The sequence below is a fragment of the Megascapheus bottae genome, chromosome 20 (genome assembly GCF_031878675.1).
Source record: "Megascapheus bottae isolate mThoBot1 chromosome 20, mThoBot2.hap1, whole genome shotgun sequence".
Classification (NCBI taxonomy): domain Eukaryota; kingdom Metazoa; phylum Chordata; class Mammalia; order Rodentia; family Geomyidae; genus Megascapheus; species Megascapheus bottae.
Window position 1 is genome coordinate 10,395,303 of NC_143528.1, and position 72,089 is coordinate 10,467,391.

General features: G+C 37.5%; 2 protein-coding genes across 5 annotated transcripts in view; one reads left to right on the plus strand and one right to left on the minus strand.

Moving 5' to 3' along the window:
• Positions 1-23,908, minus strand: part of Wrn (WRN RecQ like helicase) — a 106,899-nt gene extending 82,991 nt beyond the window's left edge. The window contains exons 1-9 of the mRNA XM_090353947.1: positions 23,746-23,908; positions 21,741-21,920; positions 18,927-19,045; positions 11,231-11,345; positions 10,541-10,653; positions 5,438-5,583; positions 4,738-4,886; positions 3,650-3,799; positions 1,421-1,490 (exon numbers count right to left, since the gene is read on the minus strand). Of these exons, the coding sequence (XP_090210073.1) occupies positions 1,421-1,490; positions 3,650-3,799; positions 4,738-4,886; positions 5,438-5,583; positions 10,541-10,653; positions 11,231-11,329 (727 nt within the window). The 5' untranslated portion in view covers positions 11,330-11,345; positions 18,927-19,045; positions 21,741-21,920; positions 23,746-23,908. The remainder of the gene's footprint in view (positions 1-1,420; positions 1,491-3,649; positions 3,800-4,737; positions 4,887-5,437; positions 5,584-10,540; positions 10,654-11,230; positions 11,346-18,926; positions 19,046-21,740; positions 21,921-23,745) is intronic.
• A 4,189-nt stretch (positions 23,909-28,097) lies between these two features.
• Purg (purine rich element binding protein G) lies at positions 28,098-58,589 on the plus strand. Of its 4 annotated transcripts, XR_016539025.1 has the most exons (5): positions 28,098-28,189; positions 28,507-29,382; positions 49,127-49,190; positions 57,364-57,435; positions 57,701-57,783. XR_016539025.1 is itself a non-coding variant. In XM_090353950.1 (4 exons), the coding sequence occupies exons 2-3, from the start codon at positions 28,513-28,515 to the stop codon at positions 49,145-49,147; spliced, it is 891 nt and encodes a 296-aa protein (XP_090210076.1). In that variant the 5' UTR covers positions 28,098-28,189; positions 28,507-28,512; the 3' UTR covers positions 49,148-49,190; positions 57,701-57,786. The 4 variants fall into 4 exon arrangements, 3 of the variants coding, with proteins under 3 accessions (XP_090210076.1, XP_090210074.1, XP_090210075.1); XM_090353950.1 differs by lacking the exon at positions 57,364-57,435 and having other exon boundaries at positions 57,701-57,786; XM_090353949.1 differs by lacking the exons at positions 49,127-49,190; positions 57,364-57,435 and having other exon boundaries at positions 28,101-28,189; positions 57,701-58,589.
• Positions 58,590-72,089: the final 13,500 nt, after the last annotated feature.

The following is a 72,089-nucleotide window of genomic DNA, read 5'->3' on the forward strand; positions in this document are numbered from 1 at the left end:
TCTCACAAACTCCTTACACAGTCTACATATTTGCTATCTTAGAAATTTCTCTCCTTAACTATACCTAAGCTTGACTATATGCATCCTGCTACCCAAACAACTGTTCTTTCTCATCGCTGCTTTTCATCCTTCTTGGGAACAATACAGGAATTAGCTTGATGCATTGTTATCTCAAATTCTATTGACTGTACAACTGTATTAAGTGTATTTTGAAGCTACCTGCTTCTCTCTAAGCTCAATACAAACAACTGATTCAAGTTCCTATAACCTATCAGTTGGTTTACTGTCAAAGCCTCCCAAAATGTCTTCCCACAGTGACATTTGTCCTGTTTCAATCCATTTTCCAAATTATAACTCAAAGACTTTGGTTTTGTTCTCAATAGAATGCATTTCATGTTTGTGATTAATACCTACAACAGCTTTATTCGTTAGGAGGAAAAGTAAACTCCTAAACACAGACAACCTTCTTTCCTTCTTTGCTTCTCCTCCTACATCACTGACTCCATCATACTAAATGGCTCACTGTGCTGAACAGTTTCAGTAGCATGATTTCTCTTACCTTTGAAACGGCACCTGCTATTTCTAGTACTATAACACTTCCCTTTCCAGTTCAGCTAGATAATGCCTGTTCTTATATCAGATCTTGCTTTAAGAACCTCAGGGAAATATTCTCCACTGCCAACAAGATGTACCAGTGCATTTCAGATTAAAGATTAGGGATGTTCAACATGCATTAACAACTCTTTTCATATTTCAGCATAGCGGTTTAGAATATTTTGTCCCAGAGACAGTGAATCTGATGAAGATATACTGTATGCATATATACATGTCAAAGGTAACCCTCCCTTATATAATTTATTGATGCCAATAAAAGGAATTAAAAAACTGTCCCATTAAGTGTACATACTATTCGATAATATGGATTTTAACCTATTACGTGTTTTCCAAACATAGAAAAACAGATATATCCCAGGTATCACAACTGGGATTCTACCACTGATCTAAGAAACACCCAGTTCATACTCAACCACTCTACTAAATCACAAAATCACAAATCTATCAAGGCATCTGACAAGCTCACTGAAGCTGACAAAGAAAAATAGTAAACAGTATTAGGTGATTTAAATCAGAAGAGTACAAAGCATCGTATACATTTTGACACATTAAATATATACCATTTATTACAAGGATGTATAATCTAGGGATGTATAAGCCTGGGACAAAGTAGATTGATTCACTCTAAGTCTACAAAACAAAAGGAATAAATTCTACTTCTACTGTGAACCATTATGGATTTCAATTTAAAGTCAACATTCTTCAAGCATTCAAGAAATCCTAGTGATATATACTATACATAAGCAAATATCAACTTTGGAGCTAAAATCCAAATTTACAGTTTTATGTTTAGATCATAACATACCTTTATTTCTAGCAAGTGACTGCATGGTACCACCCAGGATTTCTAATTTTTTATAAATGATGAGACCAGCCTATTAAAAAAAGAACAGAAAAAAAAGAACAGAAAAAAAAGAATATACTAGAATAAAAATTAAAACTATACAAGCCACTTGTAGAAGAATATAAAAAGAATAATCCAGGGCCAAGATTGTAACCTAGTGGTAGAGTGATGACCTAGCATGCACAAAGCCCTGGGTTTGATTCCTCAGTACCACATACACAGAAAAAGGCAGAAGTGGAACTGTGGTTCAAGAGGCAGAAGAATAGCCTTGAGCCAAAAGTGTCCAAGTTCAAGCTCCAAGACTGTCATAAAAAAGAAGAAGAAGGGGCCGGGAGTTTGGCCTAGTGGTTAAAGTGCTTGCCTAGCATGCATGAAGACCCAGGTTCGATTCCTCGGTACCACATACATAGAAAAAAAGCCGGAAGTGGTGCTGAGGCTCAAGTGGTAGAGCTCTAGCCTTGAGAAAATCCAAGGACAGTGCTCAGGCCCTGAGCTCAAGCCCAGGACTGGCAAAAAAAAAAAAAAAGAAGAAGCATCATCATCATCATCATCATCATCATCATCATCATCCCCAAGGCACCCAAACAATTGAGTTCAACATACATATTACGTTACACAAAGACCATGTCTTCATTTAATCACTATTTCAGTTGTGAGAATGGAAGATTAAGCTATTTCAGACTTAAAATAAAAGTTGATGTACTTAGCATACTATTAAGTATCCAAACCAAGTAGCTTTTAAATGGAATTTTACTAAAATCAAACCTAGTGAGAGAAATTTGCTCGCATATATATATACATATATACATATATAAACTTCCTTCCATTTCATTAAATGCACTAAGAATGTCAGCTAGTGTCTGAACAATCATTTTTAGTATTGTTAAAAGGCGTTATTACATTACACTGTTCCTTCATGAACACAAATCCTATATAGAACTGTGCTAGCCTCAAAAAGGGCTATTACTTGTTTTTTCAAAAAAAGAAAAAGAAAAGAAAACTATTACTATCTTTCCCTGGTACAAAGCATAGATGTCGATACTCCAAAACAAGATGCTAAGTAGGAAATAAAAAGACACTCAAGAAATAGTATGGGAAAGTACCAATGGCTCATGATTGTCATCCTACCTACTCAGGAGGTTAAGATCTGAGGATCTTAGTTCAGTTCAAAACCGCCTGGGCAAGAAAGTCCCTGATAGTCTTACTCAATAAACCACCAGAAAAAAACAGAAGCAGATTTGTGGCTCAGATAGTAGGATACTAAAAAAAAAAAAAAAAAAAAAAAAAGTTCAAAGACAGCAACCAGGCCGTAAGTTCAAGCCCTGAGAATACTATGTATACACGCACAAGCGCACACATGTACATAACACACACACACACAAACACACATGAATCATGAAAAAGGAAACTCATTGTAGAACAAAATATATTTCTTCAATTTAGTCGTGCACATACACAAGTACTATTTAAAAAGGACAAGCCCCAGCCTGTTATGATAGCACATGCCTATATTCACAGCACTATAAAGGATGAGTTTAAGGTCAGACTAAGCTATACAGAGACACTCTCTCAAACATCTAAAAATTACAAGATTAAATTTAAAATACTTTTAAATTGGGCACTATTTGGCTACCTGACAATGAAATACCACCAAGTTCATTTGTACTTGCTAATTAACATCAAGAACTATTTCACTGGGGACAAAAACATGAGAAGGGGTATCAATGTTTGTGAAGTAATGCACCTTCTATCTGGCGAATATAATGTAACCCTTCTATTAATTACAATAAAAAAAAAAAGAAGGGGCTAGGAGTTAGGCCTAGTGGTAGAGTGCTTGCCTAGCATGCACGAAGGCCCGGGTTCAAGTCCTCAGTACGACATACATAGAAAAAAGCTGGAAGTGGTGCTTTGGCTCAAGTGGTAGAGCTCTAGCCTCGAGAAAAAGTCCAACAACAGTGCTCAGGCCCAGATTTCAAGCGCCACAACTGGCAAAAAAAAAGAAAAGAAAAAAAAAAGAAAAAGGAAAAACAACAACAACAAAAAAAGAACTACTTCACTTCATATCTTCCTAAGCATTTGTAATATAAAACCAATACAATGAGTTAATGCTACTATCATAAAAAAAACTTTTAAGTAATTATGAGTTTAAAAAATAAGCGACAACAAAAAGATATTTTACATAATACATACATAAGCATCAGTAGCTGCATAAAGCTTCTGGTCTTCAGAGAGGGGAAAGTTACTCCAGTTGCTACAGCGAATAGATTTGTCTTTCAGAAGCTGTTTACCTAAGAGGTATTTAACCAGGCCATTAAGGCTCCAGGTCTCTGAACATTTCAGCTGTAAATAATGAAAAAGCAACACAACAAACAATATTTCCATTATTAGATTTTTTTAATGCTATCAAAGGACAATGCCAAAAACAAAACTTGAAATCTACTAAAATACAACACAGAGATGGTCCTGAATAATCTACTGTCATTAAAAACTTCATTTGTAGTCTACATTGTAAGATTTAAGTCTGAAATTTCACTCATATAGAGATTAAAACATCTAGGCTTTCACAGTATAATTCATGGAAAAGGTAAATGGGTTAGCATGCTCTCTATTTCCCAGACAAATGAATACCTGACTAAATATGAAAACTTAATGACTTCAGTAGTCACACGTTTGTGTGAAATTTTAAAAGATTAAATGAATGGCCAAACTTCCACTAAGAGCAATATATCACAACAGCATTATTTTCTTCCTTCAAGAGTATTTAATATAATGAATTGAAAAGGTCAAATATACTTATATTGCAAATATATGAAATAAAACAGTATCAATAATCAATGGGACAGGAGCAAAAGGATTGGCTTAGAAAAATTATACATAAAGACAATGAATTAGAACTGAAGGTTTTCATTATGGAACATTCACTGTAAACAAGTATAGTGACACAAAAACAGAAAGGTATTTGCTTAAAGCTGTATTTTTTTTGGGGGGAGGGGAGGCCTAGTCCTGGGGCTTGAACTCAGGGACTGTGCACTATCCTTGAGCTTATCTCAAGGCTAGAGTTTTACCAGTTGAGCCAAAGTACCACTTCCGGCTTTTCTGTGTATGTGGTACAGAGGAATCGAACCCAGGGCTTCATGCATGCTAGGAAAGCATTTTCCACTAGGCCACGCTCCCAAGACCTTAAAGCTATTTTCTTAAAAAATAAAAGGAAATGTTTGAAACACTTAGTAAAACAAAATTACCATGTTTATGAAAATAATGCATGCATTACTTCTTACCTTTTCATTGGCAACATCTTTCAACTCCACGAAACTCGTCAACTTGACATCAAAGTCATTCAGAAGTTTCCACTGATCTCCTTCAATTCCTACCCCTGCCTTTTTAATTGCTTTATTTTCAAGTAATCGTTTTAATCCCTGGGGGAATCCTGTTAATATTAAATTATCATTTACAAAATTTCTGCTAAATATAATATATATTCTCAATAGCTCTATCAGTGGGTTTCTTTTTTTTGTTGAGACAGGGTCTCTCCAGACTGTCCAAGTGGCTTAGAACTGCAGCCTCAGGAGGATCCTGAGTGCTACAGATTATGGAAATGTGCCACTAGCCTAGCTCTACTTATATATACCATGTATATTTTTTAAGTTGTATTTATATTACACTTCAATTTAGAATCATATTGTCCGTAATATTTCTTTTCCATCCTAAGGCAAAAAGTTCAGACAAATAAAAACAACAGAAACAAAAAATTAATTTGAATGGCATCTCTGCTAGTAACAGCAGGATACTCACCATTTTGAACCTTGAATTTAAATTTTCTCTTTTCTGTAACAGGCTTCATAGTATTATTGTGAAAATTAAATAAAATGGAATGTGAATGAATCAGAGAATATAAATAGTTAAGAAGAACATCATTTTTCAGAGAAAATGCTTATATACTACAATTATCAGTCATATAAAAATGAAAGAGACACCCACCTGACATAGAAGAAATGTGAAATAAGTAACATTTGTTCTCAGATACACATAACTGAATTAGTGCAACTTTGTTTATTTTCCCTTTTCTGTTCATGGGTGGCCATTCCATGTCAAATCCTACCACTTCCCCATCAGACAGATTCGTGCTAAAGGAAGAAAAATAGTGTAAAGTAACTGCATTAAAGTTTACACTTTTTAAAAAAAAAAAAGGCAAAAAAAATTTAAACTTCTGAATAACATCAGTTGAAAACTAAAGCATAAATCAAAGACTGGTAAAAGGTATCTGTGACACACATACTTTTATATGTATACCCAGAAAGTATTAAAAGTTTCTGGAAAATCATTAAAACAAGAAGAAATAATCCAGCACAAAAATGCAAAAAAAACAGAATGAGCAATTCTGAAAAAAGAATTCAAATGGTAATAAATCCAAATAAATATGTATAGATACTAATTCTCCCTATACAATTCACCCTGACTAGCAACAGATCAGTTAGCACCTGCCTAGCATATCTAAGGCTTAGGCTCAAAACCAGTACTGCCAAAAGTAAAAGCAAATAAATGAGTAAATAACGCTAAATATATTCAATAATTTTAAAGTAACATAACCAGAATGACAATCAAAATGGAAGTCTTTTAAAAATGTGGAACTTCTAGAAATAAAAAATACCTACAAATATTCAAAGGAAAAATAAACAGCAAATATGACACAACAGAAAGTGTGAACTTGGCCAGATGCAGTGGCTCTCGCCTGTAATCCTAGCTACTCAGGAGGCCGAGATCTGAGGATCAAAGGTTCAAAGCCAGTCCCGTCACAAAAGGACCTAAGAATCTTATCTCCAATTAACCTCTAGAAAATGGGAAGTGGGGCTTAGCTCAAGGGTAGGGCAGTAGCCTTAAGCTGAAAAGCTCAGGAACAGCACCAAGGCCAAGTTCAAGCCTCATAACACACAGAAAGAAAAGAAAGAAAGAAGGAGAGAGAGGGAGGGAGGGAGGGAGGGAGGGAGGGAGGAGGAGGAGGAAGGGAGAGGGAGAGGGAGAGGGGGAGAGGGAGAGGGAGAGAGGGAGAGGGAGAGAGGGAGAAAGAGAGAACTTGACATAGCAAAAGAGACTACTGCCAAGAAGCCAAGGGCTATCTACAAATGCAATACCCATCAATATCCTGTCATTCTTTAAGGAAATAGAAGAAGAAATCCAAAATTTCATATGGAATAATAACAGACCCCATATAGGAAAAACAATCCTTAGCAGAAAGAACAGCACAGGAGGAATTTCAATACCAAATCTTGGACTCTATTACAGAGCTATAGTAACTAAAACAGCTTGGTACTGTCACAAGAACAGGCCTGAGGATCAATGGAATAGAACTGAAGACGCAGAAATCAACCCACAGACCTATGGCCACCTAATCTTTGATAAGGGAGCCAAAGAAATAGAATGGAAGAAAGACAGACTCTTCAACAAGTGGGTGCTGGCAGAATTGGTTAAGCACCTGCAGACAACTAAAGTTGGATCTATGTCACCCTGCACCAGGATTAATTCCAAATAGACCAAAAACCTCGAGGTAAAAGCAGATACCCTAAAAACTTTACAAGGAGGAATAGGAGATACACTAGGTCTCCATGGCACAGGTCGAAAATTTCTAAATAAAGACCCAGAAACACAACGAATTAAAGTTTGGACAAATGGGACTGCAATAAACTGCAGAGCTTCTGTATGGCAAAGGATATAGCTAGCAAGTTAAATAGAAAGCCTCCAGAGTGGGAGATTTTCATTAACCATACAACAGACAAAGGCCTCAAATCTAAAATATACCTACAGCTAAAAAAAAACTGAATCTCCCCAAAACAAATCTTCAAAGAAACAACCATTCCATTAAAAGATGGGCCAAAAACTTAAACTTCTCTGAAGAAATAAAAATGGCCTATAGACACATGAAGAAATGCTCCACATCTCTGGCCATCAAAGAAATGCAAATCAAAACAACTTTGAGATTGGTGGGAATGTAAACTAGTTCAACCACTATGGAAAGCAGTATGGTAGTTCCCCCAAAAGACTAAACATAGAATTCCCCAATTACCCAGCAATTCCTCTACTTGGCATTTATCCAATGGTCCAGAAACAAGGACATACTAAAGCCACTAGCACAACAATGTTCATTGCAACACTATTTACCATAGCAAAGATATGGACCAACCCAGATGCCCCTCAGTAGATGACTGGATCAACAAATGTTGTACTTATACACAATGGAATTCTATGCTGCCTTCAGAAAGAATGACATCGCTACATTCCTAAGACTTGGAAAAAAGCATATTAAGTGAAGAAAGCCAGACCCAAATGAACATAGGCTCAATGGTTTCCCTCATTTGTAACAATTAGTACAAACCTAGGACTCTCCTAGCAGAGGATTACAATAGCTCAACCCTGGCCATATAAAATGAGGCCAAATTAACAGACCTCTAGGACATGGAAACAAGAGCTTAATTGGGAGTACTGTTGTTCTTAATGTACTGTTTGCTTGTTTGTTTTTCTTGTCTTGTGCTGCCCTTTGGTTAATTTCACATTGTTACAGTATCTGACTTTGTTATCTGGTATATACATATATATATATATATATATATATACATATGTTTATTTATTTGAAAGAAGAAGGGAAAAAAGTTTAGGGGAGGAGTGGAGGGAGGGAAATAGGGACAAAAACATGAGAAAGGGTATCAATGTGTGAGAAATAATGCATCTTCTATCTGGTTAATATAACTGTAACCCCTCTATACATTAAAATAAAATAAATTTAAAAAAAAGTAATAAAACTCTCCCCACTTTCCTCTGGGAAAAAAAAAAAAAGAGACATAGGGCCGGGAGTTTGCCCTAGTGGTATTTTGCTTGCCTAGCATGCATGAACACCAGGTTCAATTCCTCACTACCACATACATAGAAAAGCCAGAAGTGGTGCTGTGGCTCAAGTGGTAGAGCTACAGCCTTGAGGAAAGCCCTCAGGCCCTGAGTTCACTCCAGTAGACTGGCAAAAAAGAAAGAAAGAAAGAAAGAAAGAAAGAAAGAAAGAAAGAAAGAAAGAAAGAAAGAAAGAAAGAAAGAAAGAAAGAAAGAAAGAAAGAAAGAAAGAAAGAAAGAAAGAAAGAAAGGAAGGAAGGAAGGAAGGAAGGAAGGAAGGAAGGAAGGAAGGAAGGAAGGAAGGAAGGAAGGAAGGAAGGAAGGAAGGAAAGAGAGAAAGAAAGAAAGAAAGAAAAGAAAGAAAGAAAGAAAGAAAGAAAGAAAGAAAGAAAGAAAGAAAGAAAGAAAGAGGGGCAGGGAGTTTGACCTTGTGGTAGAATGCTTGCCTAGCATGCACGAAGACCTGGGTTCAATTCCCTCGGTACCACATACATAGAAAAAAGCTGGAAGTGGTGCTGAGGCTCAAGTGGTAGAGCTCTAGCCTTGAGAAAGTCCAAGGACAGTGCTCAGGCCCTGAGCTCAAGCCCAGGATTGGCAAAAAAAAAAAAAAAAAAAGGTACAAAGCTGGCGTTCTACCACTTGAGCCACAGTGATATTTCTGGTTTTCTGGTGTTAGAGGTAAGAGTATCATGGACTTTTGTGCCCAGGCTGGCTTTGAAACTCGATCTCCAGATCTCAGCCTCCTAAGTAGCTAGGATTACAGGTTTGAGCCACAGGTGACCATAGCGTAAAAACTTTTAAATAGATCAGGATGGATTCAAAACAAAACAAAACAGCCTTTTATAAAAGATACTGAATTCATCAAAACTACAATTCTTCAAATCAAGCTTATTGTCTCCATATATCACATACTAGACCAATGTCAAGGGCAACATGGGGAAATTAATACCATCATAGACATTATATGAAGTAGGCAAATAGAAAAGCAATACACAAAGGAGGCAGAGAGGAAATATGGCACCATCTCTGGGTTGATTTCACCAAAACTATTTTCCAACACTGTCCTGGAGCTACAGTTGAAAGCAACTGCCTCTTCTCTCCTTCTATCCCTACCCCTCTCTTCCCTTCCTCCTTCTCCCATTCCCTCTAACTTTCCTACCCTTCTCTCTTTCTCCTCTGCCTCCTTTTTATCTCTTTCTTTTATTCCTCTCACTCTCTCTTGCCATTCCCTCTGCCTCTCTAGATCTCTCCTCTCTGCTCAGTTCCAGGAACAAACATCAAGAACTATCCCAGCCCTAAAAGTAGGCCAGAGGTCTTACCTTTGTAGTTAAGACCGCCCCTCAAATCATGCACCTCCCCTCAAATCATCCACCATCCATCATCTGAGGACATGACTAGATAATCACTCTCCATCTCCCAGTTCTAGAAAGTATCCTCCTATCCTAAATTATTATGTTCATCCTATCAGTGTTATCATATCACCTACAGCTCAAAAGAGTACCTAAGCCCTGAGAACACTGCTTGATTGCTTGGCCAATTTGTTTTCCCTCAAATACCTGGGGGTTTTGTTTGTTTGTGTGTTTTGTTTTGGGTCAGATGTCCTAAGCTTCTGCATTCGAGGCTAGCCAGCCCTCTATCACTTTGAGCCATAGCATCACTTTAGGTTTTCTGATGGTTAACTGGAGACCAGAGTCTCACCCCTAGCTGACTTCAGAACCTCAGATCTTAGCCTTCTAGGTAACCAGGATTGTAGGCGTGAGCCATGGACCCCCATCCTCAAATTCCTTTTTGAGGGTTTGGTTTATATACATATTTGCTTCTGCTTATGTAAATCTTACTCTGTTAAAACTGCTTTGTGTTATGCTCTCGAATTCTTTGGTGAGACCAAGAATCTGCCATACAGCTCAGCTGACAGATTTGACCTTTTCTGTTTTTTATTACATCGTATGTATTAAAAAGTAAAATAATTATCTAAAGCAATAGAAAAGTTTATCAATGAAAAGAAGTACATTACAAATTTAATTCACTTTTTTAATTTAAAAAACAGAACTTAGTGATATTCTGTATGTACAAATAATTTTCTCTAGGAATGCACTCAACTGTAAAGTTAGTATCATACAAATAGTACTCAATATTCATGCAAATTCTAGAAGATAATATCTTTGAAGGGCTCAAATTCAGCAAAATTGAGAAGGTAAAATGTCTTACCTAATATTTTCTGATAGAAAAGAGCAATCACTAGCTTCATAACTATAAACAATCGATCCAGTGAATTCTAAGAAGGGGAGATCATCTTCAAAAACACTCTTCTGAATATATGCCTTGAGTTAAGTAAAATTTAGAATTGTAAAATGCATATGAAATAATAAATGTTCACTGAAATTAAAGACCAATGAAGCATATAATTAATACTTTTAAGTTTTATCAGTTAATGCTTTATAAACTAACGGTCACTTTAACAATAAAGCTACCCAATTATAGAATTAGTATTCCCAATCATTCTATTTTCCAATTTCTAATCCTACTTTTATGAAAGTATTTATTTAGATTTTTTTTCTGAAAAGGATACTACTAATCTAGACATAATAATGTGGCTTTATTATGCTGATGTCTGATTACCAAATCTTAAGTCTGTACAGGACTTAAACTCAACCAAAAGCTTCCTAATATTAATATTTAAGTTATTAACTAGAATTAGTAAAGTTGACCATGAAAATTAGATATAAAGAGAGAACATACAGTAAGAATTCTCATTTTGTAAACTGATACTTAGTTCTATTAACTTATTCAATAACTGAATCCTGGTACATATAATAACCTGAAGTTTACAAGTAAGGGATGACTCATTACACAAGGAAATTTAAACTTCCCAGTTGAAAGAATAATCGATAAATATACCTTTCTTTCTTCTGCAGCACAGCTTTTATTCTGCATAGACATCATCCATTCAGGAAATCTGCGCTGCGGTGGAGTTGTTTCCAATTTTTTGTCATTCATCTCTAAAATGTCTTAGCTGTAAAATAGTAGTAACAAAAATATAATAATGGCCTGAGAAGTAAACACAACAAATATATGAAAGGAAACTCAAAGTCAGCCATTTCAATGATTGAAAAATCAAACACACATTTTTAAAGTAAGCAATGACATGTAGGCTTAAGTAGATCTGAAATCTCAAAGAAAAAAGGAAAAAGGTCTCAAAGAAACAGATACAATACTCTAGATTTGTTAATTATACAATAAGTATATCTTCCTTTTAAAATTATTTGGCCATTAGAACTGAGTTCTAAGGTTCCAGAAATTAAAATTTCTATCACTTCATGGCTTTGACCCTTTCATAGAATAACTTGAATATCATTTAAAAAGTGAGTCCTTGGCACCTGCTTAGCTATGTTCATCTCTGCACTATTCACAATAGCCAGGCAATGGAAACAATCCAGATGCCCTACTGCAGATGGATGGATACAGAAAATGTGATATATATATATATATATATATATATATACACACACACACACACACACACAATGGAATTCTACATAGCCAACAGACAAGATAAAATAATGGCATTTGCAGGGAAGTGGATGAATCTACAGCGAATCATGTTGTGTGAGACAAGTCAAGACCAAAGGAACAAAAGGCGCATGCTATCCTTAATATGTGGCTATTAGATCCAAACAGTACAAGAGCAAGAATTCAATAGTTGCATACCCAATGCTATGGACATGGTACTGGAAATATAAACACAACTACATAGACATAAAAACATATGACTATAGACATAATGTTTTACTACATAGAATAGGTATCCATGACATACAAACCCTCAGCCTAATTTTGATTACGTTCTAAAATCTAAGTGCCAGTGATTGTATATAGAGATTCCCTTCTTGAATATTTGTTTGTTAAACACATCATTTGAAATATGATGTAAAAATTAATGTTAATAAATTCTTTAATAAAAAAAGAGAGTCCTAGGGTATATGAGTATTATTTTTTCAACATCCTTAATTTTCAATATCTAAGCAAAAGTCAGAAAAACTGTTACTTATTCACGAGTCTACACAAAGATCCAGTTAGACAGCTTTTCTATATTAAAAATTTTTTATTGTGATCTTGGTTTAATATGTGAACAAGTTTACTTAAAAGTAACCTTAAAAATGTTTTCTTTTTAATCTATAGTGGAAATACAATCCAATTTAAATTTTCTGTAATCTAAACCAAATTTCAAGTATGGACAGTGAGAAAATGATAACATTTTATTAATGGCAAAATAGGTCTACACTTTGATGGGATTTACACTAACGTACCTCAATTTTAGTTCCCTTTATCTCCAATGTTTAATAAGGGAACAGAGATTTAATAATATAGAAAATTCACGCTGAAAGATACTATAAAATCATCCTAGCAACTATTAAGATTTAGATTACATTTTACTAGAGAAAAAAATGCCAGAGTCCGGTGGCTGGCTAAACAATAAAATTAGCAGAACAGAATTCAACTACATAAATTGTTTACTGTAAGCCTACAGTGTGGATTAATTTAAAGCTAAAAATGTTGGAGTTGGGACCACATAAACTATGCAAATATGAGATCACAAAATAGGAACCCAAAATCTAAACAACTTGCTTTAACCAATGACTTTGTACATATCACTCATAAATTAGTTATTGCAAAGCCATATTGCTTACTAACGTATAAGAATGGGACATTTTTGGACTGTGTTTCTCAGTTTGAGGGGGGGAAAGAAAGCTCCATCTGCATTTGCTTGTCTATATTTTTTGAATAATTAACAAAGCTTGTTGTTGGGTTAGATCTGTGATTCAGAAAATGAGAACTAATAATTCAGCTGTTTCTTCACCACATGCAATAATGTAGTAAGATAAAAACTTGTAAATATATGTATACTTTATAAAATAAGGCATTTTACAAATGTCTGTGGTTATATTCTTATTTGTCACCAATTCAAAGCCTGATATAAGCAAAAAGTTGATCCCAAATTGTGTGTGTATATATGCATACATATGTATATAGATGTATATATGTATAATATATATATATATCATCTGTTCTTAATCGCAAAATATGTTTTGTAAGCTGGGTGCAGGTAGCCTCTAATACTAGCTATTCAGGAGATCTCAGGATTGCAGTTTAAAGCAACCCTGGGCATGAAAGTCCATAATAACACACTGATCTACAATTAACTACTCAGAAAAAGCCAGAAGAGGCCAAGTGGTAGAGCATTAGCCTTGAATACAAAGGGACAGCATCCAGGCCCTGAGTTCAAATCCCAAGACTGGCAAAAAAAATTATATTATACATATACATATGTATGTGTGTATATATATATGTATGTGTGTGTGTGTATATATAGATATATATAGATATATATATATATAGATATAGAGAGAGAGAGAGAGAGAGAGAGAGGGAGACTAGAAAACAAGTTTGTGGTGTATCAAGAAAAGATTATAAGCAAAATGCAATTTTTTAAAAAACACTAAGCTCATTTTAATCTAAATCTTAAGATATAAACACACTCTTTTGAAAACAAAATTTGTAATGCACCTATTATCTGGCAAATGTAACTGTAACCCCTCTATATATTACAATAAAAACTTTAAAAACCAAAATTTGATCTGGATGCTTCCAGGCAAAACATTTCAAAGTTATTTGTTTACAGAACTAAATTTGATCAAGTTTACTTAGACTTAGGGTAGATAACAACATATAGAAAATTTAAGTCTTAGAATTATCGACAATAGGGAAATCCTCTAACCACATGACAAGCATTTTTCTTCCTGGACAGACAAAAACTATTTGTAGAAAAGATCGTAGTCATAGTACAAAGGATTTTTTTTTTTTTTACAAGTCCTGGGGATTGAACTCAGGGCCAGGGCACTGTCCTTGGGCTTTCTCAAGGCTGTCACTCTAACACTTGAGCCACAGTACCACTTCTGGCTTTCCTTATATATGTGGAACTGAGGAATCAAATCCAGGTCTTCACGCTTGCAAGACAAGCCATCTAATACTAGGCCAAACTCCCTGTCCCCAAAGGAATTTTTATTTTCACATTTAATTATATTTTGAATACAAACAACTTTGACACATCTTTTTCTAAAATCACATTATCATTTTATAAGGTTTTCCATTCATTGTACCTTAAGGGAATCTGTATCACATACTCCCTCTCACTTGAAATAGCATGCTTTGATTTGCTTTGATTTGAGCTTTTCTGAATTTATCCCGGTTATCATTCACTTACTGCATATCACTTTCCAACTTCCATCTAGATTTTTGGGGCTGTCTAGGATTTTTAGTGTTGCTTTTCATTTTTCCGTGATTTTTTTTTTGTAAATTATGAATAGTCCAACTTGAACATTTGCCTTTCTGTAAGGACATTCATCTCATTCATAGGACAAAAATAAGTTTTTCTTTCACTCTTCTTTGGCTAGTATGCATTTTACTTTCTTTGCTTCCTTTTTTCCTAACTTGATGAAATTACCAGCCATTCCATTACTGGCCTTTATTTACATTCAAGACTTTATACTATACTTGTTATGAAAACTTAATATTTTCAAATTTCATCACAACTAGGCTTAACTGCACAAGAGGAAGCAAATAGTCAGAGCTTCTGCCTCATAAGACTTTTTTCAAAACTTCTTTTCTACTACTAACCAGTATTCCAGCAACTCCAACTGTGTGTGTGCATGTGTATGCGTGTATGTATGTATGTGTGTGTGTGTGTGTCTTTGTGTCTGTGTCTGTGCTGATACTGGAAAATCAACTCAAGATCTCCCATTCATTTTATTCCCCACAGGCCTCCCCCCCCCCCCCCCCCCGCGACCCTGTATCTGCCCCCCCAACCTGGGACTTGAACTCAGGGATTGGGCATTGTCCTTGGGCTTTCTCAAGGCTAGAGCTCTACCACTTGAGCCACAGCACCTCATCCAGCGTTTTCTATGTATGTGGTACCAAGGCATTAAACCCGTGTCTTCATATATGCTAGACAAGCACTATACCAAGTAGGCCAAACTCCTAGCCCCTGGATTATGCTTTGAAAAGATTTTTACGCAATTCTATTGGAAAGCAATGAGATGGTAGGACAGTTGTTTGTTGAAGCCATTTCTAGTTTATGCCAGTAGATATAACATCAGTAAAACTTCAAATTTAGATCAGAACAAATTTTTTAAAAGATTGCCAATTAGCTTTTGAATGACCTAAAACCTGACAGAAAAGAGACTCATCTCAAAATCTAAGTGCCAGTGATTGTACATAGAGATTCCCGTCTTGAATACTTGTTTGTTAAATACATCATTTAAAATACGATATAAAAGTCAATGTTAATCAATTCTTTAATTAAAGAAAGTACATTTTCCACTTAGAATAGTCCTCTAGAGAATGGACATACTGACTACTAGTGGTCCACTAGACTACTAGAGTTTCAATAAATTAACTCAGAGACTTCTTTATTCTTAGTTACTACAATAACTGCCATGCATAATTGCTTAAGGGTTAAACTGAGCCAAGTAGCCCAATCTCTATTTAATATACTGAAAAAACACCATTAAGCTCACAAACAGGCAAAATTTCAAGTTCAGAATATAATTATTATTAAATAACTAACCATCTAACTCAAATGCAGTTAGCTTAATATGGACAAATTTTTACTAATTACCTACAATAGCTTAATTTTATCTTGTTACAAATAAAGGCCACTGTGATGAAATTCACTATTTTGTAGGGATTAATTTCTTAATAATACATGAATCTTTACAACTACTCAGAAACTTACTAATAAAATGTCTATAGGGGCCAGAAGTGTGACCTAGTAGTAGAGTACTTGCCCAGCATGTATGAAGCCGTGGGTTCAATTCCTCAGTGCCACATATACACAAAAAGCCGGCAGTGGTGCTGTGGCTCAAGTGTAGACCACTAGCCTTGAGAAAGATCAAGGACAGTGCTCAGATCCCAAGTTCAAGCCCTAGGACTGGCAAATAAATAAATAAATAAATAAGTCATCCTGTAGTAATCCCAATATTCATACCAGACTTTCAAGCTGCAACTTTATTCATTTATGCAAATTTTTAAAATATACTGTTTTTTTACAATGATTCTCTGAGGAAGAAATGTGAATCATCTTCACTGTGCAAAAAGGTAAACTAATGACAAAATCAAGCTGACATTGCAAAAGTTAGTAGGTAGTTTTATTAAAAACTATTGTAAAAAGAAACTGTAAAAACAAAAATCTAGAGTAAGAAAGAAACTTTTATGAGTTTTCTTCTTTTGTTTTCTTTTTGTCCTTACTTAGAAGTAAGTCAGAGACAGGGTGGTTATACTAGTGGCTCACACCTGTAATCCTGCTATTGAGGAAACTGAGATCTGAAGACTACAATTTGAAATCAGTGAGACTCTTATTTCTAGTTAACCACCACAAAGATGAATTACAGTTGTAGCTCAAGTGGTGTAGCTCTAGCCTTCAACAAAAAAAGCTAAACAACAGTGCTCAGGCCTTAAGTTGAAGCCTCGGGACTCACACACACACACACACACACACACACAAAGTCATCAATGATAAGGCAGTACGTGCTTTCCACACCATGTTAAGAATAAAAGCCAACTCAAAGATTATTTCATTTAGGAGGTATACTTTAAATTGACTGCTAACCATTTTAACCCTTAGACTATGATATTACATGTTTGCTTAAAACTTTTTGTCTAGTAAATATGAAATTGAATTCTGTCTAGTAGAAAAATTATCTAAAAGAATATTATCTTGGGGGAGGGAAATGGGAACCATGACATGAGAAGGGGTATCAATGTTTGCAAAATAATGCACCTTCTATCTGGTGAATATAATGTAACCCTTTTATTAATTATAATAAAAAATATATGAAAAAAGAATATTATCTTAATTGTCTGACAAGAGTATTATATCTGGGGAAAAGAGCATGGCCTAGTGGTACAGTGCCTGCCTAGCATGCATGAAGCCCCGGGTTCCATTCCTTGGCACCACATACACAGAAAAAGGCAGAAATGGTAATGTGGCTCAAGTGGTAGAGCACTAGCCTTGAGAAAGCCCATGGACTGTGCCCAGGCCCTGAGTTCAAGTCCCAGGACTGGCCAAAAAAAAAAAAGAATAGTATATCTAACTTTGCCAGTTCATTCAAGATCTATTTCTCCATCATCTATATAATCTATTTCTCAATGAATCAACTTGATTATGGCTACTGGTTCCCTCATTAAGGAAATTAATATACTCTATATTTACATAAGGATCTTTCTTTAAATGTTTTAAACAATTATGTCCTGACATTTGATCACTCAGTATAGTTAGGTCACTTAGAAGTGACTTGGACAAGTCCTTTTGCTTTTTCTAAATTTTCATATTCTCACATGAAAACAAGATTATATGACTCTCATGTTACCTGCCTTATATAATACCATTTATTATATATGAAAATAATAATAATAATAAACATATAAAAAATTTAACTGTAATTATATCTGAATTGGAGGGGAAAAAAAAAACTTGAGGGGCCAGGAGTATGGCCTATGGTAGAATGCTTGCCTAGCATGCATAAGCCCTGGGTTCAATTCCTCAGTACCACATACACAGAAAAAGCTGGCAGTGGTGCTAAGGTTTACTGCTAGCCTTGAGAAAGCTCAAGGACAGTGCCTAGATCCTGATTTCAAGGCTCAGGACTGGAAAAAAATAAAATAAATTTGAGATAGGGTTTCACTGGCCTTGAACTCACAATCCTATTTCTGCCTCCCTAGTGCTGAGATGACATGTGTGTTATCACTATATCTTGCATGAGGGGAGTAGGGCAGGAAGAAGAGGAGGAGGAAGATAATAAGGCTTTACTGCTATTAGACATCATTCTCTATAGTATACTAGGATCTCAATGAGTGGGATTATAAATGTGTATACACAAGGGTCCCAGAGATAGCAAATTAGAAGCTCCTCCTTGAACCACCATGAATCAAATCAGACTAACAAAGGAGAAAAACAGAAAGACAGCATTATAAGGCAATAGGTAGCAGAACTAAAAAGCATGAAACTGAAAGACAACCCAGAGAAAAGTAGCAAACAATCCGCAATTCCAACCCCACTCTAGAATATTGGAGAACAACTCAGAAGCCAGAACCACATATAAACCCGACAAGTGCAAGCAGCTCTGGTGATAATAGGCAGTTCTCACTCAAGGACTCCAGGACCAGGGAAGAAATTCAGTGCATTCCTTCACATATCTCAGGGCACTATACTATCAGATAGCATGAAAAGGGCCTACTATTTCAGAATAAGCTATTCCTAGGACTGGAAGAAGAACCACAAGCCTGAAAGTGTTAGAATACCAGTTACAGAGTCTGGGTCAGAAGCAGCCACAGAAGGCAGTCATGGAGAGAGGAAAGGCAGTACAGTGGGTGATCTGTTAAGAAGCTGAAGCAGGAGGGAGTTTACTCAAGCTGGGAAGAAGGTGGGAGAGAGGATGTCAGTGGCCAGGCCTCTGTGGTAAGGATCAAATCTTCTTGCCTAGACAGAGACCTCTCTGAATCCAAGGCTGAACACTGCCCTACCTCTACTGCAGCTTACCTGGCTGCCCCCTGTGGTTTGCTGCTGGCCAGGGTTGAGAGCTCTGATTCCAGGATTGATTAATCTCTCAATTTTACAGCTTTCTGCTTCTCAGAAGGTGGTTTATTGCTGGGCAGGAACTGAAAACAGTGAGACCAGAAGGCAAAGTGCTAGGTTTCCTTAGGACTCTTCTAGTTCAGGACTCAGTTTGACTTACCCATTCTGATAAACTCAGTTTAAATGTTTGCCAGTTCTGGTTGGGAGAGGGTATCTGGAACAAGTGGGATCCTGTTCTAACAATAGGGTGCAAATATCACTGAGGCCATGTGCAAGGAGGAAAATCTGTACAGTGAACTAGTCAAGCCCTCAGCCTATACACAGCACAGATCTGAACAGTACTGTTACAACACTTAGCTTTCTCCTCCTGAGTGATTCATAGGATTCTGGGCACTCAAAAAAAGGCTAATCACCCCAACTCATCATGGGGGATTTGTGTAAATTACAACCAAGAAACATAAGAAATATTAAAAGCGGGGCCAGGAGTTTGGCCTAGTGGTAGAGTGCTTGCCTAGCATGCACGAAGACCAGGTTCGATTCCTTGGTACCCCACGTACATAGCAAAAAGCCGGAAGTGGTGCTGAGGCTCAAGTGGTAGAGTGCTAGCCTTGAGAAAGTCCAAGGACAGTGCTCAGGCCCTGAGCTCAAGCCCAGGACTGGCAAAAAAAAAAAAAAGAAATATTAAAAGGTAATGTAATATAACTCCACCAAAAGTTCATAATACTTCAAAAACTCAACTCCAGGATCTCCAAACCACTAAAATCACAAAGAATTCAAAAGTCTCATCCTCCAAAAGTTCGTAATACTTCAAAAACTCAACTCCAGGATCTCCAAACCACTAAAATTCAAAAGAATTCAAAAGTCTCATTTTCAAAATAATCAACAGCCTACAAGAGGATTTAAAGGAAGATGAAGTAGAGCTGTAAACTCTACTTGAAGAAGGAATTCTGCAACTTAGATTACATATTGAAAAAAAAAGTTCTAGGGGACAAAAATGGAAATCTTAGAAATGAAAATTTCATAAATTATACAAAAAGCTCAATGGAAAGCATAGGTAATAGACTAGAAGGGAAGAAAATCAAGATTGAGAAGTTATTACATTAATAAAATATAGCAACAAGGAAAAATAATAACCAAGCACAAGCACAAATTCAAAACCTTGAGACATGATTAAGAAACCAACCATATAAATTTATGATATAAAAAGGGAACTAAAATACAGACCAAAGGCATAGAAGACCTATTCAATGAAATTCTAGCAGAAAGCTGTCAAGTCTCTTTCACTATACATCAACTATATTTAAGAGTTCTCTAACAACAATCTAAATGGTAATAACTGTGTACTCATCCAAGTTTGCTAAACACTTCTGTGTTCAGATCTGCAATGTTAACAAGTTTCATATCATCTAACATAGATAGCTTACAAACCCAAAGCAGCTGAACTGCTTCAGCAATTCAGTTTTGTAATTAATTCCCTAATTTTGGTTTGTATTCCATCAAAACAACTATGTTATATTACAGGGAGGTAACTTCCAATGGAAAGCTCTTTCAAAGTTCCTGTACCAGTAACTTGCACAATAATCCTAGCTACTCAGAAGGCTAAGATCTGAGTTCTGTGGTTCAAAGTCAGGCCAGGAAGGCAAGTCTGTGAGATTCATCTCCAATTAGCCACCAGAAAACCAGAAATGGCATTGTGGCTCAACATGGCAGAGAGCTAGCCTTGAGCACAAAAGCTCAGGGACAGCACCCAGGCCATGAGTTCAAGTCCTACAACCAAGCCTCCCTCTCCCCCCCAAAAAACCTCTTTTAAATGTAATCAACCATTTGATGAGTCTAAAAAAGCACAGTTTTGTATTAATAAGGCTAGTTGAAATAAAGCATAAATCAATAAATCAGATAAATAAAATAGAATACCATAACAATGCTATAAACAAGGGAAAAAAATAAAAGCCTCTTTCTCTCTTGTCATGGGGTGAAGCTGCAACCAGGAATACGACTTGACCTGAACTGAATTCATGCCACAGAGAAGTGCTTTATAACTGAACTTCACAATGCAACTGAATAATGCATTATTTTTAATAAATTTCTTCTGACCTTCAAGTAGCTACAGCCAGTCAGCTAAACACAGCATTATCAACAGAGCAACTGCAGAGGAGGTTTTAAAAAATGTCAATTAAAAACTTACCTAGACTATCTACTTTTCCTTTTACTTTATTATTGTTTTTTACATAGGATCTGAGATGAAATTCTGTGTAACTCATTAAGTGGGTGCTGATATTGCCTAACCAGCATCCAGTCTACACTGGCCCTGGAAGGACCAGCCCAGAAATCCATGCAGACACAGTCACATAGATAGAGCAAAAAGAGTTTGTCAGCTGACTGGTTGGCTCTCACAGGAAAAAGAGTAACAGCCTGCCCTTTGTGCAGGGGAGGTGATTTTATAGGTCCAAGAAAGATAAAGGGGCAAGCAGGGTGTACTCTGGGGCTAGTTCATATGAGGATTGTGGAGTATTTGAGGTAGTACTGAGGTAGAATTAAAAGCAGGGAATTTTATTATGGTGGGGCTGAGATTTATTGTCACAGCTGCAGGCTAGTGATAATATGCAGCTTCAGGAAACAAAGTGGAGAAATGACTAGTGCAAAACAGCCAGCAGCAGTTAGGCCTGGCCAGACAAACTGGTTTTGGTAGAAGGGATAGGGCTTGAAATGGAGGACATCAAGCTAGAATGGAGAAGGACCTGAAACATTCCCCTCTTTGTTATTTAATAGGTATATTACCAAGTCAGAAGTATGGGCAGCAGCTGCTCCTTCTAAAACTATTTCCTGATGAAAAAGGGCACCAGTCAGTATGCTGTTTCTCCGAGTTGTTGTTTGGCCAGGTACCCTCTGAGAAACATTTGGTCGATGGTCCGCTTGGTAAAAATCCTCATCCTCCCCGTGGGAATGTCTGGCAAGTACCTGAGGCAAGGCAAGGCAACGCAAAATTAGCAGAAGAACAAAAATTTGCTACTAGCTGGCCCAGAGAAGCATGCGCCAACAAATAGGCCATCCTATGAATAGGCCCCACCCTCCTTTGTCCTGATGGTATTTTTCTGCAAGTTCTCTAGGCTGTTTTATTTCAGATCGGATGAAACAACTGTTATGCGTCAGATTAAAACAGCACAAGTCTCTTACCTCCTCACCCTGATGGTGTACTAGGAGTAAATAATCAATAGAAGTACAGTTGTCCAGAATGGCTTGCCAATACTCCTCTTGTTCTTGGTTTAACAGTACTATGGTGAAGGATGTATAGTTAATACTTTTTGCCACCACACATGCCAAACATGACACTTCTATAGGCTCTGATTGTCAATCCCCATATCCTGATCAGAGAAGCAGCAAGGGTTTTATATTCTGCCTCAGATAGCAACTGTACCTATCAGTGTAGGTTTCCTCCATCACTAGATTTCTTGTCTCTCAGGTATAATGAGGCTCAAAACTTTCCTTATGGCGTAATACAATGGCCAGGCAACTTCAACAGCAATGAGCACTATGGGACAAATTGGCACTAATGTAATTAAAGGAATACTTTTCACAAGTGAAGAACTAGCCAAACGTGAGCTGGTGACTCATGCCTGTAATCCTAGCTACCCAGGAGGCTGAGATCTGAGAATCGCAATTTAAAGCCAGCCCTGGCACTAGTCTCTTATCTCCAATTAACCACCAGAAAACTGCAAACAACACTATAGCTCAAGTGATAGCCCTGAGCTGAAGAGCTCAGGGACAGTGCCCAACCCCTATCCCTCCCCCCACAAAAAATGGCCAGTCAGTAGGGTGAGATGTGTCCTTCTCCATATAAAATAGGTTCATAAGTAATACAAGTAAAATTACCCTTTCTCAATTGCTTACACTTGTGAATGCAATTCCGAATTTGAGCACAGGTGTTATTTTCCAGGATTATGGCCTGAGAGGTATATAATTTTAATGCACCCAGGACTTTTTATGAGGGTGTTCCACATTTATAAGAATTGGTGTAAGCAATAGGTTTAGTAATCTGATTAGTGGAGAAAAATAGTTATGTTTTTTATGTCTAAAGTGGGTCTGCACACCAGGAGTAACCAAGACCCAAGTACCTATCCATATTCAAGTTTTTTTTGTTGTTTTTGTCAGTTGTGAGGCTTGCACTCTGGGCCTGGACAATGTCTCTGAGCTCTTCAGCTCAAGGCTACCACCCTCCCCTTTGAGCCATAGAACCACTTCCAATTTTCTACTGGTTAATTAGAGATAAGAGTCTCATGGACTTTAGTGCCTGGGCTGGCTTTGAACCTCGATCCTAAGATCTCAGCCTCCTGAGTAGCTAGGATTACAGGTGTGAGCCACTACGCCTGGCTCTGAATTCTTCAAGTTTTAAATTCGTCCTGTTTTAAACAAAATTCAAAGTTGTTATGTATTCGGGCTATTATAATGTATGTGGTCCTGTAAGGATTCTGGGGAAGATCCCTCAAAATGCATTATGTAAGAGGAAGCAAGCAAGGAATCATAATGCAATATAATAAAAATATTGGGGGTAGATGTGATAATATGGCCAGGGAAAAGAAGGGCAGATTTATGGTCATTGTAGGAAACTCCCTTGTAGGAAACACAAGAAAAGATAGGAGTGCAAAATGTATGATATACCAGGATCAGCAATGTCCAATGAGATGGAAGCCAGTCCGAAGGGCTATTGCTCTCAAAGCCATACCCAGGAAAAGCAGGTTATAACAACAACAACAAAACAAAACAAAACTAAGACAGTGACAATCACCAAGATATTACTTATCCAGGACTGGGTCCTCCCTCTGTGACTTGTGGAAGGCTCGGATCCGAGCTTTTTTAACTTTAGAGACGGTGGTCCAGTTGGCTCTGGGGTACATGAAAGTTGATCAGATAAGATGATGTGGAGAAGATGAATCCAGTGAGAACTGCCTTGAACCTGCACAGCCATGGGAGTAGAGACGTTATGCTCGAGTTCAGGAAGCCTTGTCCCAAAAGACCAACAGAGACCATCACCAACGTAAAAGCAAGGGAGTCTTTATTGCAAGCTCAAGCTTGGGTCTCCCACGTACACGGCCACAACCGGTGATGCTGAGAGGCCTCAAGCTCAGGGTAACAACATCTTTTATACATTCTTTTTGGGGAGATGGGCTGAGCACACATCATAGTACCTTGTAACAAATCATCACACACCACGGGAAAATTCATAAAACAACTCTACAGTATGATTGACATGCTATCAAGTGGGAAAGGATCAGAAACAAATTACTGGTGAGGTTTGAGGGTTGACATACTTTGAGCTGGTTGGGTGACGCCACTAGGGTGACACAAGGGGTCACGGGTTAAACTCCAGGGTTTCTGGTCTAGACAGTGATTACCAGATTCCAGGAGGGGCTGTTCTGGTATTACAGATATTAACAACATCCTAGTCACCATCTGTGGTTCCTAGAGTTGCTTTGCAATAGGCTTTTCCTGGTATTAGGGAGAAAGTGGTTGAAGGGTCACAGCACAACATAGGGCCTCAGCAATAAGGGAGTGAAGCAGGTTACAGAAGCAGAATTAGCAGTTAGTGACTACAAAATGGTGGTTATAATTTTTAGCCTCAGAGTTACTAGATGAGGTCCTTCCCACTTGGCAGAAAACTTGGTGGAACCTGGTGCCTAAAGCAAATAAGTTTTGGAACTGTATACCAGGTCCTCAATATTAATGGAGGGCGCAGGGAATGATGAGAAGGGCATATATTGTTCAATATATTGGTCAATATATTTCCAAATATAGATACACAGGTGCTAAAGGAAGAAGACAGCATTGGAGGAGGTAAAGGAGAATCCAAAGACTGAAGCAGGGGAGGCAAAGATGGGAAGCCACCCATCAAAGGCCTTTAGGCAAAACATACAAGCAAAAAAGAGCCAAAGGTAAAAGTTTTAACTGATATAAATATAACTCAAGGAACAGCTTGATTAAAATCTGCCCTCCTCATTGTCAAAAGGCCTCATTCCTCCAAATGGCTGCACGGGAAAGGACAGAATGGAAGGTATATTTAGAGTCTATGTATAGCATTATGGTGCTAAGTAAAACAAAGGGGAAACTATGTGTAAACTACAATTGCCATTTAAATTTCAATATAAGATGAATTACAGGCTCACGCCCATAATTCTAACTACTCAGGAGGCTGAAATCTTAGGATCCCAGTTCAAAGCAAGCCCTGGCATTAAAAAGTCCATGAGACTCTTATCTCCAATTAATCACCAGAAAACCAGAAGTGGTGCTGTGGCTCAAGGGGTAGGATAGTAGCCGTGAACTGAAGAGTTCAGGGACAATGCCCAGGCCAAGGAGTAGGGCGGTAGCCTTGAGCTGAAAAGCTTAGGGGACAACGCCCAGGCCCAGAGTTCAAGTTCTGTACTCATGAGGGACTCATGCAGAACCCAGATCCCAATGTGAATAGAGACTCAAGTCTCATTAAATGGTATAATATTTGCATGTAACCTATGTACATCCTCTCATGTATTTAAATCACCTCTACTTATGCCTAATACAATGTAAATATAGTAGTTTTACATTATACTGAGAAATAATGACGTTTTTTTGTAAGTGGATCAGTATAGACAACCACATACATCCACAAAAAAAATGGCTTTTGTAGATATTCTTGATACACAGTTGAATCCACAGATTCAGAGGGGTGAATGCATAGATACAGAGAGGTGACTATACACAAGAGACAATCGAAGAAGGGCACATTATCAGTTAACAGGCACCTACAGGGAACAAAACCATATTGAGGTCAGGTATGTAAAGAATGAGTTTTAATACTCTATAGTTGGTTTCCCAACAAGCACAGCATTCATTCTCTCATTCAAATTCTCTCTTCTCTCCCTACCATCTGTTTACAAGTTTCTTGAAATGCAAGAATAATATGAAAAGGGCTCTGAAATAACAGGCAATGGTCTGTATTCTTTGAAATTGGAATACTGAGAGATGGGACTCTGTTTGTTCTCATTGTGCAATACTGCACCTGCGATGTGGCCCACTGACTAACCCTTCCCCGGGGCATATTCCTGAAATTGTCCAGCTCTCAGTCTTCATCTCCCACCCCTGCACTCCTACCCATAGCCCACTATAACTTGCCATTAAAGTTGATCTGGTCTACTGAAATGGTTTTCTGCTCTTTATTTATTCTGTTTATTCTAATACCCTCAAGATTCTATTTCCTAACAAAGTATAAACATGTCAGTTGTTTTAGCAAAACCAAGAATGAAAGGAAGAAAAGGTGGTTGTCTTAATAGTAGGAATAGGAGGAAGCTCCAGCATAGAAAGCCTACCATGCACTAAGCCCTAGGTTCTGTAGAGCCAAAGTGACTCCATCTTAAGAACCAAGAGGCTTTCTTAACCTCCAGATGGCCCGCACCTTCCTGGAAAAATCACAAGAAGGCATCCTCCCTTTGACTAACTCCCTTGACTAACCCACCAAGAAGGAAGCTTTTGCAGTTTGATTTTGCTGCTCTATCTCAATAAACCGTCTCCGACTGGGGAAGATCAAGTCTGGCTTGTTTCCTTCTTTTCTCCTCCATTTTCCTAACAGTATTCAACTCTCCACATTCGGGTAAACTACAACGTCCTCCTCTCCCTACCTAGTCATTCCTCTTTATTATGCTCCACAGTTGAAAACTGTGGAGCATATATAGCGCTTTTTACCCTTTGCTCGTTTCTTTCCACTGAAATTTAGAGACGTTATCTTATTCATTTGCTAGCTTCGCTAGTGTCAAGGATCAGCGCTCAATAAATCCATATTGAATTAACACACAGAGATCTAGGGAGCTAGGCAGGTGTTTGCCTAGCATGAGGGAGGCCTTGAGTACTATGCGCAACAGCAACCACTAGACAAAACTCTTCAAAGACATCAAAATAACAAAATCTAACCCTTTCTAGTAGACTGACGTTCTTCAGACTCTAAGTTAGCATCCTAACCCTTTGGTTACTCTCTACAACAGGGAGTAGTAGTATTTTAACACATCAAATCTATCCAGATCAACCAGATCATTAACGATCTAGACTCAGTACATCTAATGTAGATGCCTAGTTCTTGCCCTGGTTTTTGCTAGAAGACTGGCTCATTTCTGCAAGGGGACACGCCGGACAGACCCTAGGTAAGGGAAGGTCACAAAAGTGGAAGTAACTAGGGGGGGGCGCGGAAGTCCACTTTTCTAACAAGCGGAAGCTCCCAGGCCCGGCCGCAGGTCTCGGTCTTGGTCTTCCACAGGGTGTATGAGGGAGATTTGTTTCTAAGCAATCTCCCGGACACAGCCCGGAGACTCAGCGGGAAGGCGGTGGGAAGCCAGGGTAGGCCAAGATGGGAGGGGAGGGGGGATAAGGTTAGGAGGAATGAAGTGTCACTTACCCTTCAGTGGGTCCTCCCCTTCAGCTGAATGACTTATGGAACGACTCAACACCAGGGCAAGCAACACAGTCGAGCCAGCTATCAAAGTCGACCAACTTGGTTCCCGCGCTCTACAGGGAACCCTGGAACATCTCTGGGAAGCAACACACAAACGCTTCCGCTACGGAAGCTTCCCTTTCACCCTTCCGGTCCCGCCCCCTCCTCTCCGAATTCCCTGCACTTAGCCCTTAGGCCCGCCCATCCGGGCTCACGTGGTAGGGCGGGCGCGTTGTACTGTGCGTGTGTGACCGCAAAGCTTTTCGGGAAATGTAGTCTCCACGCAGTGGCCGGTGAGCCACCGGAGTCCTGCATCCCTGAGGAAATCTCGGGAAGTCAGAGCGATCCCGCCAGCCTGGTCCCCATTCCTAACTTCACCTTCTCTAGTCCTCACGCTCGCGTCCCCGTGCCGTCAGGACTCTCCTCGGAGACATCCTTCCCCCCCCCTGCCTTTAGTCGGCTGTGCCGGGGAGGCGGGGTCCGCCGCCCTCCCCTCACCGTCCACCTCCCCGCCTCCCTCCTCCCCGCGGGAGTCGGTGCCCGAATCGAGGCAGCGGCGGCCGCTGGAGGGGCGGCGGCGGCGGTGGTGGGCGCCGCAGGCGATGCCCCTGCCCCGCTGCTCCGGCGGGGGGCAGTGCGCGCGGCGGCGGCGGCGGCGGCGGCGGGGGAGGAGGCGGGGGGGCGGCGGCGGCGGCAGTGGCAGCGTCGGCTGCAGAGGGGCCGAGAGCTGGCGGCGGCGGCGGTCGTGAAGGGCATCGGCGGCTGTGAGAGCAGAGATGATGTGAGTGTCCGCTGACGGGAGACCCCGGGGCTGCCGAGCCCGAGTCGGGGCGGAGGGGGTTGGGGGGGCAGGGGGGGAGACCGGCGGCGTCGTGCGGGCACTGGAGCGGGAGGCCGGGGCACGGCGGAGGGATGCGGCGTGCGCTGTGCCGAGCCCCGGAGCTGCCATCGCCGGGCCGGCTCTGAGGCCGGAGCCGAGCGAGCCCGGCTCGAGTGCGGGCTCCGGGCGGCGGGGTGAGGCGCTGGCCGAGGGGCGTCTACGATTGTTCTCAACCCCCATCCCCCCCACCCCGCCCCGTGTGTGTTTGTCACTTGCAGCTGAAGATGGAAAGAGCCAGGCGAAGGGGAGGCGGCGGCGGCGGCCGCGGCCGTGGAGGCAAGAATGTAGGGGGCCCTGGCCTAACCAAGACTAGACTCTATCCCCAGGCCCAGCACTCTCACTACCCCCACTACGCCGCCTCGGCCACCCCTAACCAGGCTGGGGGCGCAGCCGAGATCCAGGAGCTGGCCTCCAAACGAGTGGACATCCAGAAAAAGAGGTTTTACCTAGACGTGAAGCAAAGCTCCCGGGGCCGGTTCCTAAAGATAGCCGAAGTCTGGATAGGGAGAGGCCGGCAGGACAATATCAGAAAGAGTAAACTGACCCTCTCCCTGTCGGTGGCCGCAGAGCTGAAGGAGTGTCTAGGGGACTTCATTGAGCACTATGCCCATCTGGGCCTGAAAGGCCACAGGCCGGAGCATAGCCACAGCAAAGAGCAAGTCCCCTCTAGGAGGAGGCAGAAACACTCAGCGCCCTCCCCACCAGTCTCAGTGGGGTCAGAAGAGCATCCACACAGTGTCCTCAAAACAGACTATATAGAGAGGGACAACAGGAAATATTACCTAGACCTGAAAGAGAATCAACGGGGTCGCTTCCTGAGGATTAGACAAACCATGATGCGGGGGACTGGCATGATAGGTTATTTTGGCCACAGTTTGGGCCAAGAACAGACTATAGTCCTCCCGGCACAAGGAATGATTGAGTTTCGAGATGCCTTGGTTCAGCTGATTGAAGACTATGGCGAAGGGGATATAGAAGAGAGAAGAGGCGAAGATGATGACCCACTTGAACTCCCAGAGGGGACCTCTTTCAGAGTGGACAATAAAAGGTTCTACTTTGATGTGGGCTCTAATAAATATGGAATTTTCCTGAAGGTAAGTGAGGTGAGGCCACCTTACCGTAATACTATTACTGTTCCATTCAAAGCGTGGACAAGGTTTGGGGAGAATTTTATCAAGTATGAAGAAGAGATGAGAAAAATATGCAACAGCCATAAAGAAAAGAGAATGGATGGCAGAAGGGCCAGTGGTGAAGAACAAGAATGCCTCGACTAGAGTGAAATTGAACTCCATCAGGCAAAATTTATAATCATAAATTGGCTAAAAGTACTGATCAATTATCATTTGAAGAATTTTTTCCTCTTTTGGCCCTTCATTATTAGTAACACTTCTAATAGTTTATAACTCAAGAAGTCTGATTCCCATATTATGTTACACAAAGCTCACTAGAATTCTCATGGGAATCCTAACTTTCCCAGAGCTAAATAGTTTAGATGTTTCAACTGCTCCAGACTATTGAAGTATGCAAGTCAGCACAAAATGTGACATTCTGACCTTTTCAATACCATAACTAAGATTTACATTGCACTATGATGTAATCTTGAAAAAAGATACATACGTAATAGGGAAGAGTGAATATCCCACCCCAAAAGTATTCCATTTCTACTTCATTAAATCTGCTAGGCATACCTGTAGGACAGTTACCACAGAAACAGAAATTAACCTCATTGTAAGTATGTATTTATAAAAGTACAAGTCGAAATACCCATTGGGTAACTATTAAAGCGTGCCACTAACAGATCAAATATTATTAAATAACCCCTCAAAATATAGTATCAAAATATTTAAGAATTACTAAAGTATTCTATAATTTCAAATTTTGTGGTAACCCTACAGTTTATGGTTGTGCTATCAAAGCCATGGGAAAGTTTTAATTGGTTATTTTGAAGCTGGTTACTTCTGTTGTACCCATATGGTTTTACTGACTTTCCAAAGTTTCAGGCATTACAGTGACATTACATTTGAGTGGGAGGCTTCATCCAATGGCTTTCCTATGGAAATCTTGATATTTCCACATTTTATGATAATGTGGAGCTTGAGATAGGTTTTTCCATAAAACATATCATGGATTCAAGGTATTATTTATTATGATTCTTCTTTAACAGTATGTCAGAAGGGTTGGTGCACTCTTTCATGGATATAAAAATATGCCTGTAATTATAGAGGAGCACTTTTGCAATTGATGCTTGTAAAACCATGTCAAACTTCCAATATAAACCTGACTTTTACAGACACTTTAATTCCAGAAGGAGGCGGGGAGAAACTTGTTTTCTAAAAACATTTAGATTACAGATTTTCAGTCTGGGGAAACTATTATTTGCAGATAAGATGGACTATAAACATTTGAATGGAAAATTCAGGCATTTTCCAAGGTGCTCATTATGATATTTAAAGAGGTTTACTTTACAAAAGGTTACCTGTATTCAAAATTATTCTCCAGGAAGAACTAAATCAATTTTTCAACACCTAAGCAGTTTTTTAAACAAGTAGATAACTGTATATGTGTGTACCAACCCACTCACCTTATATCAACTGACTGAAATTTCAACTATTGGGCTACATTTTATTCTGAATGAAATTGATTTATCTTTTATCTTGACTTTACTTATCTTCTACATTGTAAGTCCATGTAGTTATGTTTTATCAACAGATTACTGACTTCAGTCCTCCCCCCCCAAATATAACTTACTGACCAGAGATGGCTCCATGGATCGAGATCAGATTGTAGCTCTGCTTTGCTACGCTATACGAAATTCAAAATCATTTTAACAACTTTCCCCCAGAAGTTTATCCCCATATACACTAACATAAGGTCACAAAGAAAACCTTACAGAATGAAGTAAGAAATAAGAATAATAATTTTACTTGAGAACAAGTGATCAGTAACTCAGACATTTATACTGGCATTGGTTTGCAGATTATTTGCATTTCCTCCAATATTATGAAGGAATCTCAGTTCATTGTCATTGTAGAACATCTGGATCACTGGAACAACTGAAGGATAGAAGATGGTATTAGTGCTTGAGTTAATAGCACATGGTGGGTGTTAACACAAAAGTAACAAGGATTTTTAAACAGTCGTAACTATAAAATAACTATGTAGGCTTGCTTAAAAAGTAGTTTTTGGTATATGAAGGAGTGATGTGCACTTGAATTACTGTACTACTGATTGTTATTGCTGCCCATCGTAGTGCCTATTAATAATAATCAACCTGTCAGATTTTGGCACACAAGAACTGTGAATATTCCAGTCGTCAATTGTTCTTATCACTATTGCTATAAGTGAATGCTCTCTTAAAATCTTTCTTTTTTAAAATATTTATATCCATTAAGACTAAATGATTTTTCTTATGTTTTTTTTAGTTTGAAAAGATTTGAGAGTGTGGATGTATATATATCTGTATAGATGTATATACACAATACTATGTCATACTTAAAGATAAATATCTTAAATTCATTGTAAATACATATTATTAGTTTAGTTTTGCATTGATTATTTAAGAATTAGTTAAAAAGCCAAATTTTCTACTTTGTACGTATACTTCCAGGTTATTACCACCTCATAACTGCAGATGCTTATATATTAGCAATTGAATAGATTGTAGAATCATTGAAGCTTCTATCCATTCTTTATTTTGCCTTTTCATAGTTAATGTATTCATTGAAAAATGGAATTAATTCTGTGATTTTTTTTGATACTTAAAATTCCCAAGAATTCATTAGCCATAATTATGATCCAGTTCAAACCTCTGGTATTAGGACATGAATTGCCATGTATCTTATAAAGTAAGCTATTTTTAACTGTGCAATATAAATTTTATTTATTGATATTTGTGACATAAGTGGAACTACAAGTGCACATGGTATTCTTTATAACAGGATCCTTGCCTTGAAGATGTCAAACTCTTAAGGCAAATGGATATTAGAAGTAAAAACTGAGCACTAATGTTAGTAACCAAAATAACTAGCTCACTATCTAATGCTAAAACATTGATGATGTTTGCACATAATAATCTAAGCATAATGTGGTACAGATCAAACTGTAATATAATATAAGCTAATTGTATGAAATTTGGAAACGGGTTCTCATAGTAGTTGGCAGTGTGCTCCTAGCAATTGAAAGCTGCACTAATCTGTTGCTTATATGCAAAAGATGCAATGTATTATAAAGGTATTAAAGTTCTGCCACATTTTATAATTTTCCTTGTTAAAGCCCCAAACTGCCATGTCCCTTAACTTGAGTCAAACACAAGCATATTTGCACTAAAGAGCATGGCCAAAAAAAAAAAGTAACAAATGACAGGGTGGAAAAGCTAGTTGGAACCTCTTGAAATAGTTGGTTCTAATGGGAGAATTTCACATTTTGTCTATTTGAAAGCTGTATGGTCCAGGCAGACAATCTGTCAGTTCACTAATTTAATAATGCACTTTACCTTTTGTATATACAAGATGTACATTTATGCCACTTGATAGGTGGGATGTTTCAGTAACTGTGTAGTTAGAATCTGTAGGGTGATCTCTTGCATGTATATGTTTGTGTTGGAATTGTTGTAACAGGTTTCCATTAAATCAGTGTAATGGAGAAAGGTAGAAGATGCTTTCAAAACAAATTCCAATGTATTTTACAAAAAAAAATTAAAGTAGACTTCATATTTGTATTCTTAAGGACTAGAATATATTTAAAACTATGTCTGACCCGTATTAGTATTGCAGTTGAGACTATATCTACTTGAGACTTCCCATAATACTCCGAAAGTTTAATTTTAAGATTTTGTCCAGATTTTAAAGAAATAATGATTCTATTTTATGGTTAAAATGCATAAGTTATTAATAAACAGTAATGATACTGCACCAGACTTGAAAGTATGGTTAGGAAATTTTGAAAAAATACACAGGCTAAAGAAAGGAAGTTTCAAGTTAAAGAAATATAAAGAGCTTAATACTTTACCAAAGTAACTATAATGTTTCAAATTTTTCAGAATTACTAATCTTGGCCAAGTAAAAAAGGTAATGGGAGATTTAGTATATCCTTCCATCCTAAAAATTTCGTAAGATGTACGTTTGAAACTTAGGTAATTGTTGCTTAACAACAGATTGTATGTACTTTACTGAGAAACACTGTGTACTAACATTTCATCGAGAGTGTGCTATATTTACTTCATTTTATATCTATAGATAAGAATACATTATATAACCATCCTATCTTAATATAACCATGTATTTATATTGTAATTTTGCAGATATTTTCAGTAAAATAAATATTTATCTGCACAATTTGAAGATGAAATTGAAATATAGCCTCAGATGCTCCTTTTTAATAAGCAGCTACCATTGAAAATTGTTGTATGTATTGTCATTCCTTTAAACTTCATTTTATAGTTTATTTTACTATTTTAATGAATATGGATTAATTTGAATTTTAATTGGTTGTCTAAAAATAAGATTTTTCATGTGTGAAATTTTTTTTTCTTGCTCGTGTCCAAAATGGCTTTAATTGAAACTGTTTATGAAATCCTCTTCCAAGCTTTATGTAAGGGCTTTGCCTAAGCACCACTTAGTTTGAAATTTTTAACAAAACATCTTTTGGAAGGATATTTAAAAAAAAAAACCTAACATTGACTCTGTTGCTACAAAATAATTGGGACATTTATCTTTGCCACATAAGATTCTAAAATCTGGAATCTTTCCTTTAGGATTTTTTTACTTCCATAAAGAAATGGTAGCTAATGACTAGCCCAGCAGAGGAAGAGGATAAGGATATTACTATTCTGTTGATAATCCATACTCCACAATACTATAACAGCAAAAAGTGTGGGGAAAATGTGTTTCCCAATTTAAAGTCAGATGAATTGAGTTTTTAAAACAAGGTAATGCTTATCTTAAAGCATACGTAAGTGTTTGTAGGTAGAACTTGGAGTAATGTGTTAGTATATTTTCTTGTAAAATGGGAAAGAGTTGGTCTTCATTCTTAATTTGACATTTTAAATTTATTTTACTTGAATTTTAACACTTCTAAATAAGTGGAAATATACATATACTACAAAATTTAGATGCTGCAGAAGAATAGACAGTGAAAAGTAGAAACCAATGTTAGCAGTCGCTATGTAGCCTAGAGTTTCGAGAATATAGAAGCATGTACATATGTATTTTCTTTTTAAATGCACAAATGCAAACAAATACATTGTCAAAAAAATACATCTGGCATTTAAGGGATTTTTTTTCCTCTCTTTTTTTTTTTTTTTTTTTTTTTTTTTTTGCCAGTCGTGGGCTTGAGCTCAGGGCCTGAGCACTGTCCTTGGATTTTCTCAAGGTTAGAGCTCTTCCACTTGAGCCTCAGCACCATTTCTGGCTTTTTTCTATGTATTTATGTATGTATGTGGTACCAAGGAATCGAACCCGGGTCTTCGTGCATGCTAGGCAAGCACTCTACCACTAGGCCAAACTCCCGGCCCTTTTAAAGGTTTTTTTTTTTTTTCATCTTAAATATCATACTTTAGTTAACATGCCATTTATTTGATGCAATATTTTTACACCAAGGAAATATCAAAGAAATTCTGAATGAAACCCATTGCTATTTACTTAACTAATATACATATGTATGTATTGATTTTAAATGCACAGTTTATCCTACTAGTTTCCCTTCTCCATTCCTAGCCATCTTGCCTATCTGTATTTACCTATTCTCACACACACAAAAAAATATGCTGGTCCTTTTTTCCTAAAGTAACACAAGATAGTAGCAAGATAGTAAAGAATTTAAGTTTTTATTTGTGTTAACTTTTCTAATGAAAAACACTAATATTCAAAGCTTTAGCAAAGTATAACTTGATTTTTAACTAATTCTGTTACTATTATTTTTATCCTAAGACCATGCCAATGCATATTAAAACTAAAGTAAATGATTATTACAACCTTGTTGAACTCTTTTCACTTATTAACATAATACTTTTATCTATAACAAGAGTATAAGGCCTGGTTAACTTCATCCAATTCAGATTTGTGCATAGAGATAACACTGCATTGGTGTTAATTGTTTAAAACATTGACTTTTTAAAATTATTATTGAAAGATTCAGACTAAGAGTCCTTAGGAGCAGAAGAGACTGGTGATTTGGGGAAAGAGTAAATATTGAGATGCTAAGAATTTAAAGTATAACTAAATCATATCCATTCATTATTTTTACATGAAATTAGCGTTAGCATTATTCCTGGAAATACACACAAAACTGTTTTAATAGTTCATACACAAAGACACAAGAAAAAATCTTTTATAGTTATATATTATCTTTAAGAAGTTCTATAAAGGGGTAACTATTCTCAAAATCTTTTCCATTCATCAAGTATGCATTTTAAGATTCCCATTTCTGTTGCCTACCAAAGAAAAAATTAATATAAAAGTAGAAGATCCCATTCTGAATCCTTTAATTATGTAAACTAAATCAGATTAAAAGATCCAATTCAGTTAGAAATACATTTAAGAACATATTTATTGAGAAAGAATTTTTAATGGAAATCTGTAAATTTAAATGTTATGTTATAAAAAATCTAAAGCATGGTTGTTTAAAGTTTACCAATATCTCCATGATTGGTGCCACAATTTTTTGTTTATAAACTGAGAGTCTTGTTAGAAAACAAGATCTGGTGAACATACTTTTAAAGCATAAAAGCATTTGGTTCTCCTGCTATAATGATGAATACTTCATTGTCCTTTAATGAATCTATAAAATTGGCAAAGATATCCATAAACTTGTTTAAACTTACAGTGATATATATATGTGTTGTAATCCTTAAAAGGAGGAATTGAAAAGGAAAATAAATTTACCTCCAAAAATGAAATTTGCAGCCAGGCACCAGTGACTCACACCTGTATTCCTAGCTGCTCAAGAGGCTGCAAGGTGGAAAAGTGACTCCAGCCCAGGTAGAAAAGTATGGGAGGCTCCATCTCCAATTAACCAGCAAACTGCTGGACTACAGTCATGGCTTAAGTGATAACATAGCCCTACAAGAAAATCCCCCTACAGGCAAAAATTAAATAACAAATTTTGCTTAGGTCTAGGCAGAAAAACACTAATTATTTCCCATCCTTAACCCATAGTTTCCCATGTTGTTCCTGTCTGGTAAATTGCATTTTCCAAATTTTACCTTTTTTTGAGAGTATTTCTTGAGAAAAGCCCCCTATTCTTTTGAAGCCAGTGATGTACACCAGTAAAATTAAAGCATACTGAATCAGTGCTGCTACGGTGTAAGAAAAGACCTTAAATCCAGTTTATACTCTCTTGATATTGTTGAATTAAGATGTTCAAAATGTAAGCTGAGGGAAGGCTTGTGTTTTATTTTGCTTTTCTCTATGAAACTAAAATATCCATCTGGTTTCTATGTGATGATAGTCAGAATTTCTTGCATTAGAAGCTCCTGTTGTAAAACATTTGGTATTTTACTTATAGAAGATATTTTTGTAAGGTAGTAGTGGTCAGGATTTTATTATTTGTTATAGATTGATGGCATTGTTGCATGGAGATAGCAAACAGAAAAGAAAAAACAAGAGAAAAGTAGTAACTGATACTCTATAACAAAAGAAATCAGCCTAATAGAAATGAAGAGAAACTTGAGTCATTCTCTCAATTTAATGCCTTTTTTTTTTTCACTTTAAAAGTGTGTTTGAGTGAAAAATGTAGAGGGAAGGGGCAATAAGACCTAGTCTACCAATACATGGCCTGGTCTTGAGGAAGTATGGACCTAGTCTAGGAATACATGGCCTGGTCCTGAGGAAATATGTAGCTTCTGTTGGATAGTTTCCACATAGGAAAAAAAGAACAATGTGTGGCTAGAAACTAAGTATCTAACTAAGCTTTTAGAATTCTGCATCAGTGGAAGTTGAAAGAAAGTAGTAAGTAAATACTATTTACAACTAACAAGCCACAAAATTTGAATGGAGTTGTGGCTGAATTGGTTGAGTACCCTGAATTCAGGGCACAGTACCAGCCCCCCCTCCATAAAAAAGAACAGTTGGCTCATAGTCACAATTAAAACCATGTTATCTACTAAGCATTAACCATCTTGTATCTTAATTTTTTACAGTTGATATTTTCTTAATCCTTACCAAGTTTCATTCTTTGGAAGGAATATGACATTTGTCATATTCATATAATCATCCCTTATATTCAGCATGGCAGAGAATTTTTTAAACTTTTTTGTGAAATGCTGGAAATAACCAAAATTGCACTAAATGATGTAACTGCAACTATCATTACAGCCGTAATCAACTTCTGCTCTGATCTCTTTCTCTTTGTCATGGTGATTATCCTGTTCTACAAATGATTTTTAACAAGGAACACTAGGAAGGCCACTCACCTGGGAATGTATACAATTCTGTTTTACACAACCTGTAACTACTACGGTGTGTAAAGATAAGACATCCTAATGCTTACTTTGTTGTTTAAGCCTTGAGGAACTAGGTGGTGAGTAATAAGAAGAGAAGCAGCACACAGGCTTCTTTTGTGGGGGCATTTATTTAAGTGACCTAGTCCTTCGCTACAGTGTCACAATTTCTGCCAGTAAAAGAGTGTAACACACTTTGCTCAACACACCCCTCTTGCTGTGTATGGGTTTCCTTTTTCAGTCACAGACAGTGTTTAAGAGTAACGCACATGATGGACACTGGTGGCTCACACCTATAATCCTAGCTACTCATCCTAAGATCTGAGGGTCACAGTTTGAAGCCAGCCCAGGCAAGCAAGTACATGAGACTCTTAGCTCCAATATAAAAAGCCAGAAGGCAGAGCATAGTCTTGAGCAAAATAAGAAAAAAAAGAAAAAAGAAAACTAAGGAACAGTGCCCAAGCCCTTAATTCAAGCCCCAGGACCAGCACAGTATCAAAAGAAAAGGTAAAAAAAGTTGCCATGTGTACTTTCAAGTGCATATTCACATCGTATTTTGACCATTTTAAATATATCAGTGTACATAAAATTCCATTGCTACCAGGCACCCATGATGCATGCCTGTAATCCTAACTACTCAGAAGGCTGAGATCTTAGGATCTCAGTTTGAAGTCAACCTGGGCAAAAAAGTCCATATGCGACAGTTATTCCACTTAATCACTCAAAAAAGTGGCACTGTAGCTCAGGGGGTAGAGCACTAGCTCGAGCACAAAGAGGTTCAGGAGAAAAGTTGTACCAGGATCATTTTTTATGGTGGTAATAAGAAGAACCAACTGAAATTTATTGGTACAGATAATAGTTACTTATTGAACATGTACTCTTCAGTGGCATCAGGAAGCTTGTCATATTTACTGTTTCTAATCCATGCAATAACCCTACTATCCTCATTTTATATAAATTTCTAGAAATTTAGAAACTCGTTCAGTATTTCCTAATATATTTGAGCCAAATTGATAACCAAGCCAAAGATTGTATTGATTCAGATAGGCTAACCCTTCCCCATCCCTGGACGCTAATAAAGCACCAATTTAGCCCTACCACAACTGCTACTGAAATCTTTTAATTATCTCACACTATCCTCTGTATGATTATACTCTCACGAAGACACAATTGCTTAGGTGAGAGTTTATTTGGTTAAAATTGCTGCTGATAAATACAACTTATTTGATCTTTTGTGCAGATTGGACTTCTAATCCTGAATAACTGTTAAAAGTGTCAGTGATCTTTCAAAAGAATCAGATGGTAAGACTAGATGGATGACCCCTATTCTATCATGATAGACCGAGAAAACAAAATTACTATTCACTGTGGGTCTACAGTTTCATGAACTAAAAACTTTTACATTGTCTATGCTAACTTGGAAATAAACTTTATCAATTGACTTTTGTTAATTTCTCATAACTTATTTCTGACATTCAATTTCTTTTGCCAAATGCATTTTACATTCTATCATTCTTTATATTTAGTTACCAAGTTTCTTCTTTCCCTTAACTGAGATGACTGTTCTATTTACAAATAGATATTTTTCTATACCTTCATCCTATTTTTATGGCAATGGTTTTCAAACTTCGAGTATCATCTAAACTTATAGTGTCTCTTAAACAACAAATAGCTGGAGTTTTTGTTCAGTAAGCCTGGCAGAATTTGTATTTCTAGCATATTACCAGGAGAGTAGATATTGCTCATCTGTAGAATGCACTCTTCTAGACTAATAAGATTTTTTGCCTGAGCTAGGAAAAAAACAGAGAAAGTTTAGCCAAATAATACTTAATATCTTGGTAGAATGAAGACTGAGTGAGCCGGGCACAGTGGCTCACGCCTGTAATCCTAGCTATTCAGGAGGCTGAGATCTGAGGATCAAGGTTCAAAGCCATACCAAGCACACAAAAGGACCTAAGACTCTCATCTCCAGTTAAACTCTAGAAAAACGGAAGTGGGGCTGGGCTCAAAGGTAGGGCTGTAGCCTTGAGCTGAAGAGCTCAGGGACAGTGCCCAGGCCCAGGGGTAGGGCGGTACCCTGGAGCTAAAGAGCTCAGGGATAGCATCCAGGCCAAGTTCAAGCCTCATGACTCACAAAAAAAGAAAGAAGACTGAGTGGTATTTATTCTGCCTTAACATAATTAAAATCTTGAGCAACAATTTTTTACAAATTGTCTAGAGTTTAGTTTAAAAATACTATTAACTATCATTACATTACTAATTCCCTTTCAGTTTTCAAAAGCTCTCAAGATAAATTACAGAAATTAATTATAATGACATGCAAACCTTACCTTTCAAGGTAAGCATGAAATGTATTTTGACTTAGCAAGCAATTCTGCCATATAAATCTTAGTAAAGGAAAGGGAATGGTTTCTCCACTTGAGGATTATTAACAAATCTGGAAGATATTAAAATTCATATTTGAAGAGACTTTAGAATTACTTTAGTCCCTTAATTTTACATTTTGTAATATTTGTAGGCTAAACAATTTAATGCTAACACTTAAAAGGTTGATGAGGGGCCAGGAGTATAGTCTAGTGGTAGAGTACTTGCATAGCATGCACAAAGCTCTAGGTTCGATCTTCAGTATCACATACACAGAAAAAGGTGGAAGTAGTGCTGTGGCTCAAGTGGCAGAGCGCTAGCCTTCAGCAAAAAGTGTCCAAGGACAGTCCCCAGGCCCTGAGTTCAAGGTCCAGGACTGGCAAAAAAACAAAACAGGCTGATGATCTGTTAAATTGTATAAATATTGAAAAGCATTTAATATTTATGCTAGTTTCCCATAATTTCTCTTTTTGTGCAGGATGAAGCAACTATATATTATACTATACTTGGAATATTTTCTTAGTTAACAGCTAGACCCATTGAGAGATGAGTTTCCTTGAGAACTTAGTGAACATGTTATCTGAAAATATAACTAACACATAAACATAGTTTATGTCATGTCTCCTACCTTGTAGATATTCTGTAATTAGTATATTGATCAAAATCAACAAAACCATTTTACATAAGTATATAATATATATTTATATATAAGCCTCTCAATAGCTTTTATGTACATATATATATATATGCTTCTCAATAGCTGTTATTTTAGTAGATCACATCCAATTGGAAATACTAAGTTAATTTATACACATAGACAGTTGGTGGTTCTGTAAGTTAGCTTACTTTTCTCTCCAGCTTCTACTCTTCAATAATCAGCATTCTAGAATGTTAGTGAGTCATGAATTGTGAAAAAGGTTCATTGCCAGCCAGGCGCTGGTGGCCTCTTCTTCTAGCCACTTAGAAGCCTGATCTGAGGATTGCAGTGCCAAGCCAGCTCAGGCAGGAGGAAGGTCCACGAGACTCTTACCTCCAATTAACCATCAGAAAACAGGAATTGGAGCTGTGGCTTAAAGAGGTACAGCTTTTTGACCTTGACCAAAAAAGCTTAGGGACAGTATCCAGGCCCCAAGTTCAAGCCCAACAACTAACAACTTTCTGTGGAGAGATCTTAGTAGGCTGAAAAGTATTATACCACAAGTCTAGAAAACATTTATATTACACATCCCCAAATAAGCAAATTTTACTAATGTACACAAATATATACACAGATAGATAGATAGATAGATAGATAGATAGATAGATAGATAGATAGATTAGATAGATAGGTAGATATCAGAGCCCAGCCCTGCCTCATCTTTTCTTATTCCTGATGAGGTAATAGCAAACTGGTTTCATCTTATTTCTACAGTTGAATGCTTGCTTGTCCTAAGTATTATGTTGAGAATTTAAATCTGCATCTAAGGAGAGATCATTCATGCCACACATTTGTTGTCATCCCTGTTTTAGAAGCTTTCATTTTATCTCTAAAAGTATGAAGTTTAACTGAACAGCTGCTACTTGCAGAACATACACTATATGAGTCACCTAGGGTTGTATCTCTTCTAATGCTTCAAAGATTGTTTCAAACTGATATACACAGAATGTCTCCAGTGCTTCTAAAGACTTCTTGTAGTCAGGCTAGAATGAAGTCATCAAAGGTGCTTTAGCATTAAACTGTTCCTAATGAATTTTGCTATTAAAATACAGCCCTAGGGCTATAACTGTGGCTTCCCTGGCATGTATGAGGCCCTGAGTTCAATTTCTGGTACTCCATACTCAAATAAATAAAATTAATTTTAAAAGTTTAAATTTAAATTAATTTAAAAGTTTATTTTTAAAAAAAACAGTATTTTCCATTTAAATTTTAAGTCCAGACATTAATGCGTCTGGCATATTTAAATGTATGTCTTACTCCTCCTTCCCTGATCTGGTTGGTCTGGAGTAGTGTTCAGAAACTTGAGAGTGTTGTAGAAGCCACTCTTTGCTGTGGATTTAAACAAAATTTTGGCCTCATTTTTCCAGCTGAAATTGTTTTAAAATGTAATACTGTCAGCATCTTAAGACATTGTGGGATGAAAGGGATTTCTTTTTTTTTTAATTTAATTTTTTATTGTCAGGGTAATGTATAGAGGGGTTAAAGTTATATTCGCCAGGTAAGAGGTGCATTACTTCTCACACATTGATACCCCTTCTCATGTTTTTGTCCCTCTTTTCCTCTCCCCACCCCCTCCCAATATCTTCTTTCCCCCCCTTCCCTTTCCTATTTCAAATAAACAAATAAATGTATAACTGGTATAGTTAACCAAGTCAGATCCAGTAACAATAACCAAAGGTCAACAAAAGAGAAGGGAAATAACATGGTACATTAGGAACAACAATCATACAAGATAAAGCTCTTGTTTCCATATCCTAGAGATTCTTTGATTTAGTCTCATCCTATATGACCTTATGTACCTAGGCTTTGAGCTATTGTAATCCTCTGCTAGGAGAGCCCAAGGTTTCTACTGATTATGACAAATGATGGAAACCATTGAGCCTATGTTCCTTTGAGTCTGGTTTACTTCACTTAATATGATTTTTTCTAAGTCTTTCCATATCCTTACAAATGGGGCGATGTCGTTCTTTCTGACAGCAGCATAGAATTCCATTGTGTATAAATACTACATCTTGTTGATCCATTCATCAACTGAGGGGCATCTAGGTTGGTTCCATATGAAAAGGGATTTCTTTTCACCTTTGTTTTGTTTAGGGTTTTATTGATCACAAAATAAAAATACAAAATTTAGATATCACATTAACCACAGATATGCATATGTCCAAGTATTTCATTGAAGATTTTCTTCTATCATGTTTGCTAACTTTCTGGGCAGCCAGTGATTACCGAGAATGTTATTTTGTCTCCTACCTCCTAAACTCAAGTTCAGACTGTTCTTTCTTGAAAACTCAGCACTGGTTTCATATTGTCAGGATCCCATAGCCAAAACTGAAGCCTCTGTAGCCTAAACTGGTTGGGCTTTTGAGTCGCTCATGAATTGACCGGCTAAATCTTAAAGAAAAAATGGTCCTGGCCCATTTGGAATGCCTAATTTCTAGTTGCCCATTTTGTGACAATAAAAAGATAACACAGATTTTACCATTTTAATTTCTGAATGGTCTCCTTACCTTATTTTATAGCCAGTCTCCAGACGTTTTTAATCTTGTAAATCTGGAACCCTATAGCCACTAAGCTACCCTCACTTATCCCCATTTTCCCATCCTTCCATCCCATAACTGCAAGTCTCACCTACTTGTTGGCTTTTATTTAAATATGAAAAATGTTTTAACCCCTCCCCTGTTAACATTTACAATTGTTATGTCACTTCCAGAATATGCATATGCCTTGCCTCCACTACTCATAATTCATACATGCAAAAAGATTTACAAAACAGTTTATACTTAAAATAGTGCTTATAATCTATAAATGATGAAGAAAGGATCTTATGTCCTGGAAGCATTTCCAGTAATGTATACAGAATAGAAAGCATTTATTCTCAGACGACAGAACTCCTGATGAATGCTTTGTGCTGGTTTGTTGTAGGTTTAAAATTGGAATTTCTAGGTTAGAACTAAGTTAAAAGACTAGAATTTCCATAGCTTTTCCTATGTTCATTCCAGATTTATTGTCCCATAACATAACTCAATTTGTAGACTGGACATTTGGCAATACTAATCAGAATCTTAGTTTAAATTCACTACAAAAGGGTTTTAACAGCCTAAGGAAACAGAATTTGGGCTGAAGCTGCTATTTAAAAAATGCATTTTCTGCAAAGGAACTCTTGTAAATAGTATTTTCAAAAATAATTGGTAGTAAGAAAAAAGCTCAACCCAAGAAACAGTTTAAAAAAATCTATTCTTTAAAAGTTTTTCTTCAAAAATCACTTTGTTAATTTCTCAAAGAAATCAATGGTATTTAAAATTCCACATGCAATATATAATCTTAATAACCCACAGTGTTATGAGTGTACTGCATATGAATTTGCCTTAGGGGAAAAATACTAGCACAAACACTTGTTGATCAAATCTCTTTGACAATGATAACTGAGTCATCATTCGTTTTATAAATTTAAGATTCATAATATCAATGAATGCTGTCTTGTAAGTTTTTCAGACAGATGCTATTTTAAACCATTTAATATTTCCATAACTTTTATAGCACTCAACTTTTTATTTAATGATCTGATTTGCTTCAAAGAAAATCCTTGACAAGTCACTGAATTTCATTTCTCCTTTGTTTTCCATTACAGAATTACAAGTTTTACTAGGGGAAGTGATCCCTTGAGTTGCAAATATTGAATGCAAGAATTGTACTGGGGTCTGATTTGTTCAGTAATATAGTGAACAGTTGATTTTTTTCTCTCAAGTGCTTTCTCTCACTACTTGAGACCTTCCTGTATCGTTCACCACTATTGTCACCACAGAAATTCATTTGATCTGCATTCTTCCCACACAGGCCACCAACATCGAAAACTTAACCTCCTCTGCCATATGTTTCTTACATAAAGTAGGCCTTATATTTTATCAGTAACAGTGGATTTCAGCTCGAAAAGTTCTCCAGGTCCTGAGCTTTTATGTCATAGTTAGTACATTATTTTATCATTTCTAATATCAAATTTACATTGAAGAATGCCTGTGGAATTTATAATACCTGAAGTATATTTGCATTATTTTTCTTCAAGCATTAGTAAATATGAGAGAATCTTCAGTCATTAGATTAACAGGTTTGGTTTCTAGTAGCCATTGTTTGATGTACTTTATAAAAGATCTAACTATTACATTTCAGGATTCATAAGCTGTAATTCAACCAGTAGTTTCCATTATGGTGGTGTACATCTGACTTACAACATTTAAAAAAAAACTATACTATTGGGCCAAGTGCTAGTAGCTCATGTCTGTACTCCCAGCTCTCTGAGGAGACTGAGATCTGAGAATCATGGGTCAAAGCCAATCTGGGAAGAAAAGTCCAAGAGACTATTATCTCCAATTAACCACCAGAAAACCAGAAGTGGCACTGTGGCTCAAGTAATAGAATGCTATCTTTAAGCTGAAGAGCTTAGGGACAGTGTGTCCCAGGCCCAGCATTCAAGCCCCATGACACACACACAAAAAAGTAATAATAATCTATACTATTTGGTAGAAATGTTTTATATCTAATATGGAAAAGGTTAATCTTTGGTGAACACAGAACTTGGTACACTACCATTTTTTTTCCAGTTCTAGGGGCTGAAGCAGCAATTTTGTTGTAATTTTGTTTTTAAGGAATAATCTTGCTTTGCCCAAGCCTCAAACTCCAGATCATTCTGCCTCTGCTTCTTAAATACAGTTAACAGTCATGTACCACTGTGCCTGGCCCTTCCACTGGGTTTTTTAGTAATTAAGTTCTAAATGACCAGTTGGTAAATAAATTACAAGATCTTTACAAAATATGAATATGAATGCTAAATTTCTGCTTATGCAATAACTAATCAAGAAAAAGGTTATTATTTGGGCTGTTATTTCAAGCACCCAGACAATTTAAAACAATCCTTCAAAGCCTAGTGCCGGTGGCTCACCCCTGTAATCCTAGCAACTCAGGAGACAGAGATCTGATGATAGTGGTTTGAAGCCAGCCTGAGCATGAACCTATAAGACTCTCATCTCCAATTTAATACCAGAAAAGTAGGAGTGGTACTGTGGCTCAAAGTGGTAGAGCTCTAACCTTGAGCAAAAAATGAGCAAAAGAGCTTTCTGTCATGTCCTTGACCTCATAATGTATGGCAGTGCCAAATGAAGGTAAGGGCACTGTTTAAAGGATGGTGCCGAGCCCTTTGAGGTTTTAGTTGCTGGCTTTTGTTTATCCATCAGTTTCAAATTGTATGAGAGCCCTTTCTTGAGGCTATTTTCCATTTCTATGGCTTAGCTCCTTTTTATCAGGCTGATCTTTGTTTCATCTGACACTTATTGGCCATCCTATCCTTGTCACCCTTTATATTTAGTTATGGCTGTTTTACAGCATATCAGCACATTGTTACCCAGTCCTGGTTATTTCCTTCCATGAAAAGTACATGCATATCTTGGAACTGTTACAAACTAGTTGATGGTGATCATATACAGATACATACATACATACATACATACATACATACATACATACATACATACATTCAGTAACACCTATCTTTTGACCCTATGGACAAAAGCTTTAAATACATGATTCTTCTGGTTCTAAAAGATGATTTTTGATATGCAACCTAAGTCTTCATTAAAAATATTTTAAGGTTAGTTTCTCACGTGAAGCCATTTCTCTTCAATTTGATTTCTTTGCTTTCACCTCTGTACATACATTGTATGGACTGTTTAAATCACCTGTCACTTGACATTACTCTTCCTATTTCTGTTCTGTTTTACCTCTGAAATTACAGTACTTAATAGACAAATTTAAACATTTTAATGAAAATGATCATTTAAAAATTGACAAATACTATGTCAGTTTTGTTTCAAAGAATACTCACACTGGACACTGGAGGCTCATGCCTGTAATCCTAGCTACTCAGGAGGCTGAGATCTGAGGATCAAAGTTCAAAGCCAGCTTGGGATTACAGTGCAGTTTGAGATCTTGTTTTTTTGTACATTCTGAATTTTACTTCCCAAGTTTTTGTTTACTTAAATAAGTGAGGCTGTTTTTTCATTCATTCAAGGGACATAGACTGGCTACTTGGGGCCAGTTCCATTGTTGAGCATTGAGCTTCCTTAACTTGGAAAAGCAAATACTTAACTGTTACTAGCTTTAAGTGAACCAAGCCCAATGTTACTTTATTCTCAACAGCTTGTAGCATCTGGTCAAACTTGTATTTTTCAGTCAACAGAAATTTTGTTCATCTGACATATGCCAAACTGTGTGTTGGTATATTTGAGAAGTGTGTCTGAAGCTGTTTAACAAGCCATATTATTTTAACTGTTATTCTTTAAATGTGATTGTCTATATTCTCTCTTAGTCCTCAAAGTATATTTTACTGATGCAATTTAGAGAGATATAATCCAGCTATTTTAAACAGTAATTTTGTGGTCCCCATTCTAAATCTCAATGTCCTAAGGTGAAAACAATTCCATTTTATCTCTTATGCCTACTGTTCAAATAGTAATGGCTTACCAAATCCAAAGCTTGGAGATAATTAAGAAACCACACAGTTCAACCTAAAACACATCTGTGGTTTCTGATGTGAAGATGGAGGAAGAAAGTCAGTTGCACGATGAGGAAGCTCTGTAGTAGTAACATATATACCACAGGTTTACCTTCTCTGCCCTAGACTTTTGTATTCATCTTCCCCTTAATTTTATTCCACTCACTGTACATTAAATATATGCAGACTTCTTTTTTTCCTAATAGTTTGGTTGCACAAAATCTATTGATGTTCTCAACTTTTTCAGCTGCCACACCAATGTTTTAAACAATGAAATAAGCCTGTTTCTACTTTGCTTGTGTTACTAAATCAGCAGTTACTAAATCTCAATATAGAAACATCAAAACCAGGAATAAATTCAGGTTGTAAAAGATTGGGTTGTCCTAAAAGTGGAAGCTGGAATTATTGCATGAATTATTCTAGCCTTATGTAGGCTTAGAAGTTTCGTGGACAAATTGACCTAATCCACACAAATTTTCATGTTTACAGATTCAAAAAGATCAGTATGCCTAAGGAAGAGTTTAAGGAAGTTCTACATTTGTCTTTCCTATGTGGAATAGTACAGTAATAATTATAATCACACCCTCCCCTCCCTTAAGCAATAGCCATAATAATTTCAACTCTATTTTTAGATATTGGGCTCCAACAGACTTATTATCTCTTGCCTCATATGGAGTAGTGAACAGCAGACTTTGCTGTCACCAGTCCTGGGTTCAAGTCTAATTTCTATCAATGTGTAATTTGAGGTAGCTAACTTTGAGCTGAAGAGCTCAAAGAGCACCAAGAGCCCAGAGTTCAAGCCTCACTACAAACAATAACAACAAAAAAGAAGAACCTTATACTTTTCTGCCTCAACAACGGATATAAATAACATATTGCAGATCAACAGCACTTTTCCTTTGTCATACCTCAACTATGATTTTTTTCTGACTTTTAGCACTGACCCCTGTCGATTCTTTAGGACCTTTAAACTTCTCACTCTCAGAAAGGCTTACATGAAGTATCACATGATTGAGCTGGGAATGTGGCTTAAGTGGTAGATTGCTAGCCTTGAGGGAAAGAAGTTCAGGAACAATGCCCAGGCCCTGAGTTTAAGTCCCAGGACTAGACAAAAAAAAAAAGGAAAGAAAAATATTACATGACTATTAATTCTATTGATTGTGTAAATTTTAAACAATGAGGTTTTGCCAGACAGCAGAGCTCACATCTATAATTGTAGTTAGTCAAGGGGCTGAGATCTAAGATTATAGTTAGAAGCCACCCCAGGCAGAAAAAAAAAAAGACATGTCAATTAACCACCAAAAATTTAGAAAGGGACATGTGGCTTAAGTGGTGGAGCACTGGCCTTGAGCAAAACAGCTCAGGAACAGTGCTTGGGTCCTGAGTTCAAACTTGGGGATCAGTACCACAAAAAAGATTTTGTTTTTGTTTTGTTTTGTTTTTTTGCCAGTCCTGGGCTTGAGCTCAGGGCCTAAGCACTGTTCTTGGACTTTCTCAAAGTTAGAGCTCTACCACTTGAGCCTCAGCACCACTTCAGATTTTTTCTATGTATGTGGTACTGAGGAATTGAACCTGGGTCTTCGTGCATGCTAGGCAAGCACTCTACCACTAGGCCAAACTCCCAACCCACAAAAAAAGTTTTAAAAGAAAAAATTTTAATTTGAGAAACCATGTTCTCTTGTGTCAGTTTATTGTTTTCAGTTTATACAATTTTTGATATTAGCAGTAGCCATGATAGTAACATGGAATGGAGGGTTCATAACTTTCTTTTTTCTTTCTTCTTTTACTGATTAATTATAGGTCTACACTTTTGCGTTTTAGTCGATCTGAATTTTTAATGTGGAGTTAAAAGACACAATGCAAGGTAAGAAATAGCAATGTAAGGGAAATGAGACCATTTATTCAACAAGTACTAACAATGTTCTTTTCATAGGTCAGGCGGTGTACAAGGGTGTTGTATTTACTTTTGCATAGTTTTCCCTCTAATTTCAAGTGGAAATGATAATAGTGAAATTACATATTTAGGTGTCTGAGATATTTATATCTTTGACAGATTGTAATTAAATTTACAAAAAATGCATTAGGAAGCAGTTGTCTAGGTTTTGATTACAGGTTTAACTTTCAGATGAAAACTTAGCATCAGTTATGGATAAATCCTATTCAGTGTATTACTGCTTTCTTCTCAGAACCCACATAATTTTTCCCTTCTTTGTACAAGTGTCAGGTGGTGTAATGAAGTCATTTCTGTAGGACATGACTGAAGGTCAGTTCTTGAAAGCAGATGAACACAGGGTGTGTTCCATTTTATTGGCCCCTAATCAATGGCATTCAGAATGATTTTAAAGTGTGAAATTCAATCTATACACTTGATTACACAGGAAACAGCAGAAGGGGTTCCATGAACCCTTTCCTGGTCAGCATGAGTCCCCCACACACTCACACAGCATCGCAACTTCCAAAAGCAGCCACTGCTCTGATTTCTGTCACTATGGATTAGTTTCATGTATTCTGAGATTTCGTTTAACATGTATTTTTTTATTTGATTTCTTTTTTTATTTAAGAGTAGATAGTTTTCTTCTATTGCTGATGATACTTTTAAATAGAAAAGAAAGAATTTAATTGAGACTCTGAACTGGCACATAACTACTATTGAAATCATAACAGCAAACCTATAGCAAGAATGCTTGAATAAAAAATATTCTGAATTGTTGTGATTAAATGACAGTCCTCCTAAAACTCACACAGCTCTACAACCTTAATTAGTATTATAGGGCTTAGCAGGCACTCTTTCGGGAAATACTTTTCTACTAATAATGAGCACTGGATGACGGAAGGTAACAATTTCATGTAAAGAGATGCATCTGTTATCAGAGCATTCTGGGCAGGATACTTGGATTGTTCATCTGAACACTGGTGCCTCAGCAGTTGTTATGTACTCTTAAAATGATGCATTTTTGTTAGGAGCTAAATTTGACCCATAATTCTGTACAAAGATTTCAGAGACACGCATATACAATAAGAACAGCATTCACGTTACATTTGTGAATTTGCCTAAATGTTTGTCATTTTATGCAGTGATTCCTGTGGAACTGCAGTCAGTTTAGGCACCAATTGTACTGCTACTCGTGAGCGCTCGTAGTACTATCTTCGGTATTTCAGTAGATTGAAGGGTAAAGTTTTTTATTTCTTGCTCTTCTTTTTTCAAGAGAATTCTATTTATGCCCATAAGGTGGCTAACCTTGATGTAACTAAAGGACTGGCCTTTGGCTAGTCAACCCACATCATCAACCACTTCATCTTCAAGACTGTGTAGAAACACAAAGGGATTCCAGTACATTTTCACACGCCAGCAACATACACAATAGCCCCTTTGTTGACTTTATGGAAAGTTAATGTATCATCTTTAATGTTTGGAAAAGGTACGCAAATCAGTTATTTAGCCAGAAATGTGAAGAGAATATTAGAGAGATTAACAAAGTTTCTTTTTCTCATTTTCTAAATCTCTTGCCCACTTGTATCATTGGTTCTTAGACCTTTTTGCCTATCACTAATAGCCCCTATTTTCCTTCTCCCCTTATATTTTTCCCCTTCTGGTTCCTAAATTATTTTACTGTGTTCATATTTCATTCTTTTAATTCCCAAAATAGTAAAATGAAACTTCTTTTTAGCATGACCTAGTTTAGTGTAAAATTTGGCCTATTCCTCATAAAAAGGTAGTTAGGTTTGAATTACCAAGAGAACCTCATTAGTCATTTAACCCATAAGGAGAGCCTACAGCACTGCATACTAAGCCTCAAGGATGTATGCGCTCAAATCTCAAGATTGATAACTTCATTTGAGCAGTATAAACAAACGTCCATCATTTCTGTTATTTAGTTCTAGTTAGCTGCCAATACTGTTTATTTCCAGTCAGAAAAAATGAAAATATAACCCCCTATTCCCAATGATAACAGCTAGACATTAGGTAAAGAGATCTTAAGTTGTCGATGAAATAATTCATAAACCTCATTTCTCGGTGAAAACACTGCTTGCAAGTGTTTGAAAAGTTGTACCTTAGCTGAAGTTAAAACTGACAGCAACTCATCTTTCCTCCTCCAATCTACTTACAGTTCTGAGTAATGAAAAGTAGGTTTTTGAATGGGATAGAGACATACATAGCACATTGGTAGAGCACATGTGCTTAATATCCACAGGCCCTGAGCCCAACCCCAGCATCAAAATTCCTAATTTTTTAATCAGTTATGTTTCCTGTTTCTCAATATATTATGTTATCATTAACAGTATCATTTTTATTTCCAATATAGTATTTTTAGAAATACAAACTTAATAGCAAATTCATACAATTCACCTCTGATAATGTAAAACTGTAACTGGATTTTATAAAGAGTAATTTCTCCTTTCATTAAAATGGGAAATGGGATCTTGAATTGTTCTTCAGTGATGAAACAAAGCAGTTCTTTAGGTAGATATAAATGGAAACATATTAGTTTGGCTGATAGTGTAAAGCATGCATTTTATATTGATTTAGTTTAAGGCAGATAATTCAGATTTTAATCCTTTTCGTGGAACTGTTACCGAAGAAGTAACAGTGACTTAAAGAAAACATTTACTACTCAAAATTGGATAAAGGTTCCAAGACATTATCCTATCCTTTGTTCTTGAGAAGACAATAGCTTTGAAATACTGTGGGAAGATTTTGAATCATCCTATCTTATCACAAGAAGAACTCATTAACACCATAATTTAGAGCTAGAAAAGACTTAATAACTGGTCTCACTTCCTCAGCATTGCCCCAGTTCAATAAAATTCCTATTTCCTCAAGGGTCTTGGCTTTCCTGTTTTAATTACCAAATAAATGAGGAACCACTAGTCCTCAGATTCCAATTCCTGTCTTTTCATTCCCTTCATATGTTATCCAGATTCATGCTAATGATTACACCTGGGTAGAATATTTCCTTAATTCATTTTGCTGCGTGCACTTATGAAAAAATTGTTTACTGTACTCAGAAGCACAACTTTTAACTCCAGCACAGACAAAGGTTACACTGAATAATTCAGATTGTTGGGAGCAGTTTTAGTAACAGTCCACAGTGTGTGTACTTGGTAGTCTGGAGAATACATTTTAATAGGCTGTGCTTTGTTGGCTCATTTAATAATGAGCATTAACCACCAGGCATGGTGACACACCTGTAATCTCAGCACTTGGGAGGCAGAAGCAGAAAGGGTTTCAAATTTGAGGTTATTCTAGCCTTTAAAAAAAAAAAAAGCTGGGTACTGGCGGCTTACACCTGTCTTCCTAGCTACTTGGGAGGCTGAGATTTGAGGACTACAGGTTCAAAGCCAGCCTGGGCACAAAAGTCTGTGAGACTCTACCTCCAATTAACTACCCAAAAACTGAAAGTGGAGGCTGTGGCTCAAAGTGGTAGAACACTAGCTTGAGCAAAAGAGTTCCCAGGCTCTGAGTTCAAGCCCCACGACTGACAAAAAAAAAAAAAAGCCAGCCTAAGCTACAAATTGAGACCCAATCTCAGGACAACAAAGCTGGGGATGTGGCTTAGTGGTGAAGTGTGTGCCTCCTGTCCAAAGCCCCATGTTCAATCCCCCTCACTGCAAAATAGGAAGAAAAAAATAAGCAGTGCCTATTAGTTAAGACAAGGAGGAGGCCAGCATGACTTTGAGTGATGAGATGAAACTGGGTTGGGAATATTATGTTATAGTTATTTGTTTTTCTGTCGGTCCCATTTCCAACTCATTAGATTGGATATTTATTTTGCATAGTTCATGAGCTAAATGCTGTTAAGTCAGAATATCAGAGCAGACATCAAGAAGACCCAGTATTTGATCCCAAAGAACATACAATATGTTCAGGATAGAGCAATGCCAGAAAACTGCCTACAGAACAAAGAAACCACATAAAACTTTCACAGGCTCTATGCAGTTCCATCACTGCATAGGCAGCTTCCTAACTTTGCCTTCCTGTACTGAAACTATTGTGAGACTCCATGTAATTTTTGCAAGTGCTATGAAATAGCCAAGTAACAAGGAAGAGGGGATCAAATAACTATAGTAGAACTTGGTTCTTGGAGGTGTTTTTGGTATTTATGCCAACACAATAAGACAGCTAAAACAAAAGGTTAGTTTGGGGAAATACAATTCCTACCTTTTGCAGAGTCAAACATATCTGTGTACTAAGAGGAGGGAATGTGGAGTCTTAAACTCTTTGAGGAATTACACAAACTAAGTATAGTAGGAATGTCATGTACAAGATAGAAGTTTTATTAAGAATCTTTTGCATCTCAATGTTTATTTGAAGTATTTGAGAAATTTTAAATGTTGAGACTATAGAAGCCTATTATTAAGAAAGAATTTTGTTTCTATACTCAAAAACTATGAAGTTTCTATATATGCATATTTATGCAGCCTTCAATTAACCTCCAGTATATTGAGACTGCATTTTTTCCTATGCATGGTTTATCATAGCTGATTGTTTCTGATTTTACTTATGTTTTCAAAGTTTGTTATTTTTTTCTGATGATTAGCATATCCGTTTCAATCCATTCTCAAAAGATGATGAGTTTTTACAATTGGGCATTTCTTTCCAATGCTTTTACCAAGATATTCTTGTACCTGAGATTGAGATCTCCAGCTGTAGGAAAAGAGAGGATACTTCCTTAGCAGTCATTTAATGTTCTGTTAGTGTGTACTAGTCCTCATTTCAACAACAGAACTTTTGTGTATCAGCATTTTTTTACTAATTAAATGAGACACATGACCCAGAGTGCAGCCTGTGTCATAAAAGAACCCACATGACCTGCCATCAGCTGAGAATTCTGCTCTTACATTTTCACTTTCCCCTGAATAGTATAACTTCTTTGTCTTCATCTATGATGAGACACTTTCTAGTTCAATATCATTACACTCAGAAAAAAAATATTCAAAATTTAAATTTATGTGAATGCTACTAATTTTATTATTGCAGCTTTTACATGGTAAAGAGACTTCCATCTTTATCTTGTCCTGATTAACCAAATCAATAATGTAGAAAATGTCCAGTTGCTTACTTTTTTGTTTTATGCATTGATCTTTAGTCTCTATTATTTTTTTGTCTTAGTTATATTAACTCTATACATTTCCAGATGATGTCTCCATTTAGATTAAAGAGATAAAGCACGAAAATCTTTCACCAATGCATCAAACATTTTTGCCATACTTCTTACAAATGAGCAGTTAAGACTAGAACCCTCACATTGTCTTCAAAACTTGATTACTGGATAATATTGTCATTTCTGCAATTGGAGGGAATAAATATAATATGCAGTCCATTCCAAGAAACCTATGACTAAGCCAGTAGGTTTCTAAAGCATACGATTTCTGTGCATTGCATGGCTGAGTATTACTAAATTTGGCCTGAACAAGCTCTCCTAGTGCTTTTAGGTTTTATGGAATGTTTAGACTATACTTGTACTTGATTCTTGAACAAAACAGAGGCTCTTAACAGTTATTTTAAACACACACAAACAAACTAGATGCTGTTTTTAGGAAAGTATTTGTGCAGTTTGTGAAATTGTATTATACTAGTATGAAAAAGGTAAAAATGTATATGTATGTAGATTTTTCAAAGTAGAATCCTGTACATTTTAGAAAGATGTGGTAACTTGTAGCACTTTGATAAAGGAATGTGCAATTATCAAAGCTTATGACACTTTATTTTTTTCTTAAACCCTAGAATTACTCTTATTAGACTTTAGATTCAAAATCAAACTCCATCTCAAAACTAGCACTTTTTGCCTTCTGGTAATTCCCAACTTTCTAATTATGTAGAACATTTCATTTAAAGCATTTTTTCAGTGAGTTTTCCTATCCTTCTCTTCCATGACCTCAAAATCTTTAACCTTAAGGAGCATTTTAATCCAGTGGCAATCGGTAAGAATATTTTAGGCATCATGGGCCATTTAATCTTGTGCCTAATTATTAAGTCGTGTTTTTTTCCTCATTGAAAAAAGAAATGCTAAATCCCTGAAAACTAGATATTCAAGACATTTTATTTAGTTTGTATTGGCTGAGTGATGACTAGGTAGTTAGAATTCATCCTAAAATCTACCTGCCTAGACAACCAGGTACAGATATGATTAAAAGACACTCTGTATGATTATGGCTAATGAACTTCTATTAGATTACCAGTAATTTACTATGATACACCCCTGGGTAACAGAAGTAAAATGAACAGAAGTGCTTAACGCCACAGGTTGTCATCAATACAGATTACACATGAACTGTTGCAATACAAGCTATATTTATATGTGAAGAATTTCCATTGGTTTTGTTTCTGGCCTTTTTTTAATTTAAGACTTCTCAGTCAATTTAAATGTAAAACAACAGAAAATATGATTAAATGAATGAAATGACAGGCTGTCAGAAAATTCATTCTTCTGTGGACTTTTAAAGAACTATTTGCTGTTCTATATTATGATATAAAGCTAAGACTGACTGTTCACAAGCAAAACATGAGTCTTCCATACAAAATACAGCACTTAGAAATTACACATCTTTCTTTTTCTCCACAAGGTGAATAATAAGTTAACAATCAGAATGTATGCTAATGAAACTGCTAATTATTAACTATTACCATATGGATTGAAAGAGACATAATAGCTACAAAAACTAATAAATAATGTAACCCCATGTCCTATCAAATTTATGGTAATATAGAGTTTCTTATAAAGCCTTAAAATATTTTAGTGAAGAATTAGTAACCTGGAAAGAAGGCACTTTATTACCTTGGACTAGATTTTGTCTGTATAGAATGTCTAAAAATCCTTAATAAATTCCTCATCCTTTTATAAATTTATCCTATTTCTGTGTTTTTCTAAGACCACTTAGAATCTAATGTGATAAATCAAGTTAATTTAATAGAATATTATGTTATGTAACCAATGAACAATACAGAAATCAAATAGTTACAAAGTATATGTGACAGTGGCAAAAATAGGCTTGTAACTTGAAGTTAAAAACATCAACTGAAATTTGCATTAAACAGTTTTTAGAAAGTTTTTGTTTTTAATCTATTTTTCACTTTTAAACTATTTTTAACTTACTATCTTGTCTTACAATCAAAACTATTAAACTAGCATATCAATTCAGTTTTGTTTCAGTTGAGGGGTTTTTTGTTTATTTGTTCATCTTATGTAACTATCAAGCATTAAAAATCAGTTTTATTTCTTCTTTGGTCAAGTCACCCATGGCTAAGAAATGATCAAATTTAAATCATCCATAGAGATGGGTTTCCTTTTCAGGAAACTGGTGGTAGATTTATGTAAAGGATGTAGTTCAGCAGAAAAATTTTACAAAAGGATTCATTCATCTTAAGTTAAACTAAATGTCTTTCTGATGAAAATAAGGATGGGATAACTTTTATCCTGTTTTATTTGGGAGCAATATTCTTTGAGGAAAAATATTTTAATAAGACATTTTCCATTATGTTACTTATATTTAACTCTCTGAATAGCTTTTTTTCTCTCTCTAGTGTTGTTTTACCGAGTACAAATGTGGTTTTCAAAACAGTCATTATTACATGATATAGAAAAGAGTCGAGTTTATTGTCGATCCTTACCAATAAGAGACTAAAGAAAAAGTCCACATCAATTATTTTGATATGTCTTCTTTTTTAAATAAAATATATTAATCCAAAGGTGTGTCAATGTCAAGGCATGAACAATCTTAAATGTAGGCCTATTGAGTATTTTGTGATGCTGAGTAACAGACTTTTCTGAAATCTCTGTGATGCTAAATATTTTCCTTAGAAAGTTTTTGTTTACTGTTAGATTGTTGTTCTGAAAGATGTCAGTCCTAGTGGGATTTTTAAGACTTGGAAAACAAATGCATGTATTACAAGTATACAAATGATGAAATGTAAACTTACACATATAGTACTGATTCTATTTTCAAAACTGTTTCACTGTTAAATATAGACAACGTAAAATTGCTGAGTACTATAACTGACTACTTTTTCTTAAATGACCCTGTTATCACTATTCCAGAATTAGAAGTTGAGCAGATACATGATCTGTTCATGTGTCTGCATAGATGCTTCAAGGTATATTCTTCTCTTGGTGAGTAAAATTATATTTTCCTTGGCATTAGTGCATTGAGATCTGAATATACCTGTGTCTATCAATTCTTACCACACATTTTCTTATACAATAACTTCTCATATGCCAAAATTGGCTTAGGCACAACTAAAAATGGAGGGTTTGTTACATGCTTTCCAATAGGAAGATTTTCAATAATATTAGTTATGGATTTGTTCTGTGAAAATAGTGAAATTCTCTATAAGATTTCATATTTGCTAAATTTAAATTAATATTTTTTCTTTAGCTCACAAATTACTCTAAATCCAGAGAGACTATCAACTCTTTTCACTGTTATCAAATCAACCATAAGGAACAGCCCTATGATACTACAAAAACAGTTGAGGAATAAATCTCTTATGTTACACTCCAGCATAAAAGGATTCAATGAAAGAACTGAGCAGAAATTCATCACGAATACAAGGCTTCTATATGTGACATTCCTCCATGGAAGGGAAGACAAGTTTCAACACCATTGGCATCATTATCTAACTGATCTTGTATGGAAAACTTTCCATCACACTGCAACACTTCTCAACTCCTACTGGGTTTAAGTTTGCAAGGGTTGATTAATTCATCAAACCTTTCAGTTTTCAAGCCACCATTCGTCAGCATTGGGAAGACATATAAATTTGAAAATACTTTCTTACGAGACCATGTAACTATATTAGTTTGAATTTAAAATTTGAGGGGGAAGGGATCATTTTAACCCATTGCCTCTTACAAGGAACATTTTTTTAAGCTGTAACTGCTTTAGTGTTAACAGGGTACAAGGTGGTTTTTTTTTTTTGTCCTGTATTGTACTTTAAAAAAGCTTCTCATTGGTTGTAATTGTATTGTACTGTATGAAGAGTTATAAATTGCCTTGTATTGTTTATAATGGACCATACCATGTATTACTTCAGTTTTCATGTTCCAAGTTTTTCAGTGATGCATGTTAACAGTTAGGTCCTAAAATTCTGTGGTGCTAATTCTCCCATATCCAATGGTGCTTTTGTGGATGCTAACTGCACACATGCTGAACAAAGCTTGAAGTATAAAACTTTCCTCCCTTCTGTTTCTATGAAGTAAAATAAATAACTTGAATATGTCTCAAATTATCACTGACAATCTAATAAACTGGTTTATATGTGGAATTAGTTTGGATTGTTTTTTTGGTTTGGGTTTTTTTTTTTTTTTTGCCAGTCTGGGGCTTGAATTCAGAGCCTGAGCACTGTCCTTGGGCATTCCTCAAGGCTAGTACTTACCACTTGAGCCACAGAATCACTTCTGGCTTTTTCTGTGTATGTAGTACCAAGGAATCAAACCTGGGTCTATGCTAGGCAAGCATTCTGCAACTATGCCACACTCTTGGCCCCAGTTGGATTCTTATTTTGCAGAAATCAGTCCAGTTCTCCTGGGCTCCAAATGTTGATCTTACCGTGTTTTTATTTATTTTTAATTTATTTTTCTAGTCCTGGGGGCTTGAAGTCAGGGCCTGAGCACTGTCATTGGGCTGTCAAGGCTAGAGCTCTACCACTTGAGCCACAGCACCACTTCCAGCTTTTTCTATGTATTGGTACTGAGGAATCAAACCAAGGTCTTCATGCATGCTAGGCAAGCCCTCCACCACTTTGTCAAACTCCAGGCCCATGTTTTTCTTCTGTTATTTCACTTGGACTTCACAATTGTGATGACTTTAATCATTTTTAACCCAGTTTGTCTGACCTCTGAAGATCAGATGTACAAAAGTTAGCCCTATCAGACCTGAAAATAAGTGAATTGAGAAGACCAAAAATGTGCTGATAGGATTCATTGTTTTACCACCTGGTTGAGCCAAAAGATAACACTTGCATGAAAGGAAATATACCTTCAAACACTTATTTCAGCTGAGACATCTGTGGAAAAGCCACTCCTACAGGATCATATTTAAAGTATGGGGATATGGTTCAGTGGCAAAATGCATTTCTAGCAGGCATGAAACCTAGGGTTCAGTTCCCACCATACAAAAATAAAATTAAAAGTTATGTTTTACTCTGTCTGTACAAAAACAAGAACAAAAACACTCAAATTGTAATTTTCTTGAGCAAACCAACATCATGTGTAGGAATCATAAAGTCATGGCAGTGTTTTTTATGAGATTTCAAGCTTCATTTATAAGACTCACAGCAGCAGAATAAACCAGGCTGCTAATATCTTCATGAGAGCTCTTTCTCCCAGGCCAGGGATAAATTCAAGACCACAGGAATATGCAAATTTTCATCCCAGATTTGCCTAACTGTGGGCAGCATTAAATTTTAAAAAATAAAGAAAAAAAGTGGAAACAAATGTACTAAATGTACTCCTCAAGCAAAAATTGACCTTACATAAGAGTATCACATTCACCAGTCTAATCTAGTGGGTCTGATAACGGAAATGACATTCCCATAAGCTATGGTTCTTGATATAAAGAGTTTAAGGCAGAGTCATACTTACTAATACTCAAAAGATTAAATCATGTCTGACTTCTACCAGAAAATGAACATTGGAGAGTAAGATACCATGTGTCTACAATGAGAAATGCAATATTTACAATCTCACAGCTCTTCCCAGAAATAATCCTAGTGTATTTTGGAATTACTTGTGTTCCATTTTATGAAAACTGATGCATAATAAATGTGCCATCAAATAATTCCACAGCTCTTTAATGAAATAAAGAAAATGAGTCAATGTTTTAGAGAATCTATTTCTGTAGTTATATTTAGTCTGTTAGTATCAGGTGTACTTAATTCTAATTCATGAGAGAATACATGTTTATTTTTGAGAAATAAATTAATTTTTTGCCAATACTGAGGCTTGAACTCAGGGCTGCATGCTTTTGCTCCACTATTTTGCTCACAAATGGGGCTCTATCACTTGACCCCTGCCTCTACTTCTAGCTTTTTGCTACTAACCAGAAATTAGTCTTAAAACCTAGGCTGACTTGAACCATAATCATCAGTTCTCAGCCTCTGTACCTAGGATTATAGGTATGAACTATTGGCATCTGACTGAAATAGAAATCTTTTTAAATATTTTTTGCCAGTCCTGGGGCTTGAACTCAGGACCTAGGCAGTGTCCTTGGACACTTTTTGCTCAAGGCTAGCACTCTGCCACTTGAGCCACAGCACCACTTTCACTTTTCTGGTGGTTAATTGGAGAATCTCATGGACTTTTCATGCCAGAGCTGGCTTTGAACTGTGATCCTCAGATCTTAGCCTCCTGAGTAGCTAGGATTATAGGCATGAGCCACCAGCACTAAGCAGCCAGCAGTTTGAATAAGTGGTGGAGCACTTGGCTAGCAAGAGGATGGCTCTAAGTTCAAACTCCAATACTGCAAAAATAAGTACACACACACACACACACACACACACACACACACACACATATATACTTCCATAGTGCAAAAATTATATGTAAATCATATATAGGCATACGTATATGTGTTTTATTTGTGTAATATGCATATATTTGATAAAGAAGCAAACAAAATATTGAAGCACTCAATATTGTTTCAGATTTATCTTGCAATGTTTTTCTAAAACTTGTAGTGGGTTCATTTGGATTAGAACTAAAGTGAAAAGACTTCTACAAAATAAGTTGTTTTTTTGGTTTTTCACCAGTCCTGGGCTTGAGCTCAGGGCCTGACACTGTCCTTGGACTTTCTCAAGGCTAGAGCTCTACCACTTGAGCCTCAGCACCACTTCTGGGCTTTATTGCTATGTATGTGGTACCTAGGAATCGAACCCCAGTCTTCGTGTATGCTAGGCAAGCACTCAACCACTAGGCCAAACTCCCGGCCTTAAGTTGTTTGTTTTTTTTTTTAAATGAGTGAATGATAATGGGGCTGAAGAAAACAAATTGCAGTAAGCTTAACACTACATATATTCTTCCAGATTGGTTTCTGAATGGTAGGTAAGTCTACACTTTTGCACAGCATAATTTTGTTGTCATTAAAGACTTCACAAAAGACTAGAGCATAAAGATAAAAAGAACTCTGAATGAAAGGACTAGCCCTCAGTTTTGTGTATTTTGAAACTCAGTTTTATTTGTTCATTCCGAGTGGTTCACAAGAGATTCCTTTTATACAAGGTCTTAAAGCAAACATCTTAGGTGCCGGATGTCCAATGGAGAAGCCAATTAATTTGCAGCAAGAAATAAAGTGTTATTCCCAGGGAGTAGGATGGCAAGAGTCTGTGTATAAGAAGTGGACTTTGAATTCTGCTTTTATTCATTTTAATTATTTAATGATAAGCTTTATTATTTTTTATAATTTTTAAACAGCTTTTGAAAGGGGAAAATACTAGATAGACTAGAATACTTAATCAACTGTCAACTTACTATTTTTTCAGCAGGAATGTCCAAAGTCTGCTGTATATCAGAATGTGGTGGGAAAGTATAAGATAAAGGAAATGAGTCATATTCATAAATTACATCCTGATAGAATGAGGCTCCATGATAGAAGGCTGCCAAGGAAACTGGAATAACCACTTCAGCTCACCAGAGGACAAGTTCCCAAGGCACAGATGAAAACCACTAGCAAATCCTTATGCCTTAACTTTTTCCTGATGTTAACTCACCATCTCTGTATGAAAATAGCATTGCTAGCCAGACACCAGTGGCTCATGCCTATAAACCTGGCTACTCAGGAGGCTGAGGTCCAAGGATCCCTGTCCAAAGCCAGCCCGAGCACTAAAGAATGTGAGACTCTTATCTCCAATTAACCACCAGAAAACCAGAAGTAGTACTATTGCTCAAGTGGTAGAGTGCTAGCCTTGAGCTAAAGAGCTTAAGGACAGTGCCCAGGCCCAGAGTTCAAGCCCCATGACTGACAAAGAAAGAAAGAAAAAAAAAGGGGGGGAGAAACAAAGAGAAAGAAAGAAGAAAGAGAGAGAGAAAGAAAGAAAGAGAGAGAGAGAAAGAAAGAAAGAAAGAGAAAGAAAGAAAAGAAAGAAAGAAAAAAAGAAAAAGAAAGAAAGAAAGAAAGAAAGAAAGAAAGAAAGAAAGAAAGAAAGAAAGAAAGGAAGGAAGGAAACAGCATTGCTGGGCTGAGAATGTGGCTTAGTGGTGGAGTGCTTGCCTAGCATACATAAAGCACTGGGTTCTATTTCCTCAGTACCACATAAAAGAAAAAGCCAGAAGCACTGTGACTCAAGTGGTAGAATACTATTCTTGAGTAAAAGAATCTCATGGACTATGCCCAGGCTCTGAGTTCTAGCCCCAGGATTAGCAGAAAAAGAGAGTGGAGGGGGGGGAATATTGCTTACATAGTCTCTTAACATGTAGTATCATGTTAGCATCCTCAATGATAACACCATTTATGGTTATCATTCATCATTAAGCATTATTACTACTAATGATTAGGTAACCACATACTACTGTATAGTCATATAATCATTTTATAATTCATTAGCCATGATTATTCATAATTACTAAAGATATCACAAAAGTTTGATATATAATAGCTTTCTGACTGCGGCTTTTCTCAATAGAGATATGGACAACTTTTCAATCCAGCATTAGTGACTAATGAAACATAAGGCAAAACCTGCTCCCTTGCCTCCTAGACCTTCCTAATAGACCATGGCACTCGTTACAGTGGACCAAATACCACTCTAGAATCCTTCTCAATACAATATTCCCAGTAGCCACTACTTGGCAAGCGAGATTGACACATTTGCCATTCCATCTTATATGCCACAAGCACACATGCAAGCTATCTCTCCAAGCAGACTCCAAGGAGAGATTACATGTGTATGAGATTTATTTATTAAGGGAAGTGCCAATGAAAATGGGGAACTAAGGGGAAGCCATTGAACAATAATGCACTTATTCTCCTAGGACAGAGAAAAAAGAAGTTTCATCCAGATGCTGGTGGCTCAGTCCTGTAATCCTAGTACTCAGGAGGCTGTGATCTGAGGATTATGGTTCAAAGCCAGCCTAGGCAGGAAAGTCCATGAGACTCATCTCCAATTAACCACCACAAAACTAGAAATGGTGCTGTGGCTCAAAGTGGTAGAGGCTAGCCTTGAGCAAAAGAGCTCAAGGACAGCACTTAAGCCCTGAGTTCAAGCCCTATAACCAATTACAACAAAAAAGAAGCTTCAGAGAAAGAGAAGAAAAGCAGAGGGAACAGGGGAGATAGCCAATTTGAATTTATAAGTGAGTTTCAAAACATCTCATTGGTAGAATATACTATTCCTAAGGTCAAAGAGGCTTACCAGAATCTTCTTTTAGGTAGGTGGAATACAAGATGCACTTTGTGTCTTTTACTTTGGAGGAAAGTTCCTGGCATGCTCCTGAGTTCTGGGCCCCTGAAAACCTCACTGACATGTCAGGAGCCTGAATGTTTGTAGGGCATGTTCTAGAACTCCCACTTCTCCCCCACCTTACCCCTTCCTTTGATTATATTTGCTTCTAAAACAGCCTAGATGCGCTGCAGAATTCTTTTCTGTTGGGAGAAACGTGGAAATCATTACTGAGCACTGGCTCAGTAATGCCTGATTCCCAGTCCCTTACCTAAGTATTACATCTCAGGTCCTGAGCAAGTTGAATATTGGGCTTTTTTATTAGACACTCTCAAAACACAGCCCCAGCTCGCTCACTTTCTTTCTTTCTTTCTTTCTTTCTTTCCTTCTTTCTTTCTTTCTTTTTCTTCTTCTTTTTCTTCTTCTTCTTCTTCTTCTTCTTCTTCTTCTTCTTCTTCTTCTTCTTCTTCTCTCTTCTTCCTCCTCTTCTTCTTTCTGTGGGTCATGGGGCTTGAACTCAGCCTGGGCACTGTCCCGGAGCTCTTCAGCTCAAGGCTACCACCCTACCCTTGAGCCAAGCCCCACTTCCCACCATTTTGTAGAGGTTAATTGGACATAAGAGTCTCAGGTCCTTTTGTGCTTGGGCTGGCTTTGAACCTGATCCTCAGATCTCAGCCTTCTGAGGAGCCAGGATTATAGGAGTGAGCCACTATGCCCAGCTTCAGCCCCAACTTTTATCCTCTGACTTCTGCCAGTATATACCAGCTAATTCTTAAAAGCTTTTCTGGTATAGATTCCTTCTTGATCAATCCCGACACATTCCTCCCTCCCCTGCCCAGATTTTGCTGGCATTGATCTTGGTTTTCAGGTGAAGAGACAGAGGACACAGAAGTTTTGTGAGGCCTCCATTATAGCTTTTGGCCCCATAAACACACTCACTTTTACCAGGAAGGATGAGACTCCTTTGTAAGGATAGGATGAATCAGTCTCCCTAGAACACATATTCCAGGATATCTGTCTGCATGCCTTTGTCTCAGTTTTCAAACTCCCAGATTCCAGATACTCTTTCCTCTTTCTCAACACTCTGTTCCTAGCTAAACATTCACATATATAGAAGTCTCTGCATTTTAACCATTTGATCCCCTAGCCCTTCATGTGACCACACTGAAGAAGGTAAAGTCCTCTGCGCTACCTGCCAAGGAGACCTTGTGCCTCACACAAGCAATGAACTGTTTACCTGTATTCATTAAGCCTCTGCTAGCATCCCTTGAATTCAGCCGTAATCAGCTCAACTCGGCTGTCTCTGAGGACCTTTTTTTTTCTTTCCACAGCTATCACATTTACATCTTTCTTCTAGGACATTTTTCCCAAGTCACCATTAATGAGAGCTCTTGCATTTGACTCACCGTCATGCAGGTAGAGACTACCATGCCCTACTGCCGACCAAGTTACATTCCCTCTGTACCCGGATGGCAGTGCATCAGTTCTAGACTGTCATTACTGTCTATCTTCTTTTTTTTTCTGATCAGTCATGGGGCTTGAACTCAGGGCCTGGGCGCTGAGCTTGGGTGCTGATCCTGAGCCTTTTCGCTTTGAGCCACAGTACCACTTCTGATTTTCTGGTGGTTAATTGGAGATACAAATGTCATGGACTTCCCTGCCCAGGCTGGCTTCAAACCATGATCCTTAGATCTCATCCTCCTGAGTAACTAGGATTACAGGCATGAGCCACCAGCACCCAGCTCCATCTATCTTCTTAACTCACTCGATACTACTTGTATTTCACTAGGTCAATGGAGAGCAAAAAACCTAATTCAGCAGTGCATCTGATGCCTTGACTCAGTCATCCTCCCCTTGGTGGCAGATCTGAGACACACAGTGACACACTTCTAGGCATGACATGAAGGCATTTGTGGCACCGAGGAATGGCTGAAATGTTGGTGACTTATTTTGCTCAGTTTCAGAAGGGAATAATTTTATCTTCATAATCAAATTTGCTGGATGTGGAAAGGTGGGTGAGTTGCCCTATGTAAAATCTAGACTGATTTTAGAAATGAACTTAAAATTGAGTCAATTTGTATTTAAAAAAAACCTAATACTGGCAAGGCACTAGTAGCTCATGCTTGTAAGGCTGAGACCTGAAGATTGAGGTTCAAAGCCAGCCTAGGTAGCAAAAAGTCTGTGAGACTCTTATTTCCAATTAACCAGCAAAAAGCCAAAAGTGGAAGTATGGTAGAATGTTAGCCTTGAGCAAAAAAGTCAAGTGAGAGGACCCTGAGTTCAAACCTCAGTATACACACACACACACACACACACACACACACACACACACACACTTGAAAACTTTGAAATACAGTCTTGGATGAAGCCTGCCCAGCAATCTCCATAGTTTACATTCCTTTTTTTTCCCCCTCATTTTGTGTTGGTACTGAACTTGAGTCCTGGGCACTGTCCCTTATTTTCTCAGTCAAGGATAGTAGCTCAAACCAGCAGCTTCCTCTCTCTGTCCTCTCTCTACCAGATCCTAGAGCTCACACACCACAGCTTTGCCCCTGTGGTGTACCTCTTGTTCTTGCTACCTCATGTGCCAGTGCTTCCTCCACAAATTTGTAAGACATGTTAGCTGACCTGATACCTAAGGAGCAGGCCAGAATTCCGACCACTGGACAACAACAAGGCAAGTCACCAGGGCCAACTAATTGTGGACATGGTGAATGGTGGCACAGGAGGCATACAGGAACTAGTGTAAGAGACAATCAGCTCTCACTCTTGAGGAGGGCATGTTACACAGGCCATAGGGTCCCTGAGTATAGAAACTGCTGCTCAAAACAGCAGAAAGATCCCCCTTCCTGAGGGATTCTTTTAGCTGTTGGTAACTGGACAGAACCCAACAGAGAAACAAGTATCTTGGCTCTCAAAAATGTAGGAAAAGCTGGGGACCATGTTGCACACCAGCTAGCTAGTTAGAAATCTGAAGAAGGAGGGCTACAAGTTCAAAGGCTGAGTTGGCTATATTCAAGACACCATCAATAGAAAGAGGGAGGGAGAGATGGAGTGAGGGAGACAGGACAGCTGTGTCGCCTCATGTGGTCACCATGCTTCATTTTTTCACCAGTCTATACTCAACCTCTCAGCTCAGTGGCACTATTGCAGCCCTCAAGTGAGAATGTCACCTTGCATGGACATAAGCTAGAGGTGTATTAACCAAATCACATATTGGGACTAGAACTATGAAGATTGAATAAATCTGACTACAAAGCAATCAACAAAGATCTACTGGAATTCTGCCCAGGAAAACAGAAGTACTGGAGCCATTGACCTTTAAGTGCAAGTTTCCCACAGGCTTACCAGCATGGCAGGCTACACTGGTATTCTGCTCACTGACTTCATGCCCACAGTACCTCACTTCAACGTGACCATGAGGACACTAAAGTCAGTACTATATTAGCTACATAGTAGACAAGACCTTTTCAGACCTCCACATGTCTTCTGCAGCAGCCAGGCACAGGACATGCTGCACCTCTAGGGGGACTGACACACCAGGAGGTGCATGTCTAGGTAATACAACTACTGAAGGAAGAGGGCAGAGGTACATGAGATAAGAAGTGTGTACACTACATCGAGACCACACTCAGAAGGGCTAGGCCAGGCTAGACCATAGTACTAAGAAACCCTGGCCCAAAATCCCAGGGAGAGCTGGCTGTGAAGCATCTGTTTTAATGACCTATGCTTATGCTTACTTAGAGCAAGCGAGGACAGTGCTCAGCCTAGTGGAGAAGCTCTCAGCAAGGAACTGTTCCAGAGCCATGGCTGCATGGAGATGAGCATTACATGATTTTATTAGGGTGGCACAGGCTCTGGAGGCACTGTTGCTGCTCATCTGTAACCAAGCCCTAGGCCTCCCTCTAGACAGGTCCAAGCTTATGAGCCCAGCTGGAGTGAGGAAGGGTGTGGATTCTTGAGTCAGGGCAAAAATGGAGACTTGGAAGACAATGACCAGTAGAAAGGAATGGAGCTATCTAAGTATATATACACGTATATACATGTATCTATTAATATATGTGTACATTTGTGCATATATGTATGTCCATGTACATATATATGTGTGTATACATGCACATATATATGTATGTGTATATGCATGTATATGTATGTATTTTTGTCTTATTTCAGGGAGGTTAAATACTTAAATTGTATCTGAGACCCAGAAAATAGTTTTGAGGCCAAAGTATAAATTAATACTTGAAAAGAAACCAGCTCCCTCCCCTTGCCTGGTATGGACTTCCTGTGAAATATTAGATGTCAGGGCCTGATGCATGCTGGGTAGGCTAGGTATGATTCCCATCAGCTCCACAATAAGAGACTGGATCCTCTTTCCCTGGGGTAAAGCTAGTTGCAGAGACTCTGTAGTCATTTTGGAGTGTTTGCCTCTACTCTACCCATTCCTCAATAGGTCTGTAAAGCAGGGCTCTGACCTCTATTTCTGTAGGAATTGTGGTGCTTTGTCAGCTGTGCCAAGGCCTATGACCCTTCTAATATACACAAACAAACACATCTTAGCAAGACACTGCTCGAACAAATACTTTAGCAATCATTTTTATGCTACTAAGTGAGCTGACTAGGGCATGGCATCTGTTGGGACTGGCATCCAGAGTTTGATTTGATTCCTCTTTTGTAAATGATCTCATTAGCCAGGTGCTAGTAGCTCTTGCCTGTAATCCCATTACCCAGGAGGCTAAGATCTGGAGGATCACATTACAAAGCCAGCCCTGGCAGAAATGTCTCTGAGACTCAAGAAACAAACAGCAGCAGCAGCAACAACAACAACAAAAACCAGCATGCCAGGCCAGGTGGCTCATACCTGTAATCCTAGCTACTCAGGAGGCTGACATCTGAGGATCAAGGTTCAGAGCCAGCCCAGGCACTAAAGATCAGGAGACTCTTATCTCCAATTAACCACTAGAAAACCAGAAGGGGTTCTGGGGCTGAAGGGTAAAGTGTTAGCCTTGAGAAAACCCAAGGACAGTGTGTAGGCCCTGAGTTCAAGCCCCAGGACTGGCAAAAGAAAAAAGCAAATCGATTTGAGATATACTGCACCCGTAACATAAAATTCACTATTTGAAAGTATTACAAATAATTTAACTATGTAGCTATTATCACATATGCAGAATACTTCCATCTCCTTCAAAAAGAAACTTTGTACCTGTTAATTGTTGATTCCAATGTTTAATAATGTTCTACCATGCATGAAGTTTCAGTTCATTTCCCCAAGTGCCCCCCTCCCCCGACCCCACCATATACACATTCCTTCCCTCTCTGGCAACCCTATTTATACTCAGGTAACTAATTATATTGACTTATTTTCCATCAAACAAGAGGATAACAGTTCAAAGCCAGCCTAGGGGGAAAAAATAAAAACAAAAAACCTCTATGAGATTCTATCTGCAATTAAGAGAAAGGAAAAAAAAGGAATTAGAGAACTATGAGCAAGAAAGCAAAATGCTCAAACACTGTCATGTACAGTTGCTTTCCTTTATCTTTGTCCGATATCTAGAAAATAGAATAACTAGATCATACAGTAAACATAGGCTTAACTTTTTTTTTTGCCAGTCCTGGGCTTGAGCTCAGGGCCTGAGCACTGTCCTTGGACTTTCTTAAGGCTAGAGCTCTACCACTTGAGTCTCAGCACCAGTTCCGGCTTTATTCTATGTATGTGGTACCGAGGAATTGAACCAGCCTGCTAGGCAAGCAGTCTACCACTAAGCCAAACTCCCAGCCCCATATGAAGTCAATTTTTTTAACTGTATTTTTTTTGTCTTTTCTTTCTTGGCACTGGGGATCGAACCCAGGATGGTGCACTTGCTAGGCAAGCACTTTGCCACTGAGCTACATGTCAGCCCTAGGCTTAACTTTTAAAGAAACTACCAAACTGTTCTTTAGAAACTCTTCCCCATCCTCACCAATACTTAGTTGAAGAACACAATTGACATTTGTATGTTTTGTTCACAAATAATTTTTTTGTTTTTTGTTTTTGCCAGTCCTGTGCTTGAGTTCAGGGCCTGAGCACTGTCCTTGGGCTTTCCTCAAGGCTAGTATTCTACCCTGAGCCACCACACCACTTCTGGCTTTCTCTATGTATGTGGTACCAAGGAATCGAACCCAGGTCTTTGTGCATTCTAGGCAGGCACTCTACCACTAGGCCAAACTCCCAACCCCACAAATAGTTTGTTTTTATGTCTTGCAAACGTGTATGCATTCATATATTTGCACATTTAGATTATACAAATTTAATTCTTGGTTCACTTGGTTTGTGATGTCAACTTTATCGAAACGATAAAGGGAAAGTGTTAGTTTGTTTTTTTCTCCAAAAAAAAATTGTAAATCAGTACTAATAGCATGTTTCAGGGAGGGATGACCTAAAAGATACAGGGCAAAGATCTAAATCATATATCTGTTTAGTGCTACAGAAATTATATTGTAGTGTCTGTGAGCATGGCTCAAGTGATAGACTGCAGACTGCTGAGTGTGAGGTGCTGAATTCATGTACCATTAAAAAAAAAAAGTGAGCATGTGGCACACGCTTGTAATGCCAGCTACCAGAGAGGTGAGGACAGCCATTTGGAAAATCATAGCTCCTGGCCAACCACAGTGTTAAAAAAAGAAAAAGTTATCAAGATCCTGCCTCAACAAACTTTCAGCAGTGGTTCTGGAGATCAGAAGTAAAAATGCGCACAGCTTCATTTGTCACACTCCACCATCCACTTTGTGTCGAGGAGGTAAGATTACAAAAGCTCATGATTAAAGGCAGATAGTTGGATTTCTTGATGAGGAGCTGGAAAAGATTGGAACACTGAGGAAAAAGAGGTCTGAGGAAGAGTTTGATTGGATGGACAAAAGGTAGGAATCATGGGATTATACATTTGAACATATATTGTTAGTATCTTACAGAAAATACAAACCAAACAATAGGCTACAGTGACCTACACACATATCTCAGAGTCTTAGAGACTTCCTTCAAGAAACTGAACTATGATAAACACTGTCTTTGATTTGTTAACTGGTTATATAAATTACCAAACTGTGACTCTCCCCCAACAATGTAATTCTGACCTCAGAACTGAGTTCCAGTATTTCTGCTCAATTGTGAACACCATTTTGTGTGAAAAAGCAAGGCACTGCATGTTTGTATTTACTATTATATTTTAGTGTGTGAAATTCCCCTGGTAGGACATACAAGAAAGGAATGATAATTGGTGTCTTGGGGAAGAAAGATTGTGGTAGATTCAGAAAGAGTGAATTTTACTGAACACATTCTTACTTTTGCCTATAACTATGTACTATATTATCCACTTAAAAGTGAATATAAAGTGAGGCATGGTGGCTCAAATCTGTAAGCCTAGTTACTTAAAAGGTAGAAATAAGGTGATCAAAGTTCAGGGCCAGCCCAAACAGGAAAGGTTATGAGACTCCATGTCAACCAATGGCTGGGTGCAGTGTCAAGCCCCTCTTATCCCATTATCCTAACTTCAGGGGAGGGACTATGGCTGAGTGTAGTGACGCATACCTGTCCTCCCCAGCTTCGTCTGGCCCAAGCATAAAGTGAGATTCTACCTTAAAAATAACCAGGGCAGGGGCCGGGAGTTTGGCCCAGTGGTAGAGTGCTTGCCTAGCATGCACGAAGACCCGGGTTCGATTCCTCGGTACCCCACATACATAGCAAAAAGCTGGAAATGGTGCTGAGGCTCAAGTGGTAGAGTGCTAGTCTTGAGAAAGTCCAAGGACAGTGCTCAAACCCTGAGCTCAAGCCCAGATCCGGCAAAAAAAAAAAAATAATAATAACCAGGGCAACAAGGGGCTGGAGATATAGCTGGAGCCCCTGCCTAATAAGCCTGAAGCTCTGAGTTCAATCCCACTACTGCAAAAAAGGAAAAAGAAACAGAAAAAGAAAGAAGTAAGCCACTTATTCTTGGACAAATTTCCTTCTTATCACATTTTCTTTTTTTCAATTCTGCATTCACAGAAATTTCCACAGAAATGTTCATCCTCTTTCAGGATTTTCACAAATAGTTTCAGTCTCTTATTTCCTTCTTCCTTTTCCCAATGCTAGTGTGTGTGTGTGTGTGTGTGTGTGTGTGTGTGTGTGTGTGTGTGTATCCCAGTAGTGGGCCTTGAACTCAGGGGCTTGACAGTTAAGAGTTAGCTTTTTGCACACTTCCACGTCTGGTGTTTTGGTGGAATCACCAAAGTCTTGCAGACTTTCCTACCCAGGCCAACTTTGACCCATGATATTCAGATCTCAGTATCCTGAGTATCTAGGCTTGTAGGCATGAACCATTGGTACCTGGCTTCCAATACTAACTATTCTTTCCCATTTTTCAATAAAGCTTTGCA

Coding starts and splice junctions, on each gene's coding strand:
- Purg (XM_090353948.1), top strand. CDS start 28,513: ATGGAAAGAGCCAGGCGAAGGGGAGGCGGCGGCGGCGGCCGCGGCCGT.